A 72,089-nucleotide genomic window follows, 5' to 3' on the forward strand; every position below is an offset into this window, starting at 1 on the left:
GGTCTGGCAATTTGTTTGCCACTTCGTCATCCGCAGTCTATCCGGCAGAACCGGAGGCACGGACAACATGGGACTTAAACTTCTGGAGCTGGTGTGGAGTATCTTCACAGGTCATGACGTGAACTACGGGCAGATCCTATGGGACGACTTTCTTCAATACATTCCCAAGGAAAGCCCAAGGGAGAACCCAACCGAACTCACTTTCGCAAGGTTCTGGTCCCTCTGCATTTCAGACCTCCATGCGGATGCTGGGATCAACATGGGCAGTGACATCAATTTCTTTGTCACAAAGGATCTCAAAAGGTACAATCCCTCTTCTGATCAATCTATTTTTGGACCAATTCGAAGGCTTCCTACCCACATTCTTTCCACTCTTGGTCTTGAGACTGCTGATGTCTCATATCATATTGAGGCTACGGAAGGTATTGCCCCATACCTTCCTACCCCGCCTCTTCAAAATCCATCCGTAATCGTTAACCCTAAAGGTACCGCAATCCCTTCTTTCACTACTCTCTCCAATCTTTCTCAAAGAAGAAAGCAATTGGCCACCAAGAAGAAACAAAGAACTCCCAAGAAGGATGCTCCCAAACCAACCGCACCCACCAAGAAACGTAAAACCAAACCAACCGCACCCACACAAGACAGTGATTCAGATGAGGATGCGCAACCCATTGCCATCCTTAAGAAACGAAAAACCAATACCTCTGGCCAAATGCGTGACCGGACCAATACTGAAGCCTCTCAAAAGGCTCCGGTAGTCCTTGGGGTGGCCGCAGACCCATTCAACACCACTATCATTTTCCAGTCAGACTTAGAAAGTAAGTCTGATTCACCACATCGTGGAGACTCCCCCCCAGTTCACTCCTAAGAGGATGACACTGGTGCACGCCCTAAGGTCTCCAGGGCTTCCCGACTGCATTTTTTTTCTTCTGAGGAGTTGCACTCCATCCTTTTGAACGTAACCCAAACACTTCAAACACCTCCCCAACCGCAGGGCACTTCTTCCGCCCTAGCCAGAACTGAGCCGAGGCCAAACTTGACTACGGGTCAAGGAGACCAAGGAAGCTCAGGAAATCCTACTCTGCTTACATCCGTAGCAGGTGGTTTAGGCACGGTGAGCACAAATGTGCAAGGATCCGTGGACCCGAAGGACACTTCGGTGCGTTTCCAAGGATTTGACGGAGATGAATCAAACGACTCATGGTTACGCTACACTCCAGTAACTGAGTCAGAACTCAAGAAATATGTCGCTTTCAGAAGAGCATTCCAGGCACGCAAGGAACAACAGATCAAGCAACAACAACAAAAGGAGCAAGAAATCCAGTCAGTGGCAAAGTATTGGGCAGATGCAATCAATAATGCCAATACCGTAGCCACCATTCAGAAGGTTCAAGACTGGATGACCGAGATGGCTGAGAAAATCCTCAGAGCTCAAGCGATAGGTGAAGGTGCAGGTCCCTCCAGAGTAACTCCAACTCCAACTCTAAATCCGATTCCAACTCCAACAGTTCATGAATCACAAGACGAAGGAACCGCAATAGAAGTCAGTTCTGCTCCCACCTTCGGTCTTGATGATGATGACATTCAGGAGGTAAACAAACCTTCTCCCTCTGATGATGACCTTATGATGTTCGACGAAGAAGAGGAATCCAGTGGCTCTCACCATTCAACTTCAAAACCCAAAGAGAAGAAGAAAAAGAAGAAGAATGTTGTCACAAGGAAAGAATTTTTGAGCTTACAAGCAAAAGTCGATCAAATCCTAGCTGCGATCAAGCCAACTCAACCGCAACCAGAAGACACCCCAGGACCGCAGTCATTGATCGAACGAATAGAGCGCTTGGAAACGAGTGAGCGATTGGCTGCTGAGAGAATTTCTCTCAAAGTCGAAATGGAATCCGGTCCCTCGACAACAATCGACAAGCAGACCACAAGGACTTCATGGCTGCAGCGGAACGCCTCATCTCTGAGGTGACCGTAATCAAAAAGGATCTCCAAGCAGCCATTGCGGATCAAGCCACACAGTCTCAAAAACTGATAGCTGAGACTCACACTGCGTATGAGTCCACTATCTCAATTCTTCAAGCCACAATCAATAGACTGCAACGATCCCTATCCTCCAACTTCCACGGTCCTGAAATCCTTCAACTCACCAAGGATATTCACAAGCTGCTCTTCAACTCCTCCATTCCCAATAATCAGCAGCTGGCCGATGCCCTCAGAGCTCAATTTCAAGACGTTTTTGCGAAAGTTGATGGCCTTCGAAAATGGCTTGAGGAAGCCCCTGGTTTGCATTCCTTAAGAGGGGGAAGTGAAGACGAAGTCCATCGAAGTGAAGAAGAAGTTCATCATTCAAATCACTCCATCTCACAGCATCAAAGTCCCCCCATCATTACCGAAAAAATTCCTACACCGCAACCATCTCATCATACTCCTCCTCATAACACTCCACCGCAAGAGGAGATCAATCCTGAAAAACCAGAGACTCCCCCTCACTTCAAAAACCTGGTTGAGCACATGTCCTTTCCAAGCTCAAACGACTCTCCTGCCACCACTCAAAGGAAAAAAGATTGGAAGGCAGCTAAATTGGCAGAGCTTATATGGAGAGAATGCGGTTTTGACACCATCATGGTTGAATCCTTGATAAACTCTTGGATCAATCCTCACCGCAGACTGCAGGATGATGATTATAAACCTCACCTCACCTATGTTGAACCTCCTTCGGATGGCTACTGGGATGTTCCAATCACCCCAAATGCCAAATACTTCACTGTTTTTGAACAGTTCGACCGCAGCCTTCCAGACCACAAGAGACTGCCAATGGAATTTGAGAGACTTAGTCATTTCTATGCTAAGCATGCCTCTCCAATTGAGAAGATATGGTCTAACGATAGACCATCCGCAGTCAAGAATTACAAGATTCGAAAGTTCATGAAGGCTGACTTCATCCAGTACATCCTCACCAGAAGGGAACACGACTATGTTCGCACCCAAACTGACTTCCCTTGTATGAATCCGGAAGAAGTCTTCCTCATTGCAAAGGTGTTCCAGAACAAGTCGGAGAAGCATCCGAAGATGAAGATTGCCCTTGAAAGGGCTAATATTTTCCTGAAGGAAACTGTTTGCGATTTTGCTAAAATCGATGCGGACATCTACCCCACCATTGCCAAGAAATTTGATGTGCCACCACTCGACCCTGCACCAATGCCTACCGAAGGCTATCAAGAAAGATCCTTAGGTGCAACCAACTCTCCTGAACTTGGAGTCATTTTCAAAAGGAAGATCGATAATGTCAAATACTTCATTCCTATGACTGCCATGCATCGCCTCACCAGGAAGCAACTTGACATCTGCCGAACCGCAGTTGAAAAATCGAAGCACACTACTGCAGAAGTCAAGTTCGAGATATTAAGGAGAATCATCTGGTTGGAAAACATCAGGAAGTTTTGGTGGATCCTGATCAAGTTTCTTAAACTTGATAGCTGAACAAAAGTTAAAGAGGTCACTTAGGGGGAAATTGTTGAATCATAAAAGTGACCCTCTTGAACTTCAGCTACCGCAGCCGTCAAGCACCCGCAGTCAAGCTCCTTCATCAGCAACCGCATCCGGAGTCTCTACCTACCGCAGTCACTTTACTAGATTACTTTACTTATCTTTTATTGTAACACTCTCTATTGTCCAGTATGCCTTACATGGCTACTGATAGAGATGTAATCTAGTGTACTTCGTGAGTCTCTATAAATAGAGCTCATTCTATTGTATTCAAAACACGCATCTATCTATTCTGAATACACATTTCTAAAGTTATATTTTCTATCTCTATCTTACTACGCATCCCTTCTTACTCTCAAATCTTACTAGAATACAACTGATTATAACCTCTCTTCGGAGCAAGTCTTTTGTGACTTAATCACTAAGTTTGATCTTCCTTATTAACTTGGTTTGAATGCATTCCTTGTTATGAATCAACTTAAGTGTATACTTGATATAACAATTGTTGTCATTTCTATTTCTTTACTTTTCCGCAACTAACTCTCTAGCTATATTATTGTTGAGCTTTTAGATCCTTTGAGATTAACTATTCCGCAATCTACTTGTTCTAACGTTTGTTCAAGTGTGTCTCTAAGTTTTTCTCTCAACAATTGGTATTAGAGCCATAGTTGTTGCTTTTTGAAATCGGAACTCTGATTTTCAAAGGGCTTTCTATACCACTGAAGCTCATTTGTTAAAACAAAAATTTCAAAAAATATGGCACAATCGTTATCTCTGAATGTTTCCAACAGTGTTGGTGGTTCTAATCGAGCCCCAATACTGGTAGCAAATGAATATCATCACTGGTCACAAAGAATGGAAAGATACTTAAGAAGACTTGGTAGAGATGTATGGCGATCCGTAGAAGAATGACCACATGTCTCAGTCCTTACACCAGTCCAAACTGACGGCGCTACAACCAGACTAGGAGGAGGTCAACCAGTCATGAACCGTCCCACCAAGGATGATTTCGATAAAATGGAAAATGATGTTGCTTTTTATGAAATCTCCTGTGGAGTTGCTCCTGACAACTTCGATATTATCATAAATTGCAAATAAGCAAAAGAGATCTGGGAAGTTCTCAAGAATCTGTACGAAGGCTCAGAACAAGCATAAAACAAGAAGCTTACAACCACACTCAACGAATTCAACAACTTCAAAGCTCATACCGGCGAAAGCTTGGAAGATTCCTTCGAAAGATTCAACCTGATAGTCACCAAGTTATCCAATGCGGGCACCATCCGCAGTAACCATGGAACAAATCTTCAGTTTCTTAATGGTTTGGGAAGACATTGGGCTACGGCTAAGATGATAGTCCAAGGCGATAGAAAGATTCACTCTTTGTCACTCTACAAGCTCTATGGAGAACTGCATGCACAAGAATCCACTGTACTCAAAGACTGTACTGACTTCGGAGGACCACTTGCTCTCATAGCACAAGCTCCACATAATCAATCTTACTCTCCCTCGTATGACACTCCACCGCAGTCATACGAAGCTGACTCAGAGTATGATGATGAAGAAGAATTTCAGAAGGCTATTGCTCTGGTTAGCCAACAGTTCAACCGTCTACCACCTCCTTCCTTCCGCAAAAATCAAAAGTTCAACAAACCTCCATTCAACCGTAACTTCAGTTCCCAGAATAATCATCCATGATATCCCAAAAGTTCTCATCCACCACCGCAATCTCAAAATAGTCAACCAAAGGAGGTACCGCAGTCTGCTCAAACCACTGACTCCGGTACTCCCTGAGAAGACAAGACCGATGTTGTGATTTGTCACAAGTGCAACAAAGAGAATCACTTTGCAAGATATTATAAGGCCAATGTAGTAAGAAACAAAGCATTCTACCTTAGAATGGCTAAAGATTGGAAGATAAGGAAAAGGCAAGGGCATACGTAGCCCATGTCAAAAGAGACCATCAAGTTTGGTCATCCGGAGACGAAGATGATGCCATCAGCAGTGTTAAAGGAAAAGGGAAAATCTGCATGCTGGCAACTGCGGATGACGATGGGCCTACAAAGATGGACAACAACTACTGCTACATGGCAAAGGATGGAACTCTAAGCATCGTCGAACAGGTAAAACTTATGATCCAAACTCTAAACTATAGCATGCATGACTGTCAACCCTACATAAATGATCTTAATGACACTTGTGTTGCCGTCCTTACAGACTATAACAAAGCCTTAGATGAGAAGAATATTGCGTCCCAATAAATGTTCCACGTGAGAGGACGACTGGATAACAAAAGACTCAAAATGACTATGTTAGAGAAGGACTTAGAGTTAGAAAAAGATGCAAGAATGTTGAGTGAAACCCAATTAGAGATAACTTTGAACCAGAGAGATTTAGCTCAGAGTGAAATTGTACGCTTAAATCTTTTAATCGAAAAATTGTTCAATGAAAGTGAAGCTATTGAAAATTTGGTAAACAATGGAACCGTGGACAATACATACAATTGGGGTTGGACGAATGGATATCCTACCGCAATGGATTCCTCACCCCGGTTCAATAAAGACAGACTGTATGTCCCTCCAGACCGAGAATTTCATTTCCCAGTCAATGACAAGACCTTTCCCGAAGACATCAAAACTCACTTCGGTAGACTACATAGTTTAAGCAATAATTGTGTCATTGAAGAAATTGTGCCTGAGGTTTCGGGTCACACATGTGATCAAATTCCTATCTGTGGCACCATTTATCCAAATTCTCAAACCTCATCCATAGTTGATGAAGAAATTGTCATTGAGGGTCCCGAAGTCTCGAAAGACTTTCCATCTCTGCTCTCAGACCGCAGTGTTTCTCATTGTAGCCAAAAGTCCCACAAAAGTCCCACTGCAGTCCCAACTAAGACTTACTCTGCGGTAGTCAAGTCATCCCTACCGTAGTCTTCGAACAAAAGTACTGCCACTCTTCAAATAATTCATCATGAATTACCCATAGAAAACTTTGAAGTGGGTCAATGCTCTCAAATCCCTGAATCTTCAAGCTTTGATGACTCAAGCCCTCTCTTTCACAAATTTTCAAAGGGTTCTAGGAAACCGCAGTTGAACAACAAAGACTGCGGTTCACCAAAATCCTTAGCTAAAAAGGCTTTCAAAGAGGAAATTCGATCCCGTGGCACAAATAGACAAACTTTTTCGAAAAACAAGAAGCATGTCAGATTTCCAAAATCCCAGAGTCCAGAAAAATTTGTTTTCTCACACTACTTTTCAAAAAACTCTCCTATCAAGAAAACACACAAAAAGGAATGTCAAGTTTCATCAGTCATTCCTAATTCATCTGACAAAACCCAAAAAGGTGCAAAGTCTTTTCAAAACAATGTTTTTCAAGTCTATTCCTCATATGACCCAAAATGGAAGGGTATCTTACCCACTCCAACATTCTTAAAGTCACGTCAAAATGCCAAAAAGTGGAAGGGTATTCTACCAACTCCACCAAAAAGAACTCAAAGACCTACACATGCTAAACCTTTTCAAAAACAATCTTTTTCAAAATCCAACACCACTCATGTCAGGGATTACCAACCTCGGACCGATAACAAGTCCAATTCATCCTATAGACCGCTGACCAAGCGTAGTGTCAGATCAAAAGACAAAACTTCTTTTTGTAAATGTCAGTGTAGTTGTCAAAAGGCTTCATCCTATGTCAAATCTAGTCGGAATCAGAAACCTCGTACTTTTTCAAAAACTCACAACACTCCAAATCTGCAAAAACACCCAGGACTAGGATTAAAAGTTGACAAGAGACCCGTCCCTGCAACCTCGGTCCATGCATCACTCAGAAATTCACCAATTGCCCCAGGCTCCAAACTAGTTTGGATGCCTAAACTAACCGTGTAATTCTCAGGCTTTGTGCAAGGAGGAACAAGAAGATGAATGGTTAATTGACAGTGCCTGCTCTTTGCACATGACCGGAAGGTTAGAATACCTTCGGGATTTCAGGCCAATATGCAATGGTGGAAATGTTACATTCGGCAACAATGCGAATGGGATCATCCGAGGTTACGGTGTTCTCACTACGGGGAACTTTTCTATTCAGAAGGTTGCTTATGTAGAAAGCCTTAAACACAATCTCATCAGTGTTGGCCAACTATGTAAGGCAGGCCATCGAGTTGAATTTGATGATCAATTTTGTTATGTAATGACAAGTGATAGGAGCACATGTTTGATCAAATCTAGATCCGAAGGTACCATGTATCCTTTGGATGTCTCTCTGATCATTGGTAGACCGCAGTTGTGTTTCCTATCCAAATCCGTATCCGAAGTCAGCTGGCTATGGCACCGCAAGCTAGCTCATCTCAACTTCAGGTACATTAACAATTTGGTCACCGGAGAACTAGTCAAAGGTCTCCCTATTCTCAAGTTCAGCAACGATACTCTCTGTCCTGCATGTGAATGTGGGAAGCAATCCAAAGCAAGTCACCCCATGGTGATTGATTCCTCAATCTCTGAACCTCTAGAGCTCTTACACATTGATCTCTACGGTCCATCCACCGTAGCCAGTCTCCATCACAAGAAATACATACTGGTTATTGTAGATGACTTTACACGCTTCACATAGGTCTTCTTGCTTAGACTCAAGTCAGAAACACCGCAGATTCTCATCAATTTCATCAAGGAAATAGAGCTTCAGATCAAGCTTCTAGTAAGACGTATCCGCAGTGATAATGGAACCGAGTTTACTAATCACCTTCTCAATAGTTTCTTGGTTTCCAAAGGCATCACTCACAACTTCTCAGCTCCTTATACACCTCAACAAAATGGAGTAGTAGAGAGAAGGAACCGCACTCTAGTAGAAGCAGCCAGATCCATGCTCAACTTCGCACACCTTCCTCTCTACTTCTGGGCTGAAGCTGTAGCAACCCCCTGCTTTGTACAAAACCGAAGCATAGTGTGCAAACGTCTCAACAAAACACCATATGAGGGCCTTAACAACCGCAAGCCAAATGTTCGCTTCTTTCATATCTTTGGGTGTAGATGCTTCGTGATCAACAACCGAGATCAGCTTAACAAGTTTGCACCGAAGTCTGATGAAGGCATCTTCCTTGGCTATTCCACTAACAAAGTTGCTTACCGGGTCCTCATCAGACGTACAAGGCTAATCATTGAAAGCTTCGATGTGAGATTTGATGATTCTCACATCCGCAACGCCCCTCCATCCACCGAAACCACCGCAATCATGGAAAGCGATATTCCTGCCTCTTCAGGTCCTTTAAATCTAGTTGAAGTCAATTATGATGATCTCTTCGACCCTGTTGAAACGGCGAAACTATCTGAAGTTCTTGTGTCTCCGGCAGCTCAACAACAACACGCTGATGTTTCTGGACCATCACTATCCGAAGTAGCATCTCTCAATACTTTCACCTCTCCGGTTGAGGGGGAAAGCTCTACTCCGGATCAAGCAACAACCGTCGAGGTTCCAGTACTTGATGTTGCTCAAGTTCCTATCCGCAGAGAATCATTACCATCAAACGTATCTTCGGATTCGGATGATGAACTCATAGAGAACATTGACACAAGAACCGATTCAAGTATTATCACTCTTCCATCCGCAGTCCAGGGGGAACCTTCTCAGGTTCCAGAGGATCTCCCATCCGCAATCCAGGGCGAACCTCTTCCAACTGATCAAGAAAATTCAATTCTCGTTCCAACAAACCAAGATGATTCTGCAGGATGTTCTCAAATCCAGGGGGAACTGCCATCTCCAACCGCATAGTCTTCTGATATCGAAGACATTCCCTCTACCACAGCTACTGATCATCTGCAGCCCCGTCTACACGTATGGACGAAGGACCACCCACCAGGTCAAATCATTGGCAACCCATCCGCAGGTATCCAGACTCGATCTTCCAAGGAGTTATCTGATCATTGTCACAACGCAACATTTATGTCCTCAGTCGAGCCCCGAACGATCAAGGAAGCATTACTAGAACCTGGTGCGGTGGGTGTTCAAAAATAAGCTAGATGAATCTGGTGCGGTAGTCAGAAACAAGGCAAGGCTAGTTGCAAAGGGGTATATTCAACTTGAAGGCATTGACTACGATGAAACGTATGCTCCGGTAGCACGCATGGAAGCTATCCGGATCTTCCTAGCATACGCAGCCCACAAGAATATCAAGATTCATCAAATGGACGTTAAGAGTGCCTTTCTCAATAGGGAACTAAAAGAAGAGGTTTATCTTCAGCAACCTCCGAGCTTTGAAAATGTTGAATTCCCAGACCACTGCTACAAGCTTCAAAAAGCAGTCTACGGTCTGAAGCAAGCCCCAAGATCATGGTATGAGACTCTTTCTAAATTCCTTGTCTCATCCGGGTACAAGAGAGGAGTGATTGACCCCACGTTATTTAGAAAAGCAAATGGTAACCACCTTATGCTCGTACAAATATATGTGGACGACATCATCTTCAAATCAACTGATCAAGAAATGGTGAATGAATTTGCTAAGCTTATGACTAACAAGTTCCAAATGAGCATGAATAGAGAGATTAACTTCTTTCTAGGTCTTCAAGTGAAACAAATTCCACAAGGAATTTTCATTCATCAAGAAAAATACACCACCGAACTGTTAAAGAAATATTCTATGGACAATTGTTCCTCGGCTAAGGTCCCCATGACCTTTGGATATAAGATCTCTGCTGATCCCTCAGGTGAATCTGTGGATCACAAGACTTATAGAGGTATCATAGGCTCTTTGATGTACCTCACCGCAAGCCGACCATACATTGTCTTTGCAACTAGTGTATGTGCAAGGTATCAGGCTGACCCAAAAGTGTCACATATGACCGCAACCAAACAGATACCTGAAAGGAATCAAATCTCTTGGTCTATGGTACCCCGCAGGCAATGACTTCAGCCTGCAAGCTTTCACAGATGCAGATCACGCCGGATGCAGATTAGACCGCAAAAGTACCTCAGGAGGATGTCAATTTTTGGGTGGAAGACTCCATAAAACTTAACACCTTCCTGCAAATGTTAGGAATGATGAATCCAGACCCACAATTCTTTTTGAATTGATAGATACCGCAGATCATCCTTGGTCTCCGTTGCGGTTCTAACTGAAAGTTACTTATGATAGATGGTTTTGGTACCGCAGTCTATGTACCGCAACCATATATCATACTTATCTTTCATGGGTCCTTATTGTTTGTTATTACTAACTTTGTGTACAAGTGCTCTCCTCAGTTCCTATACTGCAGACATTCATCTGTCCATCCGCAATGACATATGTCCATCCGCAATGACATCTGTCCATCCGCAATGAAGTTTCCATCCGCAATCACGTTGATAATTTCTCAACTGTTTCATTAACCCTTGAATCATGGTGTGCTATTTAATGATCCTTCATTAAATAAAACATTAAATAAAAAACATTCCTTGAGAAACTGTCTCATTCTCTTTCTGAATACACCTTGTGTCAGACCTATTTTAGGTATGATAACAAAAAGAACGTTTTTCCATAAACACATCCTTAATCTGTCTTTTCCTCTTACCCAACATGTCTCATCCGTTACAACTTCCTTTCCCCTCACCACACGATCATCTGACGTGATGATGTACATCTGACTTTTCATTAAATGCAAATCTCTTTTGGTAAAATCTCAAAAACTTTTTTAAACCGTTTCATATTATGTGGTTGAGATTTAATTTCCAATTCAAAAGATTCCCCCCAAACGACCTTTTACCTTATCCTTTCTTTTTACCTAGGGTAAAAACAGTTACTGCTCAAATTCACCCCTATATAAATCCTTCTTCTTCCCCAAAATCACTTTACGCTCTCTGAACATTGAATCTTCCCTCTCAAATCCCTTCAAAGCACTCTGTTTTCTACTCCTTCTCTCAAGCTTCAACAATGGTGAAATCCGGTGTTTCCAACAAACAATCCAAGGCATCTGGATCAGTGAACCCTACTGGTTCAGACTCTCCCACGATTGCTTCAAGCAACTTTAGAGTTGTGTTCGAAGATCATCCATCCTACAATGCTCCGATCAAGCTGATGATCAAGTTTCTGAAGAATCACCCCCTGTTTGGCCCCTTCGATGCTTTCACAGATGTTGTCCCAATCTCAACCCTATTCAAATGTGCTTTCTCAGCCTATCGCCCAATCGAAAACCCTCAAGAAGTTCATCTTAACCTGATTGACGATTCTTTGGTCATTTTGACCAAAGAAAAATTTCTTTCTGCCATTAACCTCCTTGTTCATCCCTCCATCAAGATTTTCACCCCATCCATGGCGGACGTTACTTCAGCCCTTTACCAAATGGGATATCAGAAGAAGATTAGAGGAATTGGGGAGTTCAAGAAAAACCAACTGCCTGCGGTCTGGCAATTTGTTTGCCACTTCGTCATCCGCAGTCTATCCGGCAGAACCGGAGGCACGGACAACATGGGACTTAAACTTCTGGAGCTGGTGTGGAGTATCTTCACAGGTCATGACGTGAACTACGGGCAGATCCTATGGGACGAACTTCTTCAATACATTCCCAAGGAAAGCGCAAGGGAGAACCCAACCGAACTCACTTTCGCAAGGTTCTGGTCCCTCTGCATTTCAGACCTCCATGCGGATGCTGGGATCAACATGGGCGGTGACATCAATTTCTTTGTCACAAAGGATCTCAAAAGGTACAATCCCTCTTCTGATCAATCTATTTTTGGACCAATTCGAAGGCTTCCTACCCACATTCTTTCCATTCTTGGTCTTGAGACTGCTGATGTCTCAGATCATATTGAGGCTACGGAAGGTATTGCCCCATACCTTCCTACCCCGCCTCTTCAAAATCCATCCGCAATCGTTAACCCTGAAGGTACCGCAGTCCCTTCTTTCATTACTCTCTCCAATCTTTCTCAAAGAAGAAAGCAATTGGCCACCAAGAAGAAACAAAGAACTCCCAAGAAGGATGCTCCCAAACCAACCGCACCCACCAAGAAACGTAAAACCAAACCAACCGCACCCACACAAGACAGTGATTCAGATGAGGATGCGCAACCCATTGCCATCCTTAAGAAACGAAAAACCAATACCTCTGGCCAAATGTGTGACCGGACCAATACTGAAGCCTCTCAAAAGGCTCCGGTAGTCCTTGGGGTGGCCGCAGACCCATTCAACACCACTATCATTTTCCAATCAGACTTCGAAAGTGAGTCTGATTCACCACATCGTGGAGACTCCCCCCCCCAGTTCATTCCCAAGAGGATGACACTGGTGCACGCCCTAAGGTCTCCAGGGCTTCCCGACTGCATTTTTTTCTTCTGAGGAGTTGCACTCCATCCTTTTGAACGTAACCCAAACACTTCAAACACCTCCCCAACCGCAGGGCACTTCTTCCGCCCTAGCCAAAACTGAGCCGAGGCCAAACTTGACTACGGGTCAAGGAGACCAAGGAAGCTCAGGAAATCCTACTCTGCTTACATCCGTAGAAGGTGGTTTAGGCACGGTGAGCACAAATGTGCAAGGATCCGTGGACCCGAAGGACACTTCGGTGCGTTTCCAAGGATTTGACAGAGATGAATCAAACGACTCATGGTTATGCTACACTCCAGTAACTGAGTCAAAACTCAAGAAATATGCTGCTTTCAGAAGAGCATTCCAGGCACGCAAGGAACAACAGATCAAGCAACAACAACAAAAGGAGTAAGAAATTCAGTCAGTGGCAAAGTATTGGGCAGATGCAATCAATAATGCCAATACCGTAGCCACCATTCAGAAGGTTCAAGACTGGATGACCGAGATGGCTGAGAAAATCCTCAGAGCTCAAGCGACAGGTGAAGGTGCAGGTCCCTCCAGAGTAACTCCAACTCCAACTCCAAATCCGATTCCAACTCCAACAGTTCATGAATCACAAGACGAAGGAACCGCAATAGAAGTCAGTTCTGCTCCCACCTTCGGTCTTGATGATGATGACATTCAGGAGGTAAACAAACCTTCTCCTTCTGATGATGACCTTATGATGTTCGACGAAGAAGAGGAATCGAGTGGCTCTCACCATTCAACTTCAAAACCCAAAGAGAAGAAGAAAAAGAAGAAGAATGCTGTCACAAGGAAAGAATTTCTGAGCTTACAAGCAAAAGTCGATCAAATCCTAGCTGCGGTCAAGCCAACTCAACCGCAACCAGAAGACACCCCAGGACCGCAGTCATTGATCGAACGAATAGAGCGCTTGGAAACGCGTGAGCGATTGGCTGCTGAGAGAATTTCTCTCAAAGTCGAAATGGAATCCGGTCCCTCGACAACAATCGACAAGCAGACCACAAGGACTTCATGGCTGCAGCGGAACGCCTCATCTCTGAGGTGACTGTAATCAAAAAGGATCTCCAAGCAGCCATTGCGGATCAAGCCACACAGTCTCAAAAACTGATAGCTGAGACTCACACTGCGTATGAGTCAACTATCTCAATTCTTCAAGCCACAATCAATAGACTACAATGATCCCTATCCTCCAACTTCCACGGTCCTGAAATCCTTCAACTCACCAAGGATATTCACAAGCTGCTCTTTAACTCCTCCATTCCCAATAATCAGCAGTTGGCCGATGCCCTCAGAGCTCAATTTCAAGACGTTTTTGCGAAAGTTGATGGCCTTCGAAAATGGCTTGAGGAAGCCCCTGGGTTGCATTCCTTAAGAGGGGGAAGTGAAGACGAAGTCCATCGAAGTGAAGAAGAAGTTCATCATTCAAATCACTCCATCTCACAGCATCAGAGTCCCCCCATCATTACCGAAAAAATTCCTACACCGCAACCATCTCATCATACTCCTCCTCATAACACTCCACCGCAAGAGGAGATCAATCCTGAAAAACCAGAGACTCCCCCTCACTTCAAAAACCTGGTTGAGCACATGTCCTCTCCAAGCTCAAATGACTCTCCTGCCACCACTCAAAGGAAAAAAGATTGGAAGGCAGCTAAATTGGCAGAGCTTATATGGAGAGAATGCGGTTTTGACACCATCATGGACGAATCCTTGATAAACTCTTGGATCAATCCTCACCGCAGACTGCAGGATGATGATTATAGACCTCACCTCACCTATGTTGAACCTCCTTCGGATGGCTACTGGGATGTTCCAATCTCCCCAAATGCCAAATACTTCACTGTTTTTGAACAGTTCGACCCCAGCCTTCCAGACCACAAGAGACTGCCAATGGAATTTGAGAGACTTAGTCATTTCTATGCTAAGCATGCCTCTCCAATTGAGAAGATATGGTCTAACGATAGACCATCCGCAGTCAAGAATTACAAGATTCGAAAGTTCATGAAGGCTGACTTCATCCAGTACATCCTCACCAGAAGGGAACACGACTATGTTCGCACCCAAGCTGACTTCCCTTGTATGAATCCGGAAGAAGTCTTCCTCATTGCAAAGGTGTTCCAGAACAAGTCGGAGAAGCATCCGAAGATGAAGATTGCCCTTGAAAGGGCTAATATTTTCCTGAAGGAAACTGTTTGCGATTTTGCTAAAATCGATGCGGACATCTACCCCACCATTGCCAAGAAATTTGATCTGCCACCACTCGACCCTGCACCAATGCCTACCGAAGGCTATCAAGAAAGATCCTTAGGTGCAACCAACTTTCCTGAACTTGGAGTCATTTTCAAAAGGAAGATCGATAATGTCAAATACTTCATTCCTATGACTGCCATGCATCGCCTCACCAGGAAGCAACTTGACATCTGCCGAACCGCAGTTGAAAAATCGAAGCACACTACTGCAGAAGTCAAGTTCGAGATATTAAGGAGAATCATCTGGTTGGAAAACATCAGGAAGTTTTGGTGGATCCTGATCAAGTTTCTTAAACTTGATAGCTGAACAAAAGTTAAAGAGGTCACTTAGGGGGAAATTGTTGAATCATAAAAGTGACCCTCTTGAACTTCAGCTACCGCAGCCGTCAAGCACCCGCAGTCAAGCTCCTTTATCAGCAACCGCATCCGGAGTCTCTACCTACCGCAGTCACTTTACTAGATTACTTTACTTGTCTTTTATTGTAACACTCTCTATTGTCCAGTATGCCTTACATGGCTACTGATAGAGATGTAATCTAGTGTACTTCGTGAGTCTCTATAAATAGAGCTCATTCTATTGTATTCAAAACACGCATCTATCTATTCTGAATACACATTTCTAAAGTTATCTTTTCTATCTCTATCTTACTACGCATCCCTTCTTACTCTCAAATCTTACTAGAATACAACTGATTATAACCTCTCTTCAGAGCAAGTCTTTTGTGACTTAATCACTAAGTTTGATCTTCCTTATTAACTTGGTTTGAATGCATTCCTTGTTATGAATCAACTTAAGTGTATACTTGATATAACAATTGTTGTCATTTCTATTTCTTTACTTTTTTCCGCAACTAACTCTCTAACTATATTATTGTTGAGCTTTTAGATCCTTTGAGATTAACTATTCCGCAATCTACTTGTTCTAACGTTTGTTCAAGTGTGTCTCTAAGTTTTTCTCTCAACACTTTTTCATATATGTATTCAATGTTTGGTTGTGTTTACTATGCTTGCTATGATACAACTGTTGTGATACTACACATGACGTCCTCCACCCCGGAACGTTTCCGCCGTTCTGGTTTCGGGGTGTTGCATATAGTATTTTAAGTCGTATATTTTTTTTTGTTCTACCGATATCTGGTGTACATATACTTGGTAAGTTTTAGGCTTGCTGCAACACCACAGTCACTCCCAAGCACATGTTGGTCATGTCTCGAATAAATATAGTTGATCAAGCTATATTGATCCTAGACATGATTACATAACTGCCCAGGTTTAACCGCAATGTTCAACATCCAATTACTTTTATTTTGTTCTTCTTGTGATTCTTGTTCTAGTATATACATATTCTGAATATATATTTATACTTTTATAACATATTGATATATTTTTAAAGTATAATTCTTGGTCAGAATGTTTTTATCCCAATGTGTTTATAGTTGTATATCTTTTATGATTGATATACTGAGTTCACTATAAACAATGCTCCGATACCAATCTGTCACAACCCGAAACCGGAACGGCGGAAATGTTCGGGGGCGGAGGACTTCATGTAAGTATCACAAAACATGCATTATAGTAGTCAAAGTACAGCCAACCATTGCATTAATAAATATAAGTTTTACATAAGTATTTTAAACATTACATATTTAAACATCAAAGTAGATACAGAAAACAACAGGAGTCGCAGTACGGTACTAAGCAGTCTTCTCAAAAGCTTCGGGGGTGTACCTGTCTACTAGAGCCCTGAGAATACAAGTAAGTTTTGAAAGAGTATCAACATAAAGCTGGTGAGTTCATAAACATTTTGTTATAGAAAGACGGTTCTCGGTTCTTTTGAAAAGTGCGATATCTTTCCCAAAAAACCTTATACTATCTGGTGTAATAAATGTATAAACCTCAAGTAAAATAAACTTTTGATATCTGTTGAAAGTGTTCCTCAAGAAAATCCCATATTTTCTTATGAAAAGCATGATTAAACCCATTTCTTCTATGACTTCTTGGTTCATACTAGTCACGCATAAACCCATGAGTTATGGAGGAAATATGAATATTCGTTAATTGATTAAAAAACCATCTGTTTATAAAATACTGATGTTTACCCTGGGAAATCCAGCATTTCCCTTAAGTGAAAGTTATTGAATTACCCGTTCTAAATCGGAAAGTACAAGTATCTACCATACTTATATCGTTTAAGCATTATTCCTTTTGAAAACCCTGGTTACCCCCAGTGATGTATATTAGTCTTATTACATAAATAAAACTAATTGAAAAGCCAAATCACGTAAACAAATGATTAGTTTATACTTATTGTGAGTCGTATAACCATGCTTGATATGACCAAGAGACCTTTACAACGTTCTTAAAGTGTTGGTTAAATGACATATGTCACCCCTGGCATGCCTGCCTAACTGTAGCTAGCTGTTCAGGTGTGGGATTGTCAATCCCGAATAGATCTATTCACAAATCTCACGCTCTCCCTCCAGGAGACTCTGGTTATACTAGGATAGGATTTAATTCAGTACACCTAAGGGTACAGTTTTGAAGTAGAGCCTCACAATATTGTACAATCTAGTTTACATGATTCATAAGTTCATTTCCTTAGTTTTGAAAACTACTTTGCAAGGTTAGTATCCTAACACTTTTTGTAAAACTGATTTCTATATCCGATGTATATTATTAATGAAAATATATTAAAAAAATAATATATTTGAACACAAGATTACTTGTGCTTTTACTTGTATTACCCCCCTTAAAACATTAAAAACTCGGAAAATGTATGGGTATGAACTCACCTCGAGTGAATGGTTTGAATGAAAGATCGGTATGAGATGCTGAGTGTCTAGTAAAGCCTCGAACACAATTAGATCCTATTTAACATGTAATAACACATATAGGAGTCAAATTAGGGTATTTCACTACTAGACATGATGGGAAACTACTCTAGGGACTTGGAAACACTTAAACTAAGTGTCAAAACTACATGTGATTGAGTGAGGGAGGTGTACGGCCACCTTAAGGGTGTATACGGCCATGGGTGTGCGGCCCATGAGTATACGGCCGTACACTCATGAAGAGGTGTGCTTTTGAGGTGTTTCCAAGGTTCTAACTAGCATCCAAGAAGTGTTCTAGGTCCCATGCTTAGTTGCAATGCGAGTTTGAGGCCTAAAATGTTCATCAAAGTGGGTTTACGGCCCTAAGAGGTGTGTACGGTCGTATAAGGGGTGTGCGACGGTACACCCTTCATGTTCATACCAAATTTGTCGACTTTAAGGTGAATCAAGGCTAGGGTCACGTCCAACTAGAAGATAGGGGTCAAACTCTCACTTTGGAGGGCCTTTAAGGGGGTGTATGGCCAACCTTATGAAGGTGTGCGGCCGTACTCCTTCAAGGGATGAAGAACATGATGAATCTTGATGAACCAAGACTTAGATCAAGGGGTCTTACAAGTATAACAAGCTAGAGGATGAAATACTCACGTTTTTGAAGCCTTGGAGGGTTTACGGTTGGAGAAACTTGAGGGAAAGGAAGTAGTCTACAGCCAAGAGAAGAAAATAATGAAGGAAAGGAGGTCTACCCATATATATAAGGGTGAGTGTGCGGCCATAAGGGGGTGTACAGCCGTACACCCATGTGTACGGCCGTACACTCCTCCTAAAGGAGTGTATGGCCCAATTTGTTACTCTTACGACTTGATAACTCATCCTTAATCTCAACCTTGGTTGTACTTAAGCTTAGAACACTTAAACGAACCCCTAAACAGTGCTAAAAGACAACATAAACGAGTCTAACATTGATTGAATTGAATAGATGAACAAGATAGAAGTTCCGGGTTGTCACATATTAATAAACTATTATAATTCACAAGTCAAGTGTTTTAAGGATAATATATCCTAATTAAATTGGTTAAAAAAAAATCTAAAATTTACAAATTAAACGTTACAATGTATCTTCATTCATATATCATTTTATAAATGATATGACCAACCAAAATGATATGAAACACAACTATATATGATTTTGAAAGTTCTAATTTTTTATATTGTTTATTTATTAGTTACTCCGTAAAGAGTCATATAATTCATAATATTATAAGTGTTATACACGTATAAGTGTCTTGTAATACTATAAGAGACATTTTTTTTAAAAGTTGGTGGGTGTTATACCATACTCATTATATTTTTCAAGTGTCACGTCATTTTTCATAATACCCTACAAAACTACAAAACTGGTGGGTGTCATACTTTACTTTACCACACTTTTGGTTTTTTTCAGTTAAATAAAATGTAATCAATTAAAAAACATTTTTGTTTTTTTTTTCATGTTTTAGTTGAATAACATGTAATTAACTAAAAAAACTTCATTAATTGATTACATTCCTAAAAAAAAATACATAAAAACGATCGCAATCCTAAAAACGACAAAAAAACATAAAAACGATTACAATCCAAAAAAAACGATTACTAATTGTAATATTTTTTCATGATGTCCACTCTAGCCTTCAAAACCATATCGAGCTCGTCTCCATAGAGATGATTGAAAGGTTTTGTTAAAAATTCCATATCCTGAGTTCTTTGTTTCTCCTCTTGAGTTCGTTGCTTTTCCTTTCTTGATCTTTTTTTCTCCTCCAACTTCTCATTTTCAAAACTCAAACGACTCTCAAAATTCAAATTATAAATTTCCAAACTACTAGCAACTCTATTTACTACATCTCCTCCTCCTGTTCCCTATATATTTGACGACGATCCTCTTCTATTGCCATATCTCGACCCATTGGACGAACTACTTCTTCAAGCTCGATCTCATCCACTTCGTTCAAATCAACCCCAAAATGTGCATCCGATGAAGTAGTGTAAGTTGTCTCGGAAACTTTGGTTCTGTTCGAATCACCTTCTTTGCTATCATACTCTTTTACCCATTTCGAGTACTTAGATAAAAACCTCCAAACTTCAAGAAACTTGAAGACTTCTTATTATTATCAACAAATTTTTTTTTAAGACTCGTCTCTAAAATTTGTTCATTACATTCCCCACTTTTCCGTCGAGTTAACAAATTACAATTGGGTTGGGTTCGGGTTGGTACGTCATGGTTGTGCGGGTTGGCGGGTCAAAAAATATAAACTCAACCCAACCCATATAATATATGGGTTGGTACGTCACGAGTTAGCGAGTTGGAAACCTCAACCCAACCCAACCTATATAACTCGTTTTAGTATATGGGTTCGTGGGCTCACAGGTTAGTGAGTTGAACCCAATCCGCATAACCCGTTTAATAAATAAGCAACACATTTTCAAAAAATTAAGTTTTTTCAACATAAAGTCATAAAGTAATTAAAGTCATTAACATCTAAAAAATGGTTTTCAATATAAAGTCATAAAGTCATTAACATAAAATATAATTGAAAATGAAAATATTCATATAAAGTTCAATTGTTAAAAAATATCCAAAAACCAATTCGATAATTCATTCATGCTAGAATTCCTATTTCTTCCTCCAACACCGACTTCATCTTGATGACCTTCAAATAGCAACAATATTCAAACTTAAATTTATGATCTTTTGAAAGCTACATAAATGTCGTCTACTATTTGTACTAAAAAGAACTCACGATTATACGAATACGTAAGGATGCATTCTTCCGTTCTTTGTTCATGACTGACTCGTGAGTATGTTGTATGTGTCTTTTCTTTTTTATTAGGGCACTGTAAAAAACTAGCCAGACGATTATACGAATACATAAGGAAGAAAATCAAATTTCAATAATAATTAAATATATCTACAATTTGTTAGGCTAGAAACGACTCCTTCCCCATTTTTCGTGCGGCAAAGCCATACCCGAATAAACCATTATCATATTTTTTTCGGCACCTCGGTAGGGTTACCGCATACCGCATCATGGTGCACCGTGTAGCCTAAACGGTAAAGACATAAATAACACATTTACAATCATTTGTTATATAGGTATACAATTATGCACTTGTATCGGTATACTTTGGATTTCATATGTTTATGAAATCAAAAGTCAAAATATGCAATTTGCTAATCAAAATATTGATAGTAAATTATTAATCTATAATGTGTAACTTTAATTTTAATTAAACATAACTTACGTGGTTTTAGAAAAATAAATAAATTATAGATAGTTGAATAAGTAAATATAAGAAAATAATAATATTCAAGAATATCTTTTTTAAATTATATTTTACGACACTAACAATGATGACATAGCTTTGTAAAAGCGACTTTTAACTCTTATTTTACAAAGAATTTTGCAAGTTAATATTATATTGAATGGTATTCATAAGTCTGATTTTATTGTTGTTTTTTTGTTGTTGTATAGACCAGCACATACGACCAATTTCTCAATTTTTAAAACCAATAGAAATATTTAAAATTAGTATAGATTCATGTGAGAGATAATCTTCGGTTCATGATACTTTAGCAACTTTCAAGCAAAGATTATTTGTACATAGATAGATACTTAAAAAGAGATAAACATACAAATAAAGGGTTATGCAACCCAAATGCAAAAGAAAAACTACAACTTATATATACTAAAAAATATGTAAATATATAGATAAAGGGTTACGCAACCCAAATGCAAAGCCCGAAAACATTGGACTTTAGGGTATTTTATGGCACAAAAACACCATTATACTTCCTCATGGCCTCTCGACTATCAATGGTGTTTGATCCGAAAGAAGTTTGGGTAGTTGTGCCCATAAATCCAGGCCTTGCGTATCGCCTTACGGGTTCGATTGGTTGTGTATGGAAGTCGAAATTACGGGCTCCACCGGTTCGTGTTGGGCCTGAACGAGATGAATAATTCACTGATTCTGTTAGAAAACTTAAGGCTTCATTGATATCATTGGTGGAGGTCGTCAGAGGATGATGTGTCATTGATGGAACAACACTGTGCCAATGGTTATTTGGACCCATAAAGTTTCCACTCCTAACATACCGGCTACCTTCTGAGATAGGGCTTGAAGGGCGATGCTTATTTGGGCCCAAAGAGGTCTTAATCAAGTCACTTTCTTTTGAGCGATATGGATCCATCGGACTTGTAAGTTGGTGCTTATTCGTGTCTGGAAAATTTTGGGTTTTAATCTTTTGGCCTTCTTCTGAGGGGTAGTTATGAGTTGGGCTAGTGGGTCGGTACTTATTTGGGCCAGACATGTTTTGGGTTTTTATCTTGTGACTTTCTTCTGGGGGATAACTATGTGTCGGGCTAGTGGGCCGGTACTTATTCAGGCCAGACATGTTTTGGGTTTGAATCTTGTGACCTTCTTCTGAGGGATAACTACGTGTCGGGCTAGTGGGTCGGTACTTATTCGAGCCTGACGAGTTTTCGGTTGTAATATTGTGTCCTTTTAAGGGGTAGCTGTGAGTTGGGCTAGTAGGTCGATATTTATTCGAGTCGGCCATGTTTTGGGTTTTAACATTGTGATCTTCTCCCGGGGGATTACTGTGTGTCGGGATAATGCTTCGGTACTTATTCGACCCTGATGAGTTTTGGGTTGTAGTATTATGGCCTTCTTGTAAGGGGTAGCTATGAGTTGAACTAGTGGGTTGGTACTTATTCGGGCCTAACACGTTTTGGCTTTGAAAATTGTTGTTGTGGTCTTCTTCCAAGGGGTACTTATGAGTTGGGCTAGTGGGACGGTACTTATTTGGGCCCAACGAGTTTTCAGTTCTAATCTTGTGGCCTTCTTCTGAGGGATAGCTATGAGTTGAGCTAATAGGCTGATAATTATTTGGGCCTAGAAATTTTTGTGATTTAACCTTGTGGCCTTCTTCTGATGGGTATATATGAGTCGGGTACTTATCTTGGCCTGACAAATTTTGGGTTTTAATCGTGGGACCTTCTCCTGAGGGATAATGACGCGTTGGGCTATCGGGCCGGAACTTATTGGGCAAGTTTTGGGGTTTTGTCTTGTGGTTTTCTTCTGTGGAGTAACTATGAGGCATGCTAGTAGGCCGATACTTATTCGGAATCGAGTAGTTGCTAGTCTGAATGGGGCGGCTTGCACCAAGTTGGACTTTGCTGAGAAATTTTTCCATAAGATTCTCTTGTTTGTGGTAGCCAGGCGGGCTCGAGTTCTCATGATCTGACCCATATTTTGGGTCACAATCTTCATATTGGTCCTTCAATGCGTATTTGGGAATGTATTCCTTGGAAAGCTCGATTTGGGGAGGTGCACTACCATAGTTAGTGTACCTGGTAGTAGGGCCATGGCGCCGCTCAATGGTCGTGGTCTCAACCACATAGTAATTAACGGCTTGTGTTGGCCCATAACCATAGCCACCTTCGTGAGACGGGACATTGGTGTAGGTCGAGTAGTCTTTGGTCACATATGAGTGCCCATCCATTTCTTCTATTGATTCAAAAGGTTTAGTGTTTTTTTTTGTTTGATTTGGCTATATGATCTAAATGGATGAAACGATATATTCTTATATACTACAAGAATTGGATGCAAATATATTTGCAATAGTGACACAATTTTAAGATTGGAATTTCATTCCAAGAATCCAATTCTCCACAATGTTTTATGATGGAAGGTGAATTCGAACATGTTCCGATTTACGGGTCCTTATAAAATTTGATATTTACCATAACTATGGGCACCCGAATATTTCTTATTTCATTTCAGTAATAGATCTTTCATACACCGATCAATATAAGACATCTACAATATTGTACACATAGAGTCTAAGGCAAATTATATCTTAAATACTATTAAAATTGAACACTGAAAAAAAACATACATGGATTTTGCTCATTCGCGATGTTTTTAGGCTTGCTTATGTTACACTTAGTCGTGTATCGGATTATTATTCTGGCCCAGAAGTTTCTATCCACAATGGATGTCCATCTAAGCCCGAACCAGTTGCTAGTCCTTGGGCTGGGTCATGTCAGTTTAGGCGTAGTGGGCCTTGGATACATATTTGCCCAATTAAAAAAACTTATGAATCCTGTATTCCTTACTCTCCTGCATCTACGTGTTTGCAGACGATAAAGTTCATGGTTCTTGTATTGTACAACTCGTGCACTTAAAGATGTTTTATGGAACTTAAATATTACATTGATACTAATAAAAAAAAAAGGTTAAGAAGAATAGGATTTTGTTTTGGGTCGAAATCGGACATATTCTCACTTATCAGCCTTCTGTGTGAAACTTTGTTTTTATCAACAAGTCTTTATTGACAAATAAATTCATCTGAATAATGGGTGGTTATAAAAAAGAAGATTCTTCTATTTTTTCGGATTATATTCCTGATATAAAGAAGATAGTTATGACATAAAGAACTCATTCGGCTTGTCCGCAACAATCATATATTTCTTCTAATGCTTATTTGATTTTACAAGATATATAATTTTTTTCTATGAATTTAGAAAAGTATTTCATTGCTATTCAACCAAAACACTTATAATTTAAATGAAAGAAAAAGATCTTATAAATCCAAATCTACATAAAGGGGAATCTTAAATGAACCCTCCATATGTATGTGGGTGTAGTGTCTGTTTATTGACCTTTACACACACATGTCCCGTGGGTTTTTTTTTAATAATACCCTTTGTAAAAATGACTATGGAAAACTCGTATGTACTTTGTTTTACAACCCCTTTCCACAAAAAAATTATATATATATATATATATATATATATATATATATATATATATATATATATATATATATATATATATATAAACAATTGAAGTATAAATTACAACAGAAAAAGATCAATTGAGCGAAAGTTCTTTAAAGGAATTTACAGGTCTTAAATTTAAATCATATAAGTAAATATTATCAAGTAAATTACTAAGTATTATTCATATTTTTTGGATTCGGTACTCCAGTTTTTGGTCTTTACTTCTTTTTTCTTTTTGTTAAAAAAAGAGTAGTAGGAATGGAGTTGAATCATATAATTGAATTATATATGAATGGATGACTTTTTACAACCAATCCAAGCTGACTTTTCTTTTGTCTTCATTTTATTGTCAACTAAACAAAAGTTAATGAGTCTTGAAAATATAAGTAACCCTCATTTTAATGAAACTGGTCAAAGCCACCAATGCCAAGAGTCAATTGTAGTACATGCAATCCCCCATAATTCCCATTTCTCAATAACCCTAATCAATTTCTTGAAACCAATAAATCTTCTATTATAATAGAAACTAAACTTCCCTTTGTATGTTCACACGTGCATGTACACACCAACAGATATTAATGTACATGTATGTTTACACATATTATGTATGTTTAGACATATGTATCCATGTACCCATCATAACTTCATAAGTATGTAAGAAGGTGTTTATACGAAGATTTAGGAAACTGAATTCGAAGGACAGTAAATGAGGTAGATGATATTTGACTATTCATTGTAATATCTTCTGTTTTGCAAAGGGAAAATGACTTACAAGCCCAACGAAGTTTCCAAACCGTTCAAAAAAACCTCAATCATGTTTTGTCTGTTCAAGAAAACTCAAAGAACTTGACCTTTTGTCTAAAAAAGCCCAATTGAGTTTCCAAACCGTTCAAAAAACCCCAATCATATTGTATGTTTAAAAGGTTAAGTTTGTTGGGTTTTTTTTGAACAAACAAAACATGAGTGAAGTTTTTTGAACGGTTTGGAAATTTCGTTGGGCTTACAAGTCATTTTCCCGATATGGTAATAAGCCATGTCATCTGTTTTTTTCTTTGACATTCATAAAATTAAAGAAAAGTGTAATTTAGTTGGGTTTTTTTAGACAAAATGTTAAGTTCGTTGTGTTTTTTGAACAAACAAAACATGATTAGGGTTTTTTTTAAAGGGTTTGAAAACTTCGTTGGGCTTGTAACTCATTTTCCCTTTTGCAAAAGTACGAACAACAAATATGTATACTACGACTTGTTAGGATAAGTAAATTTTAATAGGTTATATATATATATATATATATATATATATATATATATATATATATATATATATATATATATATATATATATATATATATATATATATAGAGAGAGAGAGAGAGAGAGATAGGTTCAGGTGTTTAATCTAGTTATTGTGTTATTGTATGCACAAATGTGTACCAATCATTCTTAAAGGGTATTAATGTAATCTTGCAATATAATTTATATTTGCCGATTTAATTAAAGTTTGATTGATATCAATCAAATTCCTAAATATCAGGCTATTAAATATGCATTTTATCAAAGAAAATAACACACACACACACACACACACACACACATATATATATATATATATATATATATATATATATATATATATATATATATCCATCGTATACGTTTTATTCCATTGCAGATTCATCGTTCATCATCTTCAGATCATTTTTCTTTTTCTGATCTTTCATTAATGGAGGTATTTTGTTCATGGACCTTTTTTTTATAGTGTTGAATTATCGTTTATCATATGCATATAAATTTTGTTATATTCATAGTTCAGAATAATCATTTATCAGATTCATTTCATATTTGTTCTTTATGATATTTCAGTGATGAAATTCATATTTTGAATTTTATTGTTGTGTTTTTCAGAACAAAGATAATATTGATAACAATAAGAAGGACTTTTCTGATAACAATGATCGGAATGTCAATCAATGCCAAGTGCATCAAGATCGGAAGAAAATAAGAAGATGTGAGATTTGTTTTGGTGTAGGTCATGATAGGAGGAACTGTCCTCAAGCAAGGGTCAAGAGAGAGTAGATGTTTAGTTCGTCATCATATTTTAGGAATTGAATAATGTTTTCAATTTAGTCTTATCGGATTTTATGGAGTTTTATTTCAGTATAATAATGATATGGATTCATGAATTACAGGGGTTTCTCCTTGTAAGTTTATGTTTTCATTCAATTAATATTAATAATTTTCATTTTGAGTTTGATTAAAATTTCATACATTTTCTTATTTATCATATGACTACAGATATGTTGTTGTAAATGTATTTTTGTTCTCATATTTTTGTATAAAACAATTCTTCGTAAATTGTTTTATACTTAATGTTATATGTACACATTCTGTTAGAATGATTGGTATAAAATACAATTCTTATTATTCGTACAGAACAAACAAAAACACAATTCTTATTATCAAAAGTACTAGAATGTAACTGTTGATTACAAGATACATAAAAAACAAAAACACAATTCTTATTATTCGTAAAGAACAAATGTTTCTAAATTCGTTTTACTTATTGATTAATTAAAGATTTCGTTAGAATTATTATTATCAAATTCTACCAGAATGCTAATTTGTATTACAATATACAGATCAAACATGAGAAAAATAAATTTACTGTTATTATTATTACATATATTCTTACAGAATAAGATTGTGGTATCATGATACCGTGATGTAAGTATGTCTATGTTAAGTTGTACGAGAATATACAGAACAAATGTGTGAAAAATAAATTTATTGTAGATCTTGTTTCAAATATTCTCACAGAATAACACTCTTGTGATATTAATTGATTTCTTAATATACGCGTTTATGCCATAATAAATCAGAAATCATTTGTAAATTCAATAAGTTTTTTTTAAGTTTGCTGAATTAATTTATTAAAAGTCTAATTTAAAACGCAGGATGTGTTGAAGTCATATCTATGGAATTTATTATATTTGGAATATGAATATGTCAAATATTTACAATATCATGATGAATAATACGATTTTGTGTTGATTCTTATCTTTACAATCTTTCTAAAAATTTTAAAAAACTAAATATTTGATAACAATGAATACAGATATCACGCATTTTTAGTTACATATCAATTACACGGTTTCTCCTTTTTTAATATATACTGAATTGGCTCAAAGTTTGTAATATTGAATTTATTTTGCTTTCTCCAATCAACTGATGTTCAATCGTGTTGTTACTTATCTTATGGATGATACAATATCAGCTGGTGACGATCATATTCATGATCAACATGAATATCTTAAGGATTATGAAGATTTCGGGTTACGGGATCAGGATTCTCTACATAATGTCGAGTTTTAAATATCTGAGAATAGCAATCTAAATTTAGGTGAATTTACTTTATATGTTTTTTATATTTGTTAATTTGTATAATAATAATGTTGAAATTTTATATTGTTTTTTGCGATATGGCGTAACTTGCACTTGCAAAGATGAGGATCCATTAGAACACATTCAAGATCACATATATGACAATTCCGAATATCATTTCGGTGATTCTAGTAATCATAACCCAGGTGATGTATTTTAAGTATTTTTTTTCTTTTTTATATATATTTACGTATCCATTACACATACTCTAATTAACAGATGCAGAAAACGAATTCGAGTTCAATGATAATGAGGCAGATTATACTATAGACGATGATAACATTGATTTTCAGAAATGTTAGTATATGAAATAGAAAAAAGTTTAATAAACTAGATTAATTCTTTGCCACTTTTTTAATTTTTTTTATGCAGAACAATCTCATGTTACACATGATTATGTTTCTCCTGGTGGATCATCTTATTGGATTCCTGTTGTTTCAGACAACATCAAACCAAAAATCAATTCAATTTTTGATTCATATACAACAACATTATCAATGTATTACAATTATGCATCATTAGCAGGCTTTGACGTCAGGCTTGGACCATTTAGAACAACCGAATCCGGCATTACCACACAACGACATTTGCTATGCAATCGGGAAGGTAAACCAACAACCGCTAAAGTGGATACTTTGGACCCTTAACATAATAAGATTCAGAGAAGGAAAGACTCATTTAGGTGCGAATGCAAAGCGAAAATTGTTTTTATTCTAGTACATGGTACTAATAAATATAATGTTGCTGAATTTGTCGAACAACATAATCATAAGTTGTTTGGTAAGGACAATATGTTTTTGTCTCGTACAAAGAGGAAACTTGATTATTCACAGGAGATCTTTATTCATAACTTGTCAAAGCAAAATATTGGTGCCTCAAGAGCACATATATTGTATTCCGGACTTCAGGGTGGTTCTGACATTCGAGGTGGGTTGGTTTCTGATTTCAAGAACAGTACGAGAAATCTCAATTCTTACATAGGTGCCAGGGATGCAAAATTCCTTGTAGTGAAGATGCTGGAAAGGAAAAAAAATATCCCAAGTTTTTCTTTCGATTTTAAAGTTGTTGAGAAAAAATTGAATTCGATTTTTTGGGCTGACGAAACCGCAAAGTACAACTACAATGCTTTTGGAGACGTTGTTTCTCTGGATGCCACATTCAGCATGAATAAGTATTTTTAAATTTTGCAATAATTTCACATAATTTTTCTTGCTTCCAATAATGCTTACCAAATTTTATCTTTTTAAACAGATATGATATGGTTTTCGTACCTTTCACTGGGATAGATAATCATAAGAAATGTGTGACTTTTGGTGCTGGACTTTTGAGTAGAGAAGATGCTAGTTCTTACTCTTGGCTGCTTAGAGCATTTTTGAAAGCATTCAAAAAACAACCTACGCTTGTTCTTACAGATCAAGATTCAGCTTTAAACAAGGCTGTTAATGAAGTATTTCCAATGTCAGCACGTAGGTTTTGTATGTGGCATATTACAAAAAAACTTCCAAACAAGGTGAATAATTTTTTTATATTCAACACAAAGTCACTATGTTTACCTTGTTAGTACATATTGTTCAATCAGAAATTAATTATTTCAAAACAGAATATATGCCAGAACTACAATTCAAAACGACATTCTGCTAGAATTTTAAGCTAAATTCTGTTAGAATTTATATTTTACACCATTCATACCCTTCATTCATTATACAGCACAATTATATATTTTATACTAATATATATTTTTTATTTTTATTCAGATAACATCGCAACTAGCCACAAACTCAGCTTTTCGAAAGCGTTTTCACTCTATAATTTGGAATTCTAAGCTGGAACCACATGATTTTGAAAAGGAATGGAAATCTTGTTTAAATGAGTTTAACATTTCAAATAACAAGTGGTTGCAAGAGATGTATAGGTTGCGTAGACGTTGGGTACCTGCATTTTTCAAGGACATACCGATGTCTGGTCTTATGAGAACTACATCATTGTCGGAAGGCCAAAATTGGTCGTTTCAGAACAATACCCTTACTGGTTCTTATCTTTTAATGTTTATGATGACATTTGAGGGTGTTATGGAACGACAAAGGCGTAATCAAGTTTTCAACGACTTTAACACTGCTACAACACTTCCTAGATTCATCACATCTAGTCCAATTGAACCACATGCTTCAAAGGTCTACACTCGTAAAAAAATTTATCAGGTGCAGAAAGAGATTTCAGATTCTGATAACACTTATTTCCAAATGAGTGTTACTTCTAATAATGGTGTTGACACTATTATTGTTTTGGAAAAGCAAACGAACATAACAACAAGGCAACCATCAAGTCCTGTTGTTGATGACAAACTTGAGGAATACCATTACGATCGTCTTACAGAGGATACCCAATACATCATACGTTATTACTTTAACACTGCATAATTATTTTTTTTAATCACACAACAAAACTTTATTACTGAAACTCATATTTTATCATACATATTCCAGGTTACACACTCAACAATAGATGGTTCATACAAATGTACCTGCATGCATTTTCAACATGTCGGTATTTTGTGTAGGCATATATTTTGTGTTTTTAAGTACTATAATATTGAACAGATTCCTGAAGAATACATTATGAGACGGTGGCGTCGGGATGTTGTTCCAACAGAATTGCTTAAAAGGCGTTTTTCTAATTCTTTACTAGACTCTAACTCTGACATGACGGCTATTGAAATTTTCTCAAACGTAGATCGTTGTGTCTCATTTTTAAGCCATGATGCATCGAAGTTAAAGTCATACCTTGAAGAGTTGAATAAGCTGAAGAAAAAATTTGTAGATGATTGTCCAGCCCCTGAGATGCCATCAAGAGAATCATTCTACAACCAGATTATAGGCGTAGAATTAACTAATGATGCTCCCGATATTGACAATCCATCAGATATTCGTAATAAGGGAACTGGTAGTCGTGGTAAGAGATTAAAATCAAAAAAAGAAATGCTGGAAAAAGTATGTTCGAAGCCTAAGCGAAAGTGTGCTTTATGTAAACAGATGGCTAACCATGATAAACGAAATTGTCCTCTTAAAAAACGTGTCTAAGTAGTATGCTTTATATGTAGTTTTTGTTTTAATATTATATTACAGTAAAACTTTTTCATCTTTAGTTCTTTTATTGCTTACAAATTTCATAGTCTTTAATAAAATTGTCATATATTGTTATACACTTTTGCATAATTTGTAACAATTCGTATCTACCATTAATGACTATCCTAACTTCTAACAACATAATCTTCATACATTCTACCACGATTAATGTGTATCCTATCTGAAATATAACATTGAAACAAACATGGAAAATCATAATGTTCATACATTCTACCACTTATAATCAAGCACATATATTCTATCAGAATATCATGTATATATAATTCTAACAATTTCTATCCACGATTAATGTGTACACTAACTTGTATCAAACTTCCACAACAAATGCATATAATAATTACATTCTTGAAAAACAAAACTTACATGTACATTACAAACCATCTTTCAACACATTATTTTGTTACACTCTACCATTTGTAACATAAGTTATTATATTCTTTCAGAACATTATGTACAGACAATTCTAACAATTCTTATCCATGATTAATGTGTATCCTATCTAACAATTCTAACAATTCTTATCCATGATTAATGTGTATCCTATCTGAAATATAACATTGAAACAAACATGGAAAATCATAATGTTCATACATTCTACCACTTTTAATCAAGCACATATATTCTATCAGAATATCATGTACATATAATTCTAACAATTTCTATCCACGATTAATGTGTACACTAACTTGTATCAAACTTCCACAACAAATGCATATAATAATTACATTCTTGACAAACAAAACTTACATGTACATTACAAACCATCTTTCAACACATTATTTTGTTACACTCTACCATTTGTAACATTAGTTATTATATTCTTTCAGAACATTATGTACAGACAATTCTAACAATTCTTATCCATGATTAATGTGTATCCTATCTGAAATATAACATTGAAACAAACATGGAAAATCATAATGTTCATACATTCTACCACTTGTAATCAAGCAGATATATTCTATCAGAATATCATGTACATATAATTATAACAATTTCTATCTAGGATTAATGTCTACACTAACTTGTATCAAACTTCCACAACAAATGCATATCATAATTACATTCTTGAAAAACAAAACTTACATGTACATTACAAACCATCTTTCAACACATTTCATATTTTCATAACTTTCATATCCATATACACATTCCAACATCTATCAAATACTAACGCTTTCCAAAAAAAAACTACTAGAACAAACACCATTCACATTCAATTGTTTCCCAAAAACAAACAATTCTAGAACATAATAAAACACATTAACATTGTTCCCCAAGCAAAATACCTAGACCAAAACAAACCATGTTACCAAAAGTCTTTCAACATAAACCATCCTACCATGATAAACTGTTACCCCAAAACACACAATACTAGAACAAAATAAAACAACATAACATAGTTCCCTAAATAAAAAACATAGACTTAAACCAAACATACTACCAAAAGTCTTTCAACAGCAACCATCCTAACATCATAAAATGCCCATCTTAAAATCGACACCTTCCACGTTTCTGCTTCTCCCTGATTTCCTTCACTTCATTCATCATAGCCAATATCTGCAATGGATCGAGCCTCTCATACGCTTCTGCATCTTTCTCCAACATACTTTTATGTTTGTTGTACTCCGATTTAATAAGCTTTGCCATGTATTTGATTCGTAGATTATTTAATGCAAGTACATCACTCTGTTTTTTTCCTGTAAAACCGCAATCCCAACGCCCTTCATTTTCCCCCATATATGACTCCATATGCCTCATAAGATATACTCCACAGTCTGATCCTTCTTTCTCTACTTTCCATGTCATTTTCATTACATGAGCTTTAATCTTGTTGAAAGTTGTTGACTTTTGGTAATTCTCTGTTTTTAAATAGTTCCCAAGCAATTTTTTCTGCGATACAATACAATCATTTTACAATACAATACTAAACTCATGTTTTTTAAATCTTACAAAAAATAAATCTTGATCATACCACATGAACGGGTTTTATTCCATAGATTTCCTCAACAGCACCATTTCGGGTCACATGGTCTATAATGTAGTATGTAGGAACCCTTAGATCAAAGCATATCAGATAATATTTACTCTTATCAACTATTGGGAAGAAAACCTGTTACAAAACACATAATAGTCCAATAAGCTACTTTTGTATGTTAGGGTTGTAATTGATAAAAAACAATATTTAATTAAATCACCAGTCCAATATCCTTCAGCTTTTCCTGTTTTGGTAGACTTTTAAGGTGGAGTTTCAACATCGAATCAAATAATTTTTGAGTTCTTTCAGATGACAATGATCCACCCAGTATCTCTTCTGCCTGTACAGATTAATAAATCAATCAATACAACACATATTATTGGACTGGAACTAAATTTAATTTAAATACTTACCAAAAAATTTGTGTCAAAGAAAACTCTAGAAACTGATCCTACATCCCTTAGTTCCTCCATTCTGTTGAGTAATGATGACCAACAGTCAATGATTATCGCATGAATAAACGTGTTGCTTTTAAAATGATATGTGAATCCTTGATGCAACACATGCCCGCTCCCAATGTTCCATATCTCTTCCCTGCTCGACAATTATAAAATGATCAATTTTATAACACCACATTTTAAAATCAAACCACTAAATTGTATTATTTTACTTACCCATAATCTATTTTTGATGCAAAAACTGAATTGTATAACGACATTTCATCCTTCTTCACCTTGTCACTCATTCTAACAATCCTTTCAACAAAAGGTGATTTTCCATATACAGGTAACTTTTGCTCTCTTTTTCCCCTTTTTCCATTGTCATCATCTTCCTCACATACCTCAACTGTTTCCAAGATTTTCTTTCCTCTCTTTTTTTTCTTTTTTATAACTTTCCAACACAGCATCATCTGTCATTTTAATTGTTGTTGCCAACATTTCAGGATGCTCCAAGAATTGTGTACATGTTAGATTATCTGTATTATCTACCTTATCCATATTAGGTGTACTGAAACCTCCACCATCATCCTTCTTTTTCCCATGAACTACCAATCCTCTAACTGGAGAGAATCCTGCTTCTTTACCACCATCTGCCTCTCCTTTGTTACTATGACCATCAAAACTAGCTTCATTATATTTCATTCCTCCAGTCTCTGCATTATTCACTTCTTTGAACAATTTTTTATTTTTTTCACACCACTCCTTCAACATCAAGCTGTCTGGGAATTTCTCAATTCCATGTTTTAGAGCTTTTTCAATATTCTTCTTTTCGGACAATATTACTCCATAGCTATGCTCGATAACAGCATGTATGCTTGTAAGTTTTATATTAACATATCATTATTAATATTCTAAAACCCTTAATGTTCCACATTCCAAATAACTCAATAACTATAAATCACATCATACAATTTAAATCAGCCACATATGCGTGTAGGTTTTATATTAACTTATGATTTTTTTCAATTCTGAAAGAAATAATGTTCCATATTCTTAACGAATTCATAGCTTACCTCCTCGGCACCATAATCCCTCATCATCCCGTCCAACATCTCATCTTCATCAACCATTCCATCATCATCACCAATATCTTCAAAGTTTTCCGGTAACTGCCTACCAAACCCCCCAGCACTAATCTCCAACTTCTCTATTTTTTCAAGTAGAGCACCCGTAACATTTCTAACAAACGGTAACCTTTTCACTATCTTCAAACCTGTGAACTTCATCCTATATACATACACCAGCTACATCAAAAAGATTAAAATTCATTAATTAATTCATTATACATATTCCTGTTGTAAAGTAAAGTAAATATTTAATATAGACAACAATATTACCGTCAAAACGAGTATAGGTCCACTGTAATAGCATGTCTTATCATCTCTTCTCCACAGTTGTTTTCTGCTGACCAAACAATCTAGAATATACTTGCACCAATCAATTTTAGAGAAGTCTTTTACCAAGACCAACTTATTCACAACATTTATTTGATTGGTACCACTCAAAGTTGATTTAGCAAATGTGTTAATGAAAAGGGTCAGGAAATTCAGCCTAAACATAAGACTGTCTTGCTTTGTGTTTTTGATCATTTTCAGGTATTCTTCACCATTAAACCTTTTTTTATCATATTGACTTTTCCATTCTTGCAGAACTTCATTATCTTTATCACAACTACTCATGCTCAGAAAGTCTTCCCCCACATTTGGCAAACCCAATATGTCATGCACTGTGTCTTTCGTAATTGTTATGACCATATTTTCCAGAACTAGACGACTACTATCTGGATCATAGTGATCTAACAGATAGTAGTTAAGTAAACCCGGAGTAGTGTCTATGTCAATATGAAGAAGTGAACCAAATTCCATTGACACAATCCCATTTTTCTGTGCGGGTGACATTACTTTTACAGCTGAACTAATCCTTCCAGGAGTCATCCTAGTTGCAAGTCTTCTATAACCTTCTGGATGGTCCTTGCTTAGTTTTCTGACCTTCCCCTCCATTGTTTTGATTTTATCATTTTCATGTTCTACTTTTCCTTTCTTTCTCTTTGGACATTTCTTTGAATGTACATCTTGCACTACCTTTTTCCTTTTTACAACATTTTCCTTATCTTCCATATCCACACCAATTTTTGCCTTTTCATTGTCTTTCTTTGCCCCACTCATACTCTCCATAAAAATCTCATTTAAACCTCTTGGTTTTTTCCTTTCACCACTTGCCTCCGACGATTTCTTATTATCCTTAACAGGTGTATTTCTAGCAGAACCTTTCCTTTTCAGCCTTCCTACACTTGTGCTGTCAATTGGTACTGTGTCTTTTTTATCTTTATTAACATCTGTTGTATCACACAAACATAATTACTAATCGTCTAATACAACTTCAATAGAATAATAAACTCTATATTAGCCATCTCATAATCATATAGTAAAACTCATTAATTACAAGCACTTATGATCTAACCTGATTTCCCAGAATCTACATTGTTCTTTCCATGTCTGATCTTGAAGTTGTTTTCCTCTGTTTCTTTGTTTTGCTTGATCCAACAATATTCATATCATTTGGTTCAATTCCGACACCTTCTGCTTCATTAATTAACAAAAAATACATATTGGATATCAACATGTTCTAAAATTTTTGTTATTTTTCTTCATAAACCAAAAAAAATAAATCTACCTGTAGGTTGAGTACTGATATTCTCTTTAACGGGTGTTGATCTGGTACGGTAGGTCCTTCTCACATTTGTTTGGCTTGTAGTATCAACATTAATTGGGACTGGATCAGCTTCTGCAACAACTAATGAAATGAATGATTAAAGTCGATTACTAATATTTTTCAAAGTAACCAGCCATACTTCATTACCTATAAAAAATATAAATATTATTTATGTTTTCATTCTGTAAGAATGCGACACAAATCCAAAACCTGTTTCTACCAGAATTAAAACCAAATAGTAAATACAAATAAATTAAATCATCAAACATCACAGTAATAAAAACATATACAGTTACTTAATAGCAATCTCCAGATTAACCAGTCACAATCCAATCTATATGACCCCTATATACACTTATTCTGTTACAATTCTTTAAGCATGTAAACACATTCCCTTACAATGATTCTATTAGAATTTTAATCCTTTTCAAAGTAACTACCGATGCTCCAATACCTATAACCACCATCAATACCTATTTATGTTTTCATTCTGTAAGAATGCAACACACATACGTATAATGTTTATATTACAGTTAAAGCCAAAGATTTACTACAAAAAAACTAAATCATCAAAAATCACAGTAACAAACACAGAGAAACAAACACATATACAAATACTCAATAGTAATCCCCATAGGAACATTAATTTTAACTGATTTTGTGAGAATTAGATTTATTTAACCACTACATCCCCTTCTCATGTTCCACATTCTTTACGAATTTAACACATTTAATTACACTGATTCTGTTAGAATTACATACACACAGTACATAGAAATAAAGTACAACATCAAAATAATAGGAATAAAACTACAAATTATAAATACTTCCTATTTCAAAAAAAACCAAATAAAATAAAACAACACTACACTATCTTACAAAATTCTATCATAACATAAAGATCTTCAAAGATTTATGCATGTTTTTAAAAAAATATCTCAAAATACTAAAAAAAATTTCAATAACAAACAAAACCTTCACACCCTAAATTACCACAACAGCAAGTACATTGAGTCATTTTACATATTTAATATTCTGGAAGAATGCATTTCACATAAAATCAACAAACAAACTTTCAGTTCTTCCAGAATATCCTCATGACATACTTATATCACTAATACGACAACATATTGCTAAGAAAAAAATGGACAGAAACAACATCGTTTTTGGCTTTTACAAGACACAACAAAATACACAATCACAAACCCTGTTCTCTACCATATCTGTAAACTAAATTTTTTTAATTATTTTGTAAATCCCCAATTTCAGAAAACCCTAATAAAAAAAAAAACTCCATTTTTACAGAATTTTGTTCTATGTTACTTAAACGAACTAAACAACCACATGCATCTACTTCATTGTTCAAACATTCCAAAAGAATGTTCTGTATTTAAACGATTACCTTAAAAAAAACTAAAAAAAAAATTACCTGTAGGCGGAGAAACGAAATCATCATCATCTTCATCTAGATTCAAAACCGTTTCTTGTGTGTTTTTAAATTTCGATTTGAAAGAAGTCGTCCTTGTATTCCTCATTGTACTGCAATTTCTTTTTCTTCGAACGATCACAATGCAATTTCTCTGAACAATCTTCAAGAATACATCACTTTATAATAAAAAAACAACAGAATCTACCGCTATTTTTGATTGATTATAGAAGATATACATTGATTTCGTGTTCCGATACAGAGAGTAGTGGAATTCGGATTTATGCGAAGTTGTAGGGATTATGCGGGAAGTTATGAAAATCGAGCAGTTTCCTATTTTAATGGAGAGGACAAATCTACACATATACCCTTCCTGATCCGTTTTCTTTAAATGTGAAGCCTTTTTCATTTATTGGATATCAATTTAATGATAATCATTTTCCTTTAAAAATTAAATATTTCATTGGCCCACAATTAATAATACAATAGCACAATAATTAGTGTAAACAAAATAACCTAAGCCTATATATATATATATATATATATATATATATATATATATATATATATATATATATATATATATATATAAAAGCAAAATTAAACAAACCTATGTTTTAAAACTTGTCCAACGTCGCTAATTTGTATAGTGTAAAGCATTTTAGCAAAAATGGTTATTTGCAAAGAAAGGTAAGATGGTTTGAAAAGTCAACAACTTGAGTAGATGCATTGTTGTGTCATTTAGCACATTTCTAGTTAATTCACTAAGCTAAAAAAATGTTAATTTTTGGGTTTCAAATATTAATTAATATATTTAGATAATTTAACGATCGTGTATATAAAATATTTTCCAAAATATGTGATTTCGACCCTATTGTCCAGGTTATCATGAAATCCGATTTGGGATAATCCAATAAAAAATAAATATGAATTTCACACTAAATTTGAGATTCAATTACATAATACCTTTGTGTTCTTCAGAGACAAAGTGAAGAGAGAATAAGCAGTTGTCGTCTATCCACATCTGTAACGTTCAAATCTTCATTTTATATTTAGAAGCGACGACTTTTAGGGGGTGAAACAGTGCCTCTTTATTATGGTCGCAACCCATAGGTTTTTGGCAGGAAATTTCTAGTTTGGCCCATGGAACACTACCGGGATGCTACCCCTAGACCCCACCATTTGATGCCCCTTGGAAACCTACCAGGAGTGCTGCCCCCGAACCCCCATGTTCCCAAGTCCTCATTAACCATCCCAAGTATACGTTCTGCACCTTTTGTATCGAAATAAAACGAAAGGAACTCAACTTGCCTTGAATAGAATCATGACTACACTAAAATATTGTTGACATTAAAATCAGTAACAAATATTTTACATATTTTACAAGATTAATAGCTTTTTAAGTTATTTTATAAGAACATATCTTTTTTATTTTTGAACAACAACGATACATAAAAATTACCAAAGCTATATATGCGCTAGCAAAAATACAAAACTGGAAGTTAAGGCAACAACATTGGATTATGCAGCCACACATTCCAGTTGTTTCTAGCCTTAGTATCTTTTAGAAAAAAATGAATCCCAGATCAGCTAATTCTAGTCTTAATAGTGTTTTCTAAAAACAAACCCATTAAACAAAGAGTCAACAATGTTACCAGAAATATGTTTCTTTCGGTAATTAGTTTAACAATAAAACAACATGTTTTGATAAGCCCATAAGACCCAAATAAGAGTCATGAAAATTGAATCCTAGATCATTTGTTTCATTTGAGATCAAACTGACCATCAATCCATTGTACCATATCCGAAGCACATCCAAAAGCTAGAATATGGATACCCACCCAAAAAACCACCCGGTTCTAGAACTTATGATCTAAAGGGAAATTAAAACATAAGTGTCTAACATCTTCCACGTCCTAACTCCAAAATGTACATAACAAAGAATCAACCTCAATACCTCTTTTATCTAGATTACAACACATAAGAATACGATCCAACAAAGCTCTCTAAAAATAAAATAATCTTTACTGGAATCGACATATTTCATGGAGTAACACCATGTGACACCTATTTTCATAATATGTTTTATTACGAGAGACATAACGATAAGTTGTTGAAAATACAATAAGTATGAGAGGGTAAAGTACTTTGAAAATACGATACATAAATGAAGAAGAATGTGACGTGTGCTAAAGTGGAATGTTATACTTAAAGAAGTAGTGAAAGACACAACGCGTACCCATGTTGGACGTGGCGCGTAAGAGAGCAAAGCTACGCCATTAGAGTGAGGACGTGATTATCTAATAGATGAATGTGATGCATCAACGCTAACAACAGAAACATATTCAAGTGTATAAAACTTTCATTTGAGTTAAAACACCAAACACCAGTTGAGGGATGTAACTTTTGATAACAAAGAACGAAAGATTGAGACTATGGTGTGAAGGACTTCATGAGATCTTCCATAAAACTCCAATTCTTGGATTTTTTTAGTTAATTCCAACCCGTTTAATTGTGAATTAACGTGGTTACGGTTCCATTAGAGAAGGGTTGTGAAACCCTAGCTTATGTGTATGAAATTTTCATTGTTAGTGATATAGTGAGCTTAATAAACTTGTTTGTAGGTGTTATATGTGAAATCATGGTGAAATAGAGAAAAAGACGATGAACCATAATCTGAGAAAATTTTGATTAATTTAAATTGAACTTATATCTTAATAAATTAAGTTTTATGGATGAGTTATACATGGAGTATAATTGATTTTGATATAAAAAGTTGGTTATATGATTAAGTAATGCTTAGAGGAATGTATTGTAAATGGGATTATGATTTCAATGTGTGAATAGAGATTTAAAATGAGTTCTAAGATTATGTCTTAATGGATTAAGACACTTAGATAAGTAATCCATGGAGGTTAATGAGTTTTCTACAAAACTGAGTATTATATGCTTGGTGAGGATGTTGAGTTAAACACATAAAAGAGTTATATCATGAGTTATGATATTCAAAACATTATGTATTATTTTGACATGTACATAAGATGAGGGTTGTTACAGGACCTCAATTGTCGGAATACCATACGCCTAATATATTTTTGGTGAGCAACCTTACTCTTTTTGAATAATTGATATATATATATATATATATATATATATATATATATATATATATATATATATATATATATATATATATATATATATATATATATATATATAAAACGTAAATGTGCATGAGTAGAGTAAAAATATAATATTTGAATTGTTGTTTATTGATATTATGTGAGTTAAATAGCTAGAGTGATTGAGAATTTATATCTACCTAAATGTTATATGTGTAAGTGAAGAGACATATATAGTAGAGTATTTCTATAGGATCAAATGAGCGAATATAACTGAGATATGTAGTCAAGTATTATTATATGAGTAATTGAGCGAGTATAAAGAGAAAGAGAAATGGTGAGAGCAGTGGTGGGCCTAGGAAAAATGTTTAGGGGAAGCAAAAATATATATAAACTCCTTCAACATTCATGAAAACAAACAATAACCAGGAGCACGAACACAACTACGTAAAATCACAAAAAAAGACTAAAATTAAGCAACTCCACACCACACCAGAAAAAGGAAAGAGTGTGAAAATGGTCAAGGCAATGAGACGTCCATAGTGCCAACATATCACCACTATTTCCAAAATAATCATAACTTAAGAAATCCATTTAACTGCACCACAATATTGCCCTGCTTTATAGTTATCCATTCCTTTGTTCTTTATAATTAACTTCATATATCCATTTCCAGCATTACTAAATCTGCAGGGAATGATCAAGAATCTACCAAATAAAATCCATCAGCCCTTAGCTCTCATCTATGAATAAAAAAGGCAACTTAAAGTTCTCTCTAAAAAATGGTTCACTCCGGTATTTTATCAAACACGTAATGGGCATGAAATTATGGCACATTAAGTCTTGCTTAACTCGAAAAGTTATACATAAGAACAAATGAAATCAATTGTTGGGACATAATATAAATATAAAGAATATGGTAAAGATATCAATTCATACCAGAAGTTTCGTTTTGGGTGATGTCACATAAAACTTAACTATGAGTACTGTACTAGCTTCTAAAGAACCAGAAAAAGGCACCTGAAAGTTGTGGGTTGAGGGCACCCCCGTCATCCTCTTTTTCTCTTGCATTAATATTTCATATACGACTCAGTAGATTTTGAGGGGTAGCACGTGCTACCTCTGGGTACCATGTAGATCTGCCACTAGGAGAGAGAGAGAGAGAGAGAGAGAGAGAGAGAGAGAGAGAGAGAGAGAGAGAGAGAGAGAGGGAGGGAGAGAGAATGTGTGTTGTGACATCCCAATTTTTACGGCTAGAAAAGACGGATTTGTTTAAGCTTATTAAATCAAAGTATCCTTTTAAAAATGATTACTTCGTGGAATTTTTCCCAAAAATATGATAATAATATTATCAAGACATTTCCAAGATATGTATTTTATTAATAAAATTCGGGATTTCGTTGTCGATACAAGAAACATAAGCATAAACGAACACTTACGACATCTTTATACTAATAGTTTATATCTCCTTTAAATCTCTCAGAAGATGCCTATATCATCATATATGATTACTTACGATACAATAAACTGAGTGGGTCAGGTTGGGAAACCTAATGAGTACATAGGGTTTTCAACCCATAATAATATAATTTATCTTTGTATACAAATCACACCAAACAATTAACCCGATTACCCATTTCCGTTACTCTCTCTCTCTCTCTAATTCTCTCTCTATCAAGGGTTATACCCTAAGGTTATGCGTTGATAAGGTAACAAAGGAAAATAAAGTACTCAAATGAATCCACAATCCATACTCTCGGTTTGTGTGATTTCATTAACACCTACAGATTGCAAGTTTGCTAGAGTTCTACTGGACTGTCTAGAATAGTACATGGTCGCCATCATTACTCTACTTGATGACTGATCTCTGTTGGGCATGGTCTCTTTTCCCTAACTCTGGCATGGTCTCTCACCACTATTCTATCTCTGGTATGGTTTCTCACCATTATCTCTTTTCTCTAATGGTCTCTTACTATCATCTCCACTCTTATGGTCCCTAAATGTTATCTCATATCTCTTATCTCAATCTACTCATCCTACCTAATGCATATGAGTATGGTAAAATACATATACGATATTTTAGAAAAATCATTATCTCATGTAACACAAATATCATAAACTCGGATAATAAGCACATAAAGAATTTAGACAAATTAAATACTTGATATCTATGTGTAAGTTGAAGGTAACTATGCATTCACTTGATAAAGTGATGACTCGAAATTCAAACAACACTTCGCTTCTAGCAACTGACATTCCCTTCGATGTAACCTAGTATCATTATTACTAATTAAGTCTTAGCCTAATATTCTACGTGACTGAGAATAGTCTAGATTCCTCAACAATCCCAATGTTTACTGATCTATAGTTGACAAGAGACTTATCAACCAGGTAGGATCATATCGGAGGTATGGTCTGTTTGATATACATAGTATACTATTTGGAAATCCCACTTTAAACACCTCACTAAATCCAGCCTAGATATCATCCCCATAAGTAGATCCATCAGTATAATGACATGGAATTGCTGATAAATCTTATTTATAGGTTCATAATAACGACTTATGACTATAAATATAAGTTACACTGAAAGAGATAGAGTGTAGCTTAACTTACATAGTTTTTTTCTGACAAAAGTTAGGAAATTGCACCGAAAAAGCTTTTACTCGCTAGCTACTACTATTTCAGGGATCGTAGGGCTTCACCGAAGGCTAAAACTAAGGGAAAATGGGCTAAAATCGAAAGCAACTCGAGAGAGAAGATATTGGGAGGCGTGGGAAGGGAATGAGGCTTGGCCTCCTATTTATAGTTGTTTTTGGGGTGCACGACGTGCAAAAGGGGTGCACTTCGGGCATTTAAGGCTACGTCTCCTAGCCAATTTGTGCCACGTGTCGGCCTCTACGTGGTCCGCATTTTGACCTTCTAGAAGCGCGCGTCACGCATCTGGCGCACACTGCACAGGGTGCAAATCGCAGAATTTGTAAATTCCATAACTTCTTCATATGGACTCCATTTTCAACGTTCTTTTTTTCCTCGCGCAGCTCTCGAAAAGTACTACAAAGTTACTTTAGGCTCCATAAGCTAATTCTAACTTTATTTTTAGCCCTTATTTTTATATGATTTAATGATTTTGCAAAAATCATAACTCTCTCGTATGGACTCTGATTTTGGTATTCCTTTTACCAAAGTTTCTATCTTAAAGAGTACTACGATTGTCCTTTTGGTGATTTTACCCAAAAGTCAACCATTCTCTGCGTACCTTTTAACGTCACACATTCTTTGTGCACGACTGAATTTTATATTTTATAAAAATCATATATAATTTATACGGGGTCGGATTTCTATGAAATTTATATTTTCGGGATCGGGACGACGTGTACCTTCTAAATATATAATAATACATATATGTTTTGGCGCACTTATTTTTACGACTTACGAACTATTTGCCTGATTTTTCCTATTTTTCCTTAATATGAAACTCGTATTATATAGTCTGCAACGCGCACGACTATGGACTATCCTAATCAAGGATTTAATTTTAATAATTATTACTTATTATATGTAGCCTGAATTTTCAGGTGTTAAAATTATCTCCCTCTTAGGATGGTTACATCCTGGAATCATCAACAAAACATGGCTTGTATAATGATTTCACACGTTACCTACCCATTTTAGGTGATAACCGTAACTCTCATGTCTTTTCTATCGAGTTTCTAACTCTTTTACTTCTTGACTATTGATGATGTTGCACCTTCTCTTCCTCCTAATTTAAGGTCTTTACTTTGAATATCGTAACATACTGATGGGTCGTGTTCTAATAACCTCTCAGCGTATAAGGAAATGGTTAGACTCAAGTCTCTTTGAGTTAGACTATAACACGAAGGATACCTTCCTTCATGTTCTAATGTGATATAATCACATTCTGTCATGTAGGATTCCTAGTTACGGGCTGCTTAATCTTAACGGTGAATGCAATACCTCTACTGATCGTCTCGATTATCTTTTCCTTTAATCTAAAATCGGATGCTATGTCGAGCTTAATTTCTAGATCAGTCAGACTCGGTTCGATATAACCACTAAGTTCGAAATAATATTTATCTTCGTAGTCATTACCGAAACAAAGGTAATGATGGAAATGAAGAAAATTGCTCGATTACTTATAGATTTAGTAACTTTGTGACTTTCCCTGATCCAAGTGCGAGTCTTGTGCTTCCGGTAGTAAAGATCTCTACTACCTTTCACACCTACTCATACTCGTCTGAAGTATTGTCTTGTAGTCCACTAAGTTCTATTCCTAAAATCATGAAACAATTTAACACATACTATTGTGTCCAAATAAGAACATGTCCTGATAGACTCTTTTAGGGTTTCTTCCTCGCATATCTTCAACCACGATTCTTCTTCTACTTGGTTGGCTGTGGAAACGCTAAACGATGGGATGACTTCAGGAGTTACACCAAAAGTTCTATCATTGATATCTTCCAATAGGTATCATTCACTATCGTAAGCCTTCTAATTTGCTCGGTCCGCTACGAGTTCTTATCATGACGTTCTATACACTAAAGCAGACGTTCAGTGTACCGAGACGAGATTATAGATAGAGAAGGTTTAGACGTGTAATCCTCCTTTTTACTCCGAAAAATGATATGTCGGTTCTAATTTCTTAATTAATTGTTTAGAAACCTAAACAAATAAAATTTCCTAATTCTAGGTCGGCAACAGACCTTAAATTCTACATAATAATAGCATCCTAGATAAGCAATCCTAAGGCATGCTATAGCATAACTCATGTAGGACATAAAAACAAATTAGGCATCTAATCCAAAAGTAAGCTAGTGTTAGTGTCAATTTAGGTGTACTACCTAGAATATAATAGACACACATCTAACAATCATCTCTTAGCATTCTAAGTTTTAGTCTAGAAATTCCATAAAAATCCTAGTTCGCTTAAACTAATGCTCTGATACCAACTGTGACATTCCCATTTTTATGGCAAGAAAAGACCGATTTGTTTATGCTTATTAAATCAGAGTATCTTTTTAAAACATTTACGTTGCAGAATTTGTCCCAAAAACGTGATAATAATATTATCAAGACATTTCCAAGAAGTGTATTTTATTTATAAAACTCAAGATGTCATCGTCAATACAAGAAACATAAGCATAAATGAAGACTTACAACATCTATATACTAATAGTTTATATCTGCTTTAAATCTCTCGGAAGATGCCTATATCACCATATATAATTACCTGTGATATAATAAACTGAGTGGTTCGTGTTGGGAAACCGGGTGAGTACATAGGGATTTCAACCCATAATAATATAATTTATCTTTTTATACAATTCACACCAAATACTTAACTCGATTACCCATTCTCGTTACTCTCTTTCTTACTTTCTCTCTCTCTCTCTCTCTCTCTCTCTCTCTCTCTCTCTCTCTTTCTCTCTCTCTCTCTCTCTCCCTCCCTCTCTCTCTATCAAGGGTTCTACCCTAAGGGTTGCACATTGATAAGGTAACCAATGAAAATAGAGTACTCAAATGAATCCAGAATCCATACTCTCAGTTTGTGTGATTTCATTAATACCTACAGATTGCAAGTCTGCTAGTGTTCCACTAGAAAGTATAGAGTAATCTGTGGTCGCCATCAATACTCTGCTTGATGACTGGTCTCTATTGGGCATGGTCTCTTTTCCTTAACTCTAGCATGGTCTCTGACCACTATTCTATCTCTGGTATGGTTTCTCACCATTATCTCTTTTTTCTTATGGTCTCTTACCGTTATCTTTACTATTAAGGTCCCTAACTGTTATCTCATCCCTCTTATCTCTTTCTACCTGTCCTACCCAATACATTATGAGTATAGTAAAATACATATACGATATTTTAAAAAAATCATTATCTATGTAACACATATATACCAGAAACTCAGATGATAAGCACATAATGCATTTAGGAAAATTAAATACATGATATATATGTGTAAGTTGAAGGTAACTATGCACTCACTTGATAAAGTGATGACTCGAAATTCGGACAGCTCTTCGCTTCTAGCAATTGATGTTTCCTTCGACGTAACCTAGTATCATTATCACGACATCCCTCTTCTTGGTTGTGAATTATTATTTTGGATCCTAGCCTTAAATATTAATTACGGGTTAAAATATTAAGGATTATTGTCGTCTAACTAAAACTATTTTCTCTATAAATGTCTACTCCTGGTGATGCTTCTGCCCCTTCGTCCTCTACCCACCACTTGGGTTTCTCCCTACTCTCGATTGTGTCCAAGGTGACCTTTGATGGCACCAACTACAATGACTGGATGTGAAATATCAAAATGGCTCTTCGATTCGAGGGCAAAGAATATGTCATTGAAGAAAAACTTATAGAAATCGATGAAGCCACTGCTACTCGAGAACAACTATCCTCCTAGAAGAAACACTACGATGATGCAACAAAATTTGCTTCCATCATGGTCGCTAATATGGTCCCCAAATTAGAGAGGTTGTATGAGGACTATTGGCCATATAAGATGAACAATGACCCTATGAAAAGTACCACAAGAGAGCTCGTCAAAAGAAATATGAAGTGGTCTAATCCTTCATGGATTGCAAGATGAAAGAGGGAGAGTCTGTGTGCAAACACGTGCAAAGGATGCAAAGATACGTGGAACGACTTGTTAGGCTCAATGTACACTTTGATGAGGAGTTGGCCATTAACATGGTCTTGAACTCCTTTCCAAGTTGTTATAATCAGTTCATATTGGCCTATCATTTGAACAAAACAAAAACCACAATGGCCCAACTCCATAACTTGATACAGACTACTGATTCGGGAATGAAGGGAAAAAATACGGCCCCTTCCACTAATGCTTCCGTTATCGTCATTAGGATAAGCAAAGGGAAGAAAAGGAAGGGTGCTCCCAAAGCTAACTGGAAGGGCAAGGCCCATGTTGGTTCATCTAGCAATGACCCAAAAGCCAAGCCCAGTTCAGACATTCCAGTTGTTAGTGACCCCAAAGAGGCCACTTGTTTCTATTGCAATAAAAAGGACCATCATAAGAGGATCTTCCCTAAGTACTTGCAAGACATCAATGATGGAAAGGTGAAGCCATCATCAACAAGTATATACGCTATTCAAACTAATAACTCACAATCTGCTCGTTCTTGTGTCCTTGATACAAGATGTGGTTTTCACATTTGTTCTGAATTGCATGGGCTAAAAGAAAGTGAAGAGGTAGAGCATGGGAGGATGAATCTGATCATGGGAAATAGGTGATCTTCTCCTGTTACCAATATTGGAACTTGTAATCTTATGCTTAGTAGTGATGTTAGTTTAGATTTTATAGATTGTTTCTATTCGTCAAAAATGACGCGAAACATTATTTTATTTCATGCATTGTTCAGACAATGTTTTCATTACTCGTTTAATGATTTGAATGCTTCAATTTTGGTTTATAAAAATGGTGTTTTTATATTTGAAGCTTTACCTTGTAATGGCGCGTATGAATTTTAACTTGTGTTAATAGCTTAGGAGATGGTATACTTCACAGTGATTCATATAATGGTTTAGACAAGGCATGCTTATGGAATTGTCATCATGGGCACATTAACAAGAAAAGCATCGCCCAACTCCAAAAGGATGAAGTGTTGGAATCATTGGAACTAAGGACAGATGATGAATGTGAATCTTGTTTTTTGAGAAAGATGACAAAATCACCTTTCATTGGATCTTGTGAAAGATGTGAAGGTTTGTTAGACCTCATACATACAGATGTGTGTGGACCCTTTAGATCCACCACAATAGATGCCGATCGATTTTATGTGAAATTTACAGATGATTATAGTAGATATGGTTACATTTACTTAATCAAACATAAATCAGAAACCTTTGAAAAGTTCAAAGAGTTTAAACATGAAGTCGAGAATCAATTAGACAGGAAGATAAAGATGTTTCAATCTAATAGAGGAGGAGAATATCTTAGTATCAAATTACACGACTACCTCAAGGCATGCGGAATAGTTTCACAACTAACTCCTACTAGGACACCAAAACTTAATGGTGTGGCTGAGAGGTGCAGCCAGATATTTTTAGACATGGTTCATTCCATGATGATTCAAGCCACTCTTCCCATTTCCATCCGGGGGTACGCCTTAGAGACAGCTGCCCATATCCTCAATCATATCCCTACTAAGAAGGTTCCAAAACACCTCACAAGATGTGGACAGGGAAAGTTCCTTCGTTAGCTCATATCAACGTCTGGGGTTGTGAAGCTTTCGTTAGAGGAGAGACTCATGACAAGATAGAAGCCAAAAGTGAGTGTATTTTCAGTGGCTACTCACAAATGTCCTTTAGATAGTTGCTCTATAGACCTAGTGAAAACGTGGTCTTTATAGCACGAAGAGGAGTCATTCGCGAGAGAGAACTCATATGCACAGAGGAAAGTGGGAGCACAATTGACCTTGAAGAGATTCAAGAGTCAACTAATGAAGGAACCTTAGAAGACACTAGCACTCAACCAGAGGAAGAAGTTCTAGTTGAGCCAGTTGACAATTCATTGCCTCTTCCTCGTTCCAGTAGAGTTAACATGCCACCAACGTTCTATGGTTTCCATATAACGTCAGATGGTGATACGTTTATCAGTGATCAAACACTGGTAAATTTGGATCAGCCAGCTAACTACAAGGAAGCGATGGCAGGCCCTGAAGCTGCCAAATGGAAAGAGACAATGGCCAACGAGATCAAGTCTATGTATGACAACCAAGTTTGGAATTTGGTTGTCAAGAATCCGGTCGAAAGACAGTTGGTTGCAAATGGATATTCAAGTAGAAGACCGGCATGGATGGAAATGTTCACACATTCAAAGCACGACTGGTTGCGAAGGGCTTTACTCAAATCCCAGGGATTGACTATGATGAGACCTTCTCACCAGTGGCCTATTAGGATAATGCTCGCCATAGCTGCCTTTCATGATTATGAAATTTGGCAGATGGATGTCAAAACCGCTTTCCTTAATGGGAAGTTGACTAAAAATGTTTACATGAGTCAACCAAAGGGTTTTGTTGATGCAAAGTTTCCCAATCGAGTGTGTAAGCTTGATAAATCCATCTATGGATTGAAACAAGTATCTCGCAGCTGGAATCTTTGCTTCCATGAGAAAGTCAAAGAGTTTAGTTTCTCTAGAAGTGAGGATGAGTCTTGTTTGTATGTCAAGGCTAGTGGGGGTATATTAACCTTTCTAGTATTGTATGTTGATGACATACTACTTATAGGAAACGACGTTCCAACCTTGCAGGAAGTAAAGTCTTGGCTTGGAAAGTGTTTCTCTATGAAGGATCTAGGAGAGGCAACCTATATTCTCGGGATAAGAATTTTGAGAAATAGAAAGAAAAGACTAACTGGACTTAGTCAAAGTAAATACTTGGACAAGGTACTAAAACGATTTAGTATGGAAAATTACAAGAAATGAGAGTTACCTATTCAGAGTAATGTCAAATTGAGTAAGTCTCAAAGCTCAAGTACAGATGAAGAGATAGCTGATATGAGTTGAGTCACTTATGCTTCGGTTGTAGGATTGATAATGTAAGCTATGACATGTACTCGCCCTAATGTGTCCTTTGCTTTAAGCATGGTCAGTTGCTATCAGGGAAATCCTGGCAGAGCTCATTAGACAACAGTTAAGAACATTCTCAAGTATTTGCAAAGGACAAGGGACATGGTTCTAGTCCTTAGTGGCAGTGATACATTGAGAGTGACAGGGTATAGTGACACCAACTTTCACATTAAATGGTAGAGCAGTTACATGGAAAAGTTCCAAGAAAGACACGGTGGCTGATTCTACCTACGAATCAGAGTACATAGCAGCAATTGAAGCATCGAAGGAAGTGGCTTGATTGAGGAACTTCATCGGAGATCTTGGAGTGGTTCCAACCTTTCAGGAGCCAATGGAACTTTTCTGCGTTAATGAAGATGTGGTTGTTTTGACTAAAGTACCGAGAGATCATGGTAAATCAAGATATATCGACAGAAAATACCATTATATCAAACATAGAGTTGAAGAAGGTCACCTCATAATGACGAGAGTTTTGTCAGAAGACAATCCTGCAGATCCTCTCACAAAGGCTCTGAGTAGGATTAAGCATAGTCAGCATGCTAGGAGCATTGGTTTGAAAGATGACATTAGTTTTAGTAGTTAGATGATTAGTTGAAACTTGTAACAAAATAAATGTAATTGATTTTTGGTTATTAAAAAATAGAGAATATTTATGAGTTTATTTATTCTTGTTTTCCGCTTTTCATGTTTTACTTCCTAAATAATTTAATTATTCAAATTCTACAATCATTCATACTTTTGGAAGTAAGTAGTGAATTAAGACTGTCATGAATTGGATTGTAGATTTTCTAAGGGTATTTGACATAGCAATTGTATTGCTACAACATTCATGAGTACTTAGAAATGGAGATTTAAGTATTGGATATAACCACGCTCAGAGAATTACTTCATGGATTATATCACGAGTAATTTTGAGATGATAACATCTTATATTATCGAAACAGAGATATATGAGTTGTAATTTACAAGTCGGTTGTGCATTGGTATTGCGAAAATGCATCAGTAACATGATTTTATAAAAAGCAATGTCATGTATGATTTGGTGAGTAAATGATACAAGCATATAAGTCAAAGTTTATTTGTTGCTTTTTCCCTAATAGGAAAAGTGATATCTTTGGGCCCCTCGGTGATTTGGTGTTAACTTATAGTGCTGGGCCCAGCCAACACTCAATTGTTGTGTTCAATTAGAAGTCTTATGTCGTCATCACAAATCAAGTAATTGGGAAACAAAACATGGACAATGATATTGATTCTAATCTATGTCTCATGTCTGTATGATATCTAGCAGAATAGAGGAATATTTGATCACTTATCTTAGGGCCAATGTCTGTTCAGATCAGAGTTCGACAGCTGCTATGGAAGCACTCTTTGTTGTCTAATTTAGAAGATATAATGGTAATTGCAGTTATAGAATTATCCAATTGGGAGACTGGTAAATTAGGTGTCTAAGACAATAATTGAATTAGTATATACTTTAATTATTAGCAAAGTCCTTTTGGGTTGCCCTCAAACCTAGTAATTGAAAATGATGACTTTTAGAGAGAGAGATTGATTTGTTGACTTGCTATATGATTAATAAATAGCAATAAATGAATTTACTCATATATTAGGAAAATAATACATTAATTAGTAATCGTAATATTTAATTAAGAATTAATCAGAAATTAATTAGAATTAATTTGGGGATTAATTGGATTATTTGAAAGTGCACAGGTCTAATTGAAATTGTTTAATAGTTGAGCAAGAGGTACCAGAACGTTCCTCCTTTAGGGGTGGACGGTTTCTTGGAGGGTAATATAGGGTTTCTAGATTATCCTTATAGATAATAAGTAAGTAGATAATTACCAAAATTGAGATATTAATATAATATTCAAATTAAGGTTATCTAGGGTTTCCTAACTCAACTATATAAGAACCCCTTGGGATCTAAATTTTGGTCATCCCATTCTCATAAGGAAAAGCCAAAAATTTAATCTCCCCTCTCCTCTCTGTAAGCCTCCTTGTTGGTAGGGTTGGGTGTGAATTATCAGAGGTACGAGATTTCTGGTGTTAACTTCCAAGCAATTTCAAGAAGGATTGTGATTGATTCCTAGTATAATTAATAGGATGTTTTACTAAACCCATTTATGATTTTTGAAAATATTAGGGTTCTTGATATTCAATTGGTTATTGCATTCAATAGTGAATACAACGATCCTTTAGGGTGCATGTGAACTTAGGGTTTATGTTTTTCCGCCAAAAATAGTTTTTTGTAACATATAAAACGCATCACTTCCAACCCTATATTTTGTTAGGTGTTATCTTATTACAATACCTGCAGGTTGTACATGAGATTATCCGTTTGGAACCTGTATAATGGCTGCATTTAGAACATTTTAGTAGAGTTGATGTGTGACATCCCCAAAATCACGGCCATAAAAGACCGATTTAATTTATGCTTATAAAATAATTTCAGAGTAATCCTTTGATTAAAAGAGTTGTGGAATTTGTTCCCAAAACAAAATACGATAAAATAAAATTTATGAAAGCATTTCTTAAAGAAATGTATTTTCATATATAACAAAACTTGGGATGTCATGTTCCGATATAGACCAAAAGCATAAACGACACATTATAAGCCTTACAACAGTTATATACAACTACAGGCCTATAAACAAAATAACTTGATGATTCATCCAACTTATGCTCTCGCGTCACTACCTGTAATACAAATAAAACTGAGTGGGTCAGGCTTGGGAGCCTGGTGAGCATATAGGGGTTTTCAACCCACAATAAATAATTATATTTAATTTCATCAACCAACAATAACCCGATTACCCATTCCCGTTATCCTCACTTTACGTACCTAAAACAACAGCTATCACAAGGGACCTAGTCTAGGATTTTTCATCGGGATGGACATTACTGTAAAGGGGTTTCCTCAACAATAGATGTTCTAAAGGCAACCATGAGGGGGATAGAGTACACCGGTGAACACATCGTTCACAACACCTACAGGTTATGAACCTGCCAACGTTCCACTGGACAGTCTAGAAAGAGTCTGTGGTCGTCATCCATACTCCGCTAGATGACTAGATCAACAACAACATCGAGGCGTCTCATCATTTTATTTCATCAGACATCAACTATCTACCCATGTAATACCCAACAGTTTTGTAGATAAAATATATATACTTATACAACTTTAAAACCTGTATAATATATCCATTCAATACTCATTCCAGATAACAGATAATATATAAACACATAACACATATTTTATAGATAATAATTCATATCTATGTGTTAGAAGAAAGCAACTACACACTCACTTGATTAGACGATGCTCGGACAACACTACGGCTCTTCAAGTAGTATTCTTCGGTGACACTGGAATATCTTCACACACCGGGCTTCTCGCAGGCAGAGCTTTGGCTTAAAACTCTTTTCTTCTCGGGATCTTCGGTGCTTCGGGACTCGCTTCGGGTGTCGGGATGATACCGGGGCTTCGGGGGTGCTTCAAGACAGCTAGAGAGGGTATCGGGAGCGAGAGAATGAAGGAATTAGCAACCATGGCCGGATGCCCTTCGATTTCTATTTATCGGGTCGATTTTCTGGATTCACGTCGTGAACAACAAGTTCACGTAGTGACTTCAGTCGTCATCAGGTGCGTCATCACAACTTGGGTCTGTCAGGCTCCAGGAGACGTCATCACTGAGTTCACGTCGTGAACCCTATGTTCACGTCGTGAGCTCTGACACAGTGTCGGGGTTCGTGCCCCGAACTTCATAAATTTATATCTTTTGCATACGAGCTCCGTTTTCGACGTTATTTATATCCACGCGTAGGTGAGATTATGCTCTACAACTCTCGTTTAGACTCCGTCGGCTAATTTTGACTTAATTTTTATTATATTATTTTTAGTAGGCCGGGACAGGAAAACTCCGTTAGAAATTCATAACTCCTTCATCTGACGTCCGTTTTCGTCTGTCTTTTTACCGTTGGACTACCATCGACGAGATCTTCGATTCTCGTTTAGATTATTTCGGCTAGAAACCACTCGATCTCATATTCGTACTTTGGCCTGCATACCGCTAAGTCGAAACTTCGAAAAATCATAACTTCCTCATACAAAGTCAGATTTAGACGTTCTTTTTTATGCACGCTCTCGGTTTAACGTATTCTACGACTTTCGTTTAGATCACTAAGGCTAAATATCTCTCTACTGTAAATTCACTATTTACGTCACATAGTGTCGTACCGGTTCTGTTGCGAAACTTCGACAGATCATAACTTCTTCGTTATAACTCGGATTTCGGCATTCTTTATATTTTCGGAATCCTCGTAACGACCACTACATCTTCATGTATAGATATTGGGCTTACCAAATATTTTAGTTTATCGCTTATTTTTATCCTAAATTCATTTAAATCACACAATTAAGCAATAAACACATACTACTCAAATAATACATTCTTATTATTTCAAAACGAGTTACAAAGGTTAACCTAGACTGTTACATCATCATTAATGTCTAGCCTAGAAACACGGGCGTTACAATTATCTCCCCCTTAGGATGATTCCGTCCCCGGAATCACAAATCAACAAACAAATGCGGATAGCGACTCATCATGTCACTCTCCGTTTCCTAGGTGAGATTTGGCCCATTCGTATGTTTCCAACGGACAAGCACTAATTCGACCATCTTGCGTCGTAACTTCTTAGTCTTTCGGTCAACGATTGCCTCTGGTTCTTCAATTAACCTTTTGTTCTCATCAATTCTTAACTCAGAAATTGGAATTATATCGGGGACTTCTCCCGTGAACTTCCTCAAATAACACACATGGAAAGTGTTATGAATTCCATTCAGTTCTTCGGGTAATTTGAGCTTGTAAGCTTGGTTCCCAATCCTCTGAAGAACTTTAAACGGTCCAATAAATCTTGGACTTAACTTTCCCCTTTTACCAAATCTTATATGTCCCTTCCACGGTGAGACTTTAAGCAAAATCGAATCCCCAACTTCAAAAGTCATCGGTCTTCGCTTGTTGTCAGCATAGCTCTTTTGACGATCCTGAGCTGCTAACATTCTCTACCTAATTATTTTCAACTTTTCAGCAGTTTGATGGACTATCTCAGGTCCCATAAATTGCTTTTCCCCAGCCTCAAGCCAACAAGATGGCGTACGACATTTTTGTCCATACAAAGCTTGATAAGGTGCCATCTTAATGCTCGAGTGGAAACTATTATTGTAGGTAAATTCTACCAAAGGTAAATGTTCATCCCAGTTACCTTGGAATTCCAGGGTACATGCTCTCAGCATATCTTCAAGCGTTTGTATCATTCGTTCGCTCTGCCCATCAGTCTGTGGATGGTAAGCTGTACTCAAACACAACTTGGTACCCAATTCCTCTTGTAGACTTCTCCAAAACCTTGAGGTGAAATGGATTTCATGATCCGATACAATCGTTAACGGAACACCGTGAAGCCTCACAATTTCCTTCACGTCAGAATTCGCAAGCTTATCCATAGACCATTTCTCATTGGTTGCTATGAAGTGCACACTCTTCATGAAGCGATCCACGACCACCCAAATCATGTCGTGACCATTCTTTGTTCTGGGCAGTTTAGTGACAAAATCCATAGCGATGTCTTCCCACTTATCCATAGGTACAGGTAAAGGTTCTAAACTCCCATATGGTTTCTGATGTTGTGCCTTAACTCGAGTACATGCCACACACTCGGTCACATACTTTGCGATATCAAGCTTCATCGTCGGCCACCAGTAGTAGGGTTTTAGGTCCCTATACATTTTAGTGCTACCGGGATGTATCGAGTACATGGTTTTGTGAGCTTCTTCCATCAGAAGATCTCTTATTCCTTCTGACTTAGGCACCCAAATTCGATCTTGGAATACCTTCAGTCCGTGACTGTTTATACCGAACACTAACGTTTTGCCCAAACGTTCTTCCTTTCGGCCATTCTTCTCAGAAGCTTCTTCTTGAGCTTTCTTTATACTTTCCACAATTGTCGAGACAACTTCTATTCTCAACGCTCTTGGCCTTTTTCTTTCAAGATTGACTTTCCGACTGAGAGCATCAGCAACAACATTTGCTTTACCGAGGTGGTAAAGTATCTCACAGTCGTAGTCCTTGAGTAACTCCAGCCAACGTCTTTGCCTCATATTCAATTCTTTCTGATTAAAGAGATATTGGAGACTCTTATGATCAGTGAAAAGTTTGCACTTCGTGCCATAGAGGTAATGCCTCCATATCTTTAGAGCGAAAACTACCGCTACCAACTCCAGATCATGAGTGGGGTAGTTCCTTTCATGCTCTTTCAGTTGCCGAGACGCATATGCTATCACCTTTTCTCTTTGGGTCAAAACACAACCCAACCCAACCCCAGACGCATTGCTATAGACAGTGAAGTCTTCAATTCCATTAGGTAGAGAAAGAATCAGTGCTTCACATAGCTTCTTCTTTAGCAACTCGAATGCTTCTTTGTGCTTATCACTCCAAGCATAAGTAGCTCCTTTGTGAGTCAAAGCTGTTAATGGAGTAGCGATCGAAGAAAAGCCTTGGATAAACCTTCGGTAATATCCAGCTAATCCCAAAAAGCTTCGGATCTCCGTGGGACTTTTCGGTTGTTCCCACTTCATCACAGCTTCAATCTTTGCTGGATCAACCATTATCCCTTGTTGGTTGACCATGTGATCCAAGAATTGGACTTCTCGAATCCAAAAATCACATTTGGAGAACTTTGCATATAGCTTTTCCTTCTTCAAGACTTCCAACACTTCTTGCAAGTGTCTGCCATGCTCCTCTTGGCTTTTTGAGTAAATCAGAATGTCATCTATGAACACTATCACAGATTTATCAAGGAACGAATTACAAACCCTTTTCATTAAATCCATGAATGTTGCTGGGGCATTGGTTAGTCCAAACGACATAATCAAGAACTCGTAGTGTCCATATCGTGTTCTGAATGTAGTCTTCTCGATATCCTGCTCTCTCACCTTCAGCTGATGATATCCTGACCTAAGATCGATCTTCGAGAAATAGCTTGAACCTTGCAGTTGATCGAACATGTCATCAATCCTTGGCAATGGATATCTATTCTTTATCGTTGCCTTATTCAGCTCTCTGTAATCAATGCGCATCCTCATACTCCTGTCCTTTTTCTTTACGAATAACACTGGAGCTCCCCAGGGTGATGAATTAGGTCTAATGAAACCTTTATCCAATAACTCCTGTGTAACGACGTAAATTTTTAAAACAATTTTTCATTTTTCAAACATAATAAAACTCATATAATATTCTCAAAATCTCATATATCAATGTCATCACCATAAAACATATCCCAGAATCTCAACACTTAATCTTCTGCCGGTGTGTACAAATCATGTCGGCGCCTTCCCGCGACTCTCGCTGGTACCTGAAACACATATCACATAACACGGTAAGCATAAATGCTTAGTGAGTTCCCCAAAATACCACGTACAACACATACGCCACTCGAGGCTACAGTACGACCCTCCGGTCGATGTGTCTCAGCGGGACCCTCCAGTCCCGTAGCTCGTTGGACCCTCTGGTCCGGTCATAGCTCGTCGAACCCTTCGGTCCAGTCTGTGTCGTTGGACCCTTCAGTCCGGTCTTTATCGTTGGGTCCTCCGACCCGGTCTATATCGTTGGGCACTCCGGCCCGGTCTGTTCAACACATAACATACATATAACACAATGCACATAATCTCATATATACACATAGCATACAAGACCCTCCGGTCTACACATAAATACCACTCTAGGTAATGTATAGTGAGAATACTCACCTTGGATGATGATCAGCCCCTATAAACGCTGCTGCTACGCCCCGACCCCTAACTCTGTGCCAAACCCAAAATTATCCTAATTAGAAACTCGACCCAAACTCTCACTCATTGGGTCTAAAGGTAGACCACCAACCAGTCCATCAATGACCTATATCCATTGGGCCCACCAAGGCCCAATAATAAATTGGCCCACACAAGGCCCAATTCCCCAAACAAAAGGCAAGCCCAACTCAAGGGCCCAAAGCACATACCTATGATTCCCTGATCCAAGGCTCTATTGCGTGAAGCCCGAACCCCAGGCCCAACACTCAAGGCCCAACACATCACTTAGCCCAAAAGCCCACAGAGGAGTTATGCGGGGCGTACCTCCTTTTTGTACGCTCAGCGTACTCAAGCATGCACAATTCTGATCGGGGACCTCAGCCCAGTACGCGGGGCGTACTAGAAGTACGCTGGGCGTACTCTCAGTTTTGCTTAAACTAGTTTCTGGGTCTTAACCCGTTAAGACCTTAACTCATCTCTTGGATCTGGACTTCCTAACATCTCCTACTCCATAAAGTTAACGACTTTAAGCCTTTGCATGGCTGAAGAAGTCACAAACACACAAAACACTTATTCTCTTTACCCATTAAGCTCTTATCTCATGCATAACTTGGTTCCAACACCCAAGGGCTCATTTTTATGACACTACACCACTAATAAGCTCAAAAGGGGAGGGTCTTAGTCTCTGGAGTTCAGGATCTCATCAAGTCTCCACCTTTTTGGGACATGAAAATAACCATAAGCCTCAGCTCCATTTCACATACCCCACAATATGGAATTCATCTCTGAATCTGGAATCTCATTCCATCTACTCAATACACCACTAGAATCAAACTCAACTCGAGAGTCTGGTCTGGCACAAAATTGGAACCACTCGTCCCAACGAACACTCAACTCGCGACCCATGACCCGCAACCCACGCGTACCTCACTGATCCACTTCCTTTTGGTCACGAAAACCACCACTCAAATCAGAATATAATGACTTCCGACAATCATGGAGACCCCAGTCTCGCCCCTGGTTCGACCCCAGGCTTACACAAACTCAAATATTAGGGCTACCCAAGCCTAAAACTCTTCTGCGTCAAGCTCTGATCAGAGAGCACTTCATCACAACATTCTCTTGCTGACCAGTGGGTACTGTGGCTCCCCGCAGTATCACGACGACCTCTCACTAAATAGTGAATACTACGGCTCCCCGTAGCATCACCACAACCTCTTACTGAATAGTGAGTACTACGGCTCCCCGTAGCATCACCACAACCTCTCACTAAATAGTGAGTACTACGGCTCCCCGTAGCATCACCGCAACCTCTCATTAAATAGTGAGTACTACGGCTCCCCGTAGCATCACCACAACCTCCCACTGAACAGTGAGTACTACGGCTCCCCGTAGCATCACCACAACCTCTCACTGAATAGTGAGTACTACGACTCCCCGTAACATCACCACACCTCTCTGCACTGACTCATTGAAACTGCAGCTCCCCGCAGTCTTACCGCACTTACCCTTACCACTTCACAATCTCATCCTCAGGTTGACACCATACTGCGATCATTAACTCATGCTCTGCGGCCCAGCATAGATAGGTACACACACACCCATCCGGGCTAAGCATCACTACTTCGGACGACCACCGTCGTGACAAAACCTCTTTTTCTCGCTGCAATTCACATTCTCAAATAAATCCATTTGATGTCAATTGGCTGAAGGGCCCCCACCGGAACCATAGACACTTGATACACCACTCGACATCTCAAACTCAAACTCAAAACAATCCGAGATTTTAGGACATTAAACTCGGATACTCCGGAATACCATCACAACGCCTCGCAGGGTCTCGACTCTACCACTGATCTCATACTCATGGCATCATACTCAGATACCGTATTGCTTCCTCAGAACCTCAGAACCGGTCTTTCTCTCGTGCCACTTGTAACCCCGGAATACTCCATCCCCCAATTTAAAACACGGAGAAATTGCCAACGACTCAGAACACGAAGTTGACAATCCGAAACTTCCTTCTCTATTGCTCAAAACTCATGCAAGAATACTCATAACGACCCTGAAGTTGGTTGCCCAATCAACTTCTTCCCTTCCCATACTGCATATAATAGCCCATACTCTGAACCAGAAATTCTCAACCGCCGAACTAACCTCACAAGCCAACCACCTCAAATTCACCATTTTAACCTTGAAGGATTCCTAACCACCACCAGGTCCCCGACCAACGGCCACTTGCCGTGGGGACACTCATCCTTTCTCAAACACGTACCACATGCACTATCTCACTCTACATCTCTCCTTGACCAACAATAACCCTGGTCTCAGGAATCCGCACCGCAGGCCTCTCCATCCAGTTCTCTAACCGCTCTTGAACAAGTCTACGATCTCCTCATAAGTACCCGGTTCTCCCCCACTCAGGGTTCGAACCATCACCAATTGGTCCGTCAACAATCTAACCCACATACTGTTTTTTACCAATAATATCGCACCTACTCTTGGAAGGTGATACACAATGCTCGATGACCTCCCGATGGAAGTTAAGCAATCCTAAATTCCCTGAATCTCCGATGAAATCCTCATAAACTTCTCATCATGACTACCTCTAGTCATTCAGAAACTCGTACCATCCCACTACCGGACATCTCAACTGTCCATTTGTAACCCTGACTCTCAGTCTGAAAATAACGAACTAACATATTCCTCATCCTCGACTCTTCAACCAACATTCCATCACGTGGGTTGTAGTAAGAGTGGAGTCCCCATTACCACACTCGATACTCATCATAGACAATAAGAGCCACCTCCCCAATGTCCTCTTCTTGATCGTCTTCCGCTGCAGCTAATACATGCCCTACTATGCACAAATAGGGTGTATCTTTGTCCTTAACCATCTCAGTCCCCGCTGACAACCTGCTCAGGCTCTAACATCACCTCTCGGCAGACATACTGCCCAAATACTATGATGAAAGATCGTAACCAAAGCTACCCCACAGGGCTCGCCCCCAACTTTGGAAACCGAAAATCTCAATACCTCTCATGTTTCCCACAGGAACAGAAATAGCACCGCTCAGGTCACAGAAAATGACATCTCCACCATCGGCCGGTTGCTCAGCCCAGACCGTATTCTCCCATAACGCACCATCTCTACTCATCCATGAGTCTTGCGACTCCAACTAGCATCTCACCAACACTTCCTTGGAGCTAACTCGATTTTCCCTTTTAAGGGATGCTCGTTCATCATGGCCCTCCGTCCCCCCTATTCTTTCACATCTGATCTCAGTCTAGATAATCACAACGGAATAACTGGTAGAACCAGTAACACTAACCGCCACGGGTCATGGTACTCGAACCATGTGGCCACCTCTCGATCTGCTATGAATCATGATACCCGAACCACGTTACCTCTTCTTAATCCGCTACGAATCATGGTACTCGAACCATGACATCACCTCTCGACCTGCTACAAATCATGGTACTCGAACCATGAAATCACCTCTCGACCTGCTACAAATCATGGTACTCGAACCATGACATCACTTCTCAATCTGCTACCAATCATGGTACTCGAACCATGACATCACTTCTCAATCTGCTACCAATCATGGTACTCGAACCATGACATCACTTCTCAATCTGCTACCAATCATGGTACTCGAACCATGACATCACTTCTCAATCTGCTACTTAGAATCCTCCGGTATGCCCCCTGCATCGAGTATGGGTCCTATGCTTTCAGTAGTACGGGCCCATACTACCTGTCGCATCTACCCATACTTTCCACACGAACCATCCCAGAGTTCCTAAGTAGCTGATCAACCTTCTCGATTATAAATCTCTTTACGTGTGCTCGCTTTCCAGCGAAATGCTCTACTCTGTCAGCGCACTCATCCGACCATGATCACCCCCTAGGCTCTTCCTAGGTCCTCACACTTCTCCGCCATCAGCTGCTGAAAAACTCCTAATGATGCCAGCCATCTACCTCCTGAATATCGTCATATTCACTTAGTAGCTGACTCCCATCATCGAGAGTCCCACAAAGCACAAAGCAAGCAACATTCGGGCATCGAATAGTCTCCACTAGCACATAAAACCTCTTCAGGTCATGATCCCACTTGCTCTCCTCATACTCGGAGGATATCACCGAACTCATGCAACTCCGCCCCATGCGGCCATCTGTCTACTCTCTCTGTAGACTCCACACGTGCTCATCTAGGTATCTCCCCTAGATTACTCCCCTACTCAGATCCCTCTCTAAAAGGATTCCTGCTGGATACTCATACTCAACACATACTCGAAGGCACATCACATATGACAGCAACTCCTAGGCTAAGGCATCACAAATCAGGCCACTCTAGTCCTACAATATGAAATACCTAGCCTATCTCTAGCATGCATAGCATATCATATAATATCTCATAACACATAATGTAAGGGTATTTTGGGAAATCACCGTTCGGGCGCTGGCTGATCGTACACACTGCTCCGTTCTGATTTTCTCAAAAATCTTTCTCTTTTAGAAAAATTGTTTCTTTTATGAATATTTCCTCAAATCCTCAGTTTGAGTTCAGATACGCCCGAAGGTGCATCCGAATCCCTCAAACCAAGGCTCTGATACCAACTTGTAACGACGTAAATTTTTAAAACAATTTTTCATTTTTCAAACATAATAAAACTCATATAATATTCTCAAAATCTCATATATCAATGTCATCACCATAAAACATATCCCAGAATCTCAACACTTAATCTTCTGCCAGTGTGTACAAATCATGCCGGTGCCTTCCCGCGACTCTCGCTGGTACCTGAAACACATATCACATAACACGGTAAGCATAAATGCTTAGTGAGTTCCCCAAAATACCACGTACAACACATACGCCACTCGAGGCTACAGTACGACCCTCCGATCGATGTGTCTCAGCGGGACCCTCCAGTCCCGTAGCTCGTTGGACCCTCTGGTCCGGTCATAGCTCGTCGGACCCTTCGGTCCAGTCTGTGTCGTTGGACCCTTCGGTTCGGTCTTCATCGTTGGGTCCTCCGACCCAGTCTATATCGTTGGGCCCTCCGGCCCGGTCTGTTCAACACATAGCATACATATAACACAATGCACATAATCTCATATATACACATAGCATACAAGACCCTCCGGTCTACACATAAATACCACTCTAGGTAATGTATAGTGAGAATACTCACCTTGGATGATGATCAGCCCCTATAAACGCTGCTGCTACGCCCCGGCCCCTAACTCTGTGCCAAACCCAAAATTATCCTAATTAGAAACTCGACCCAAACTCTCACTCGTTGGGTCTAAAGGTAGACCACCAACCAGTCCATCAATGACCTATATCCATTGGGCCCACCAAGGCCCAATAATAAATTGGCCCACACAAGGCCCAATTCCCCAAACAAAAGGCAAGCCCAACTCAAGGGCCCAAAGCACATACCTATGATTCCCTGATCCAAGGCTCTATTGCGTGAAGCCCGAACCCCAGGCTCAACACTCAAGGCCCAACACATCACTTAGCGCAAAAGCCCACAGAGGAGTTACGCGGGGCGTACCTCCTTTTGGTACGCTCTGCGTACTCAAGCATGCACAATTCTGATCGGGGACCTCAGCCCAGTACGCGGGGCGTACTAGAAGTACGCTGGGCGTACTCTCAGTTTTGCTTAAACTAATTTCTGGGTCTTAACCCGTTAAGACCTTAACTCATCTCTTGGATCTGGACTTCCTAACATCTCCTACTCCATAAAGTTAACGACTTTAAGCCTTTGCATGGCTGAAGAAGTCACAAACACACAAAACACTTATTCTCTTTACCCATTAAGCTCTTATCTCATGCATAACTTGGTTTCAGCACCCAAGGTCTCATTTTTATGACACTACACCACTAATAAGCTCAAAAGGGGAGGGTCTTAGTCTCTGGAGTTCATGATCTCATCAAGTTTCCACCTTTTTGGGACAAAACCCTAAAATACCCCATTAACATACTTAAAACAAAAGAGAGGTAAAGTTTGAAGCTTTATACCTCAAAAAGAAGCTCCCAACTCAGATATGCTCGGATCTAGAAGCTTGGACTCCAACTCCTTCTTCATCAAGGCTTCTACTTCTCCTCAAGGGCACACAAAACTCTCAAAAGCTCTTAAATACACATACAAGCTCCAAGAATGAAGGACTAGGGTTTTGGAGGTTTTGCTCTCTGAGAAAGGTGGCCAGGAATGAGGCCATCTCATTCTTTATATAGGGTCACCTCAAATATTAGGGTTTACCTTCTGTGCCTAGTACGCCCAGCGTACCATCTGGTACGCCCAGCGTACTAGGTGGCTCTTGCTTAAGGAATAAGCGCATTTGTACGCTAAGCGTACGCATACGTACGCCCAGCGTACTTCGCTGCCACACTTCTCCACTTTAGGGACTCATCTTGCCAAATCTTCAAACTTCCATAGCTTCTTTGATATAACTCCGATTCCAAAGATCCTCATACCTACGGGAAGGTGATGAGATGCCTTACGATTCCAGCAACTCGCCACAACCCGAGACTTCCTCATGCCCGGTTCGTGGCCCACGAACCCTAATCATGGACAATCCGAATCAGGATGTTACAATTCTCCCCCACTTAATTAGATTTCGCCCTCGAAATCGCTTCTTATCAACACTCAGATTGAAACCAAAAAAACCCAAGAAGCACCAATAAAAAGGACCTCATATCCCACCACTATCTTTCCATGGATGTCTGAGTCCAAACAGGAACTCCCAAATCCAGAACCAAAATCGAACACTCTACCGCTAAGATACCCCTTTCTGACCTTCCCAAAATTGGAAACTCTAGTCGCCTGATAAAGCATTGACGCTAATCCAATCCATTCCCAGCACGATGTCGAAACCGTTTAGCTCAATAGGTAATAATTCCTCGTGGAACTTATTCCCATTCAAATCAATTAAAATGTTTTTCATACGATGGCTAACAGGTATAAATTTGCCACTAGCAACTTCGACTGATAGAGCATTATCTAGTCTATCAACAGGCAAAGCTAGTTTTCTACCAAGTTCATGCGAAATAAAGGAGTAGTTGGCTCCTAAGAAAACAAAATTTGGGCAGGCAATTCGTTTACGAGAAAGGTACCTGAAGCGACATCAGCTTCTTCTTTAGCAGCTTCCAGTTGATGGGTTTTGAGCATTCTAACACTCCTATGGTGTACATGCAACCCTAGAAACCTTGGATCTATGTTTGACTATGATACATGCAAATAATTATTTTTCCAAGGTTCTTATCCTATCTAGCATGGCATGGGGAACTTGAAATTAAATAAAGCTAGTAGAATTACTTACCTTGTAGTTGTAGTTGATTGCTTGGAGTTTTAGAGCCTAGCACCAATAGTGTGGATGCCTCAAATGGAAATCACAAATCACCACAAACTTGGAACTTTGAGAGAATAGTAATCACCTTCTTGAAATCGGCCCTCTTACTTTACTCACCACAACTCGTGTCATTTCAAGAACTAAAGCCTCCTTTATATAATATGGTGGATTAGGGTTACATCCATGTAAACCCTAATACCCATGTCTTTTCATTTCCATGAGATCCATGGGTTAAAGGTCCATGAAGTATCCATGGACTTTCCATGCAAGCCTAGCCCATTCCAAATAAGCATTAGCCCACACTATATAAATACAAGAGCCCATATTTAATTAGTCATACTTTTGATCTCTAAATTAATTATAGATCAACACTAATTAAATAATATGTTTTTATATTAATATATTAGAACTTATAATATATTAATAAATCATAACTTATACTATTCTCAAAAGATTATCCGTAAATTGTTCGGGTGAAGTGCAACCCAAATGGACCATGCCGGGTCGGGTCAAGTACATACCAAATATAGTTATGGACTAAGACACTATCTCCAACACGAGTGTCATCTGAAAGGCTGTCGCCTTCGGATTTGGTGGAATGTTGGGTTTTGCTGCCTCCTTCTTTTCCGGACAATCCCTCGAGATGTTCCCCTCCTCACCACACCCATAGCAGAATTTCTTGGTAAGGGTGCATTCGTTGGCATAGTGCCCTGACTTTCCACATTTGAAGCATGTGACTTCCCCGTCACATTTCCCATGATGCTTCTTCTTGCATTTGTCGCACCATTTCGCTTCGCCTCCTCCACCTCCTCTCGAACCGGATTTCGAGAATTTATTTTTCTTGTTGGACCCTGAAGGTCCATCGAACTTCCTCTTCTCACCAACCTCTGACCTCTCCAGACCCTTCTCCCTGATCTGAGTCTCAACGTTCTTAGCAGCCCAGATGGCGACTTTCAATGTGGTTGCTTGCTTAACCATTGGACCAAAGTCCGCTGGTAATCCACAGTCAAACTTGTTGACCTTTGAGAGTTCTGTTGGAACTAGGTACGGGCTAAGCTTAATCTTTTCTGTGAAACTTGCAGCGTATTCAGTAACGCTCATTTTTCCCTTCTTCAAATTCTGAAACTCATTATTGATTTCCAGAAGGTCCTGCTCTGAGTAGTATTGCAGTTTCAGTTGTTCCACAAAGTATTCCCAAGACATCTTGCTAGCTTCTCCCTTGGGCATCGAGTCGGCTAATAGCTTCCACCAACTCAACACTCCAGATTTTAAGAAAGGGATCGCAAGAGCGGTCTTCTGCCTGTTGCTGCATTCGCAACTTTCAAACATTGTCTCCATTTCGGAGATCCAGTTTATAACTTCTACCAGCGTCGGGCTTCCGGATAGACATGGTGGTTTGAATGCCATGAAATCTTTGTACTTGCATCCACGTCCGTCGTTTCCTCCATCCTGGTTGTTACGTCTAACTAACGGTGGGTTGGCTTGACTAACAATCCCACTGAAGTTTCCTTCATCCGACTGCCCTTCATTCAATTCGGGCTGTTCAATTGATATTGTAAGTTCTTCACGATTCTGCTGAAGGAGACGTCTAGTTTCTTCCATCTGACGATCCAACATCGTCTAAATCATCAATTGTACACCAGCCATTGTCATTGGCTCAGGTGCTGCTGCTACAACAGGTATTTGCTCAATTACAGGTGGTTAATTCCTGTTTTCGTTCGCGTTTCCAACTCCGCTTCTTGTTCTTGCCATTGTTGATCTATATACCGAATAAGGTGAATTTAGATCCTCATTCACGATAGATAATTAAATCGTCCATAACACTCCGAAACGTTTACATGCTAGTTCTAATACCGTAGTCCTACGCTTAGAATCCTAAACATATAAGGTTTTCAAATCCGGTTGGCAACAAACCGTAGATCTGAACAAATAACATCATATATGGCAAACATATAACATTTAGCACATAAAAGCATTTTAGGCATCTTTCCTAAAATATACTAGTGCTCGTGTCTAAAATATAACAGACACTTATCCCACAATCTTCACTTAGCATTCTAAGTTTAAGTCTAGAAATCCTACAAATTCCTAGTTCGCTTAAACTAATGCTCTGATACCAACTGTGACATCCCCAAAATCACGGCCAGAAAAGACCGATTTAATTTATGCTTTTAAAATAATTTCAGAGTAATCCTTTGATTAAAAGAGTTGCGGAATTTGTTCCCAAAACAAAATATGATAAAATAAAATTTATCAAAGCATTTCTTAAAGAAACGTATTTTCATATATAACAAAACTCGGGATGTCATGTTCCGATACAGACCAAAAGCATAAACGACACATTATAAGCCTTACAACAGTTATATACAACTACATGCCTATAAACAAAATAAGTTGATGATTCATCCAACTTATGCTCTCGCGCCACTACCTGTAATACAAATAAAACTGAGTGGGTCAGGCTTGGGAGCCTGGTGAGCATATAGGGTTTTTCAACCCACAATAAATAATTATATTTAATTTCACCAACCAACAGTAACCCGATTACCTATTCCTGTTATCCTCACTTTACGTCCCTAAAACAACAGCTATCACAAGGGACCTAGTCTAGGATTTTTCATCGGGATGGACATTACTGCAAAGGGGTTTCCTCAACAATAGATGTCCTAAAGGCAACCATGAGGGGGATATAGTACACCGGTGAACACATCGTTCACAACACCTACAGGTTATGAACCTGCCAGCGTTCTACTGGACAGTCTAGAAAGAGTCCGTGATCGTCATCCATACTCTGCTAGATGACATTTGTGTTGGAGTCATCGAGTTGTATCTACCAAAAGAAGAGGTGAGTACATTTGTGTTGGAGTCATCGAACGAACAAAATTATTGAGTTAGAGTTGTCGAGGAGTGAGTTGAGAACGATAATAGTTGAGAGAATAAATTTTAATAAAATTTGAAATCATAAGGGAAGTAGTAGAAAATGTCTGATGAGATGATAGAGAAACTTGTGATGGTGTTCGTAATGGTTTGTCCATTATTTAACTAACCTTTCTTTTAACCCAATTAAACGAGCATATGGTGATAAAGTTAATTCTTAGAGGTGCGATCATAGTTAATGATAGATAGAGGTAGGGATGAAAGTGGGTCCAAACAAGGACCGGATGGACCCTGACCTAGGAAACCTAGAATCAGTAAACCGGATTCTGTAAAACTGGAAACTGGACCGGTATATAGGAACCAATTCCGGTTCGGTTCTGGGTACGGTACCAAGTAAAGTGGATCTGGAACCAGAAAACCCAGAAACATCAAAGTAGGTAGGTTGGAACCGGATAAAGTGGGTTTAGAACTGGAAAACCCGAATAAAACTGAAATTTTATGGTAATTGCTTACCACTTTGTGGGTTGAACTTTAAAAATTTTCATATTGATATCTTGACTTCGAGGAACTATAAGTCATTGAATATGAAACCAAAATTGACAAAACTATAGTCTAAAATCATGCAAAACGTCTAAACTACACTCTGGATAAAACCGCATGCCAATCCGACTTGAAACAAATGAGATATGCATGTGTTAAAGTTTTCACAGAATTTAAAGTACAAAAACAAATAACTGAAAAGTTGAAAATTTTTAGCTTTGATATCTCGACTTCGAGAGACTGTAAGTCACTGAATATTAAACTAAAAATGATAATTTATAGTCTAAAATCATGTACAAACTCTAAACTACACGTTGGAAAAAAAACCGTATGTCAATTCGACTTGAAACGAATGAGTTAAGCATGTTTTAAACGTTTCACAAAAACTGGTTCCGGACCCTAAAAGTGTTTCAGGTTCCTAACACCGGTTCTGGTTCTTAGACTCGGTTTGCCCGTACCCGATGGACCCAAACCCGGATTACCCAAAACCTGGATAAATCCAATTTTAAACCCTAAACCAGAACCAGTTCTATATATTCTGATTCTAATGGTTCTGATTCCGGTTCCGATCCAGTTTTCCGGTTTTAAATCTCATCCCTAGATAGAGGTGATAGATTGAAATCTTCAGGACTATTTTCCCTATTGATTAATGTCGATCACCACCAAAGATTCATAGAAAAGAGTAGTACATTAAGACATGAGATGTGTTTAAGTCTAAGAGAAATATTCGAGTTGTTTAAACTCAAAGCAGATATGATAAGCGTTTAAAAAGAGTAAGTAGTATATTTCGTGAGTAATATGACTAAAATAATAAATGAGAAGAGCATTTTTCCATGAAAAAACAAGATTGAAGATAGAGAAATAACCATAGGGTGAAGACGAGCTTTTGGTTGAGTACATCAAGAACAATGGCCATGGAATATAGAGATTTATTTAAACTCTCTAGAAAACATAACCTTGGAAATGAAAGGTGATGTATTAATTAAATATGATATCATCATTTGGAATCAAAGAGTTACTCAATTGTTATATATGACATTGTTCCATATATGTACATATGAATTAAGAGTTAAGAGTATAAATAGTTGAAATAATGAAATGAGAGATTTCAAAGATTTCTTTTTGTAGCTGTTTTGAGTATTATAAAAGGAAGTATATCAAGTTCTTTTAAAGTGAAAATTTGGATTAGTGAAGTTCGAGATTTTAAGTGTGTGTTAATAGAAAAAAGATGGTTTTAGTTCGTCTTTGATGAGAGTTAGATTTTGAGTTGGGATTGTTGAGTAATAATAGCTAAATTATATGGATAATAGTAAGACAAATACTATTAGTTGAGAATAGCCAAATGTTATAGTTCATTATGAGTGGTAATACGCTAAACACTTAAAAGGGGTAGGAGTTGCAGTTTATAGTAGGTAAAATAGTATTAGTGAGAACAACTAAATGCTAAGAGAGAATGGGCATTGAGAATGTTTGAGGATATGTAGCACCTGTTTTTCCGGATATGTTCAATTAGTAATTATAAGGAAAATGAGTAAGAGGGTTTTGGGGAAAACCCTAGTCTGCGATGCGTTTATTGCAATCAACCCGAATCTCAGGCCTTGTGGTATATTTAAAGGCACTAACTCTTAGGGTTTCCCCATTCGCTTTGCCTCCTTCCCAGAAACCCTAGCCTCCTTACCCCCATTATTGGTGTTTTGGTGCATTGGAATGTAGCTTGAAGAGGAATTAAGCCATTTTGGTGCCAAATGAAGCAATATATAGAGTTTTCCTACCTTATAGAAACTTCCTTGTGCTCTGTAAGTCATCAATTTCTAGTCTTTATGGTTTTTAAATGCTAGATCTAGAATTTTGAGAATTATTTGTCCATCTTGTTATGATTTCTATGGATTTTGGTTAATCCAAGTCCAAACATGCTTTTGGTTGATATTCTGGACCCATTATGGTGTAATGAGTGCATCTTTAACTTCCAATTTGGTCTATGCATGAAGTTGTTAGCATTCTAGACTCATTTTAGATCTAGGGTTCGTATCGAACTTGAGCAATGCATGGATCTGGATAAAGTTAGAAACATTATCCATTAAGAGCTTCATTTGATGGATTCAATAATGTATGAGCCTTTGTATTTATGGATTAAGGACTTACTAAGATGAAAAAACCTCTGCCCAAAAAGCGTGACGCGACCAAAGATGGGTCGCGATGCGAAATCAAAATGGGGGTCATGACTATTTTGTCACATACTGATCGCGATGCGACCAGGAGCTGGGTCGCGACGCGTTTGGCTAGTTGATCGTTGACTTTGACCAAGTTGACAATTGACTTTTTATACCAATTTGAATTTTGGTCAAACTTTGATGGATTTAAGCATCAGACTAAGGTTTGGTATCTGATTTGTATTACTGGTTTGTGCTAACGTTTTTACCTCGGAGACTGTTGTTGAGATTATTCTTGCTAGTATCAGGTGAGTTTTCTCACTGTACTTTGTGTGACATTATATTTCGAATATGTGGTAGTATGTATGCGTACTTGTAATGTCCCAAATTTTCAATCCATTTTTTTTCATTTTTAATTTAAAACTAAACATCCCAATTTCCTTCTCAAAATAAACCAATAACCATTGCATAAGTTTGACAAACCAAAAATGAAATATCAGAGTTTCAAAATATAGTAAACATCATAAATACGAAAGTCTCCAATGGATGCAATGCAATTGTCTTACCCTTCCCCTTGATACAAGAACAAGCTAAAACATTTAAACTTAAATTTTAAGCATGAAGATTAGTGAATTCCCTAAAATACCACAAACATCACGGAAAATCCATATACTGCGATAACAAGCCTATTTTAACCTA

At 37.8% G+C, this 72,089-nt stretch overlaps 1 protein-coding gene across 1 annotated transcript; it reads left to right on the top strand.

The window, feature by feature from the left end:
• The first annotated feature begins 26,396 nt into the window (after positions 1 to 26,396).
• Positions 26,397 to 31,191, top strand: LOC145130592 (protein FAR1-RELATED SEQUENCE 9-like). The gene is made up of 9 exons (XM_079065366.1): positions 26,397 to 26,402; positions 26,579 to 26,650; positions 26,863 to 26,874; positions 26,969 to 27,023; positions 28,487 to 28,720; positions 28,832 to 29,285; positions 29,366 to 29,624; positions 29,869 to 30,421; positions 30,587 to 31,191. The coding sequence occupies exons 1-9, from the start codon at positions 26,397 to 26,399 to the stop codon at positions 31,189 to 31,191; spliced, it is 2,250 nt and encodes a 749-aa protein (XP_078921492.1).
• The last annotated feature ends 40,898 nt before the right edge of the window (positions 31,192 to 72,089 follow it).

The sequence above is a fragment of the Lactuca virosa genome, chromosome 8 (genome assembly GCF_052849685.1).
Source record: "Lactuca virosa cultivar CGN04683 chromosome 8, Lactuca_virosa_CGN04683_v6, whole genome shotgun sequence".
NCBI classification, from domain to species: domain Eukaryota; kingdom Viridiplantae; phylum Streptophyta; class Magnoliopsida; order Asterales; family Asteraceae; genus Lactuca; species Lactuca virosa.

Excerpts from the sequence above, each read along its gene's own strand:
- LOC145130592 (XM_079065366.1), top strand. Across the intron at positions 28,721-28,831 it reads TTTGCTATGCAATCGGGAAG|TACATGGTACTAATAAATAT; the intron begins GTAAACCAACAA and ends TTTTTATTCTAG. Across the intron at positions 30,422-30,586 it reads AAAGCAAACGAACATAACAA|ACATATTCCAGGTTACACAC; the intron begins CAAGGCAACCAT and ends ATATTTTATCAT.